Here is a 72,089-nt window from a genome sequence, read left to right as displayed (position 1 = left end):
AAAAAACAAACTTTGAACTAAAAGTTCAAATATGGAGACTGCAAAATTATTATAGGACCAATACATCAAGAAGATTTAATACTCATATATATGTAACAAATGAAGGTACATTAAATACACAAAACAAGCATTAATTGGACTAAAGAATGTTACTAAGAGTTACACAATAATAGCATATGTTTTTTTTTTTTCAGCTCTTATTGCTTTTTCGCCATGCCCTAGGTGCTCAGGGCTTGCTCTTGGCTCTGAGCTCAGTTACCACTTGTAGAGATGCTGGGAGACCATATGACATGCCTGGGATAGAATCCAAGGTTGGACCCCTGCAAGGCAAGCGCCCTGCCCACTGTACTCTCTCTTGGGCCCCAGCAGCAGTTGTTTATAACACATCTCGCTTACTATTATATAGATCAACTATACAAATAAATCAATGAAAAAAAAAAGCTTTCAGGAATAAAAGGAACAACTAGACTTAATAGATATGCACAAGACTCCCTACCCCTCAGAAACTAAGCATGTTCTTCTCCAGAGCAAGTGAGAAATTCTCCAGGATAAACCACATTCCAGGAAACAAAGTAAGTGTCCATAATATGATGAAGATATGTATCATGTCAAATTTCTTTTTTTAAGAAAAGACAAGGATGTCTACTCTTACCACTATTTTCCAATATGGTGCTAGAAAGCATTAGAAGTTTTACCACAGGAATTAGGAAAGCAAAAAATAACTATAGGAATTTGAACTGAGAAAGTATCAGTCAGATGATTTGTAAGCAGCAGGATAGAATACATAGGGAAAAATACACCAAAAATCAAAAATATATTTTACTTTCACATGCAATGAGATACAAGAAAACTAATTTTTAAAAATTCCATACATAATTGTAACTCCCCTGCCAAATCAACTACTAAAGGAGATAAGACTTATTTACTGAAATCTATAAATCAATATTAAAATAAATAGAAGTCACAAGAAAATAGAAAAATAATATATGGCAAATATGTGTGGCTTGTAAGAACTAATATTGTCAACCATCCTGCTTATGTTATACAGATTCAACATAATTTTTATGACTATTTTCATGGCATTTTCAAGGACATGGAGCTAAAAAATACTAAAATTTGTAGAAAATCACAAACTTTCTTGAATAGCTAAAGCACTTTCGAAAAAAAAAAAGATGTGGGCATAATTGCATTTCTTGACTTTACCTATATTATAAAGCTATGTTTGTCAAGATACTGTAATACTAGAAGATACATGGAATAGAATTGAGAGTCCAGAAATAAATCCTCAGCTATATGGACAGTCAATTTACAAATAGAGTTGCTGAGATAATAAAGTGAGTAAAGAAATGCCTCAACAAGTGATGATGAGAAAACTAGATATCCATAATGCAGAGAATGGAACTGAACCAATACCTTACACCATACACAAACGTTTATTCAAAATGAATTCAAGTTCTCAATGTTAGAGCTGAGTCCATAGCGTATCAAAAAGCACAGCCAGAATTCTCCATAATAATGGCTTCAGAGGTATTGTCAATAATTCACTTCCATGGGCAAAAGTGGTCAAACAAACAAACAAACAATCCAAATGTGACTTCATCAATTAAAAAAGTTTCTCACTGTGAAAGAAAATATGACTAAATAGAAAGATGTCCTTCTTAATATGAGAAAATATTTTTCTACTGTGAATCTGCTAAAGGGCTAGTATCCAAGATATGTAAAATGCCCAGAAAACTGCAAAAGAAAAACAAATAGCCCCATAAAAATAATGAGAAGAATGGGGCTGGTGAGACAGTATAGGGTTTGAGGCACATGATTTGCATGGGTTGATTCTGGTGGGATCCTTGACACTACGTCGTCCCCTGAGAATCCCAGTCTGGAGACTCCCCAAGCAGCGGTGGCCAGGGTAAGCCCGGCACTGCAGAACCTGTGGAGTAGCCCCTTCTCAGGTCTGAGCTTTGAATGTTCCGCCTATTTGGCTGAGAATCCCAGGAAGACTCCCGGTGTGTAAACACACAAAAAGGGGCACAGTGGCAGCGATGTTCTATCTCTCCCCCGCCGCCCGCATTCGGTAGTCTCCAGCCGCTTCCCCCACCCCAGGAAGGTTGATGGCGATGAGGAGGAGAAGGAAGGAACGAGGGCCAGGCTGGTTGGTCTCACTTGCAGTTTATTCCATTCCCATCTCCATTCTCCTCTGATTCTCCTCCTGCTTCTTCCTCCCCCATGCTACTTCATTCTCCTTCTTGCTCTGGATCTGGATCTTGATCTGGCTTCTCCAGATCTGGCCCTGGAACCCCCAGCCCACTCTTACAGCCTAGTTAAATCCCCGAGCATGAGGGATTGGGACTTACATGTAGGTGTGGTCACAATTCTTTCCCTCAGGGGATGCTGCTTCTAGGACAGATTCTCATACAGCAAGATGACCCGCCTAAGGGCGAAATACCATCGAGGGGTGCCTTTCTCCTTTTTTTAGTCCAACAAGCATACATTCATAATATTAGTCATTTTGTATGGACACAGTAAGAGATACATTAAGCTTATAGAATTGCTCTCCTGGAACCATCTCGATCTCAGATTACAGTGCTCAGGCAAGGTTAGTCTTTCCTTTCCCTAGCAGAGTCCTAGTCTCGTCGTTGCTTTCAGATCATGACAGCATCTGTGCATGACCAAGCTCTTAACTTATAGTTAAGAATCGTGGCGCTTTGGCCTGGCCCATATCGGTGCCAGGGTAGCTCACAGCTTGCCCTGGGTCCTTTCAGTCCCTTGTTGGGACCCTGCTTTTGGTGTGCTAGGAACTAAGGACAACTGAGGCTTAAGTCGAAAAACCAGATGCCTGGGAATGAATAATATTCCAAGTCAATAAAATCTCAAGTTACAAAAGCATAATTGAACTGTCTTCCTTTGTCCATACAAAAAGGACATTGTTTTAAACCAAACTATTTAGAAGACATAAGGAGAGGAGAAAGGCAGTATTTCACTCATACATATAAAATCATAGATTTCTAAGGAACCTGACCTTACAAGTTAACAAAATCTGACTAGGGGGAGAAGGTGATAGCCCGGTTGGGGAAGAAAGCATGGAGAGGAGTTTACAGATAAAGGCAGTGGAATGGAAGTGCCTCGGGAGCACTTCCATTCCTAAGCTTCCTGTGGCAAGGGGAACAGGACATACCAATGTTGTCTTAAAATGTTTAGGGATTATTACCAGACAAACCTAAACTCTTTGTGGCAAGGGAGAAGGGACAACCCAATGATATCCTACACGCAGGTCTCCTGAGCACTGCTTGGGAAACTCCAACCTCAAAATAATGGGAAGGGGAACTGAACAAACACTCCTCTAAAAAGGATGTACAGATGGTTCACAAGCCTTTGAAAATTGTTCATCATCACTGATTATTTGGAAAATGCACATGAAAATGACAATGAGATGTCACCCCCCACAAGGGAGAATGGCCTCTATAAAAGTACCTGGAAACAGCTAGTGCAGGAGGGGATGCAGTGGAAAAAAAAAGGACCCTTATTCATTATTGTAAGACTATTGTCTATAAAAAGGAATATGCAGAGTTCTCAAAAATAAATTGAAAAGAGAATCATCACATATTCCAGTAATTCCACTCCTTGGAAAATACCCACTAAGAGAAAAACATTAATTTTTTTTTAATCATAACTTCTTTTATTGATTTTTTTTAAATTTAAATTTTATTGAATCACCATGTGGAGGGTTACATAGTTCTCAGGATTATGTCAGTTATACAATACTCAAACACCCTTCCCTTCACCCGTGCCCATATTCCATCACCAACCACCCCATTAAACCTCCCGCCCCCTCCTGCCCCCCCAGTCCCCGCCCTTGTAAATGATAAGTTTCACTTCGTTTACGCTTTATCTTGGTTACAGTCCATGTTTCAACACATAACTCACTATTGTTGCTAGGGTTTCCCCCAAAAAAGAAAAGTCAGTCCCACTGTCAAGGAAGCATTTGATGGCTCTCCATTGCTGAGAATGTAGAGATATTAAGTCCCGCTGTTTGTTACATAACTTTTCTATTTTTTTCCCCCCTCGTCCCGCGCCACCGAGATCACGCCTGTTTAGTAATCACCACGCTGCCTGACAAAGGGAAAACAAACCAAAAAAGATGGTTATTTCCCGTCATCAGCCGGCATGGGGCTCTGGCTTAGTTGATAGCCTGGTAGAATGTCTGCAAGCAGTTTCTGGAATCAAAGGTAATATGCTGGTATGGGCCCCGGCTCGAGATTCCACCAGCGTCCCGCTGTTCCAAGTACATAATAATTAATTCCCTTGTATCCCATTCCCACGCCACCAGGTCCATGTCAGCTTAATGGACATCATACTATGGTTAACGCCACGCCGCGTTTCTTCCCGAGAAAGAAGGATATTTCTTCTCAGCCGGCGTGGGGATATGGCTTAGTTCAGTCTAGAGAGATGGCTACCACTTTGGTAGCCTTCAATATTTCAGCAACAGACTTACTATTCTTGTTAGGATTTCCCACCAAAGTCCGACCCGCTAAGAAGGAACCATTTCATATTGGTGATGATTAAATCACAATAGGTTGCGTGGCCATGGCAGCGGTCTCGCGGCTTTGAGTTTCTGTATAAAGTCCAGGGAAAGTACAGCCAGAAATTACACGTCGCTACAAACTTTAACCCTATTATGGTCCCCCCAAATTCCAACCCATTACAAAGGAACCATTTCATATTGCTGATGATTAGATGACATTAGGCTGCCGAGGCCGCGCGGTTTTGGGTTTCTATATAAAGTCTAGGGAAAATTCTGCCTAAAATTCTATCGTTACAATTTTTTACCCTTCAACAAAAAACTCAGTACTATTGCTTGGAGTTTCCCCCCACGGTAAGCCCTGCCAAAAAGGAACATTTACATATTGCTGACAATCAAAAGATATTAGGTCTGTTATACTACTCAGTTACACAAGAACAAAGCCGATGGGGCGGGACTTCCGGCTATAGCAGCCGCGCGGTTTTGGATTTCTATATGAAGTCCAGGGAAAATTCTTTTGTAATTGCATCACTCGCTGGCAGCGCCTGGGCCAGAAGCTCCGGGCACACAGTTGGAGGCATTTTGGGGGCGCTGCTCATGTCCAAAGTGGTTCAGTTGCCTCCGGGGTCGATCTCGCGCAGGGCCGGAAAGGAGCGTCCCCACATGGCTCTGTGCTTAAATGTCAGCCGGCACAGGGCGGATCCGGAAGTCCCGCCCCATCGGCTTTGTTCTTGTGTAACTGAGTAGTATTTCATTCTATAAATATATCGCAATTTTTTAGCCACTTTTCTGTTGCTGAGCACGTGAGTTGTTAGATCTTGGCTATTATAAGGAGCACTGCAACAAGCAAAGGTATGTATGTAAAACATTGAAAATTAATGTTTTTTGGAAATACTACTCAGTTACACAAGAACAAAATTAAATCTTGCATTTTCTCATAGCTTGGATGGCACTAGACAGCAAAATAAACCAGCAGGAAGAAAGACAAATACCTAGTGACCGATCTCATCTATGGAATATAAAGAAACAGAGGCCAATGTAAACAAACCCCAAGATTTTTGTCAGCACAATAAATGTACTTATCCATGAAGATTTGTGGTCGAAAAAAGGAGGAAGTACACAAGAAGGGAGTTGAGAACAATGGTGGAGTAACATTGTCACTTTAGTGGTGGCTGGTGGTACAATAGCAAATATGACTAAGATATAATCAATACCATCTTAAACGTGGTTACCCAATAAAAAAAAGTTTACTTTGGTATTCCAGGCTAATTTTGAATTATTTAATTTCCAAAATTAAAATTATAGTCAGAGATTTCAGGTGAAATTCATTAAGGAAATTGATATTATATCCCAGTAAATATTGAATTGCTTTTCCATATTATTATAACTCAAGGGAATAATGAGGTTAAACAAAACTAATAATATTATAAAGTCTTATCTAGCATAAAATACTTTTTTACAACGACAAGGTAGTTTTTACTTAGGGATAAGATTAATAAGGTTGACAAAACTAAAAATTTGAAGTGTATAAAATTGTCAAAATAGATTAATTTTTTAAATGACACAAATATGATAAAATAGGTCTTTGTGTTATTACACTATTTCAAAGATTCCTATTAGTTTTGTTGATTGAAATTTGAGAAGAAGTAGGTCTAATGACATCAAAGGTTTATAAAAATTCAATTATTATAAATTTTCTTTTGTTGCCATAAGAAATTTGATGACAAGTAACATTATTTTTGTTTTCAGGGATCAAATTCTACACTTTACACTGGCAAAACTTGCATTTACCACCAAACTACAGCCACAATTTCTGTCTCCTTGTGTTTTTAATTATTTGCAATATGTTGATTTTAAATTTACTAGCTTTCTTCTTTGAAAACAGCCTTTACAGTTCAAACAATGACACTTCAAATTTACTCCTGGCTTTTGAGTATTTCTTCCAATGCATTTGTAATGTGTGGATAGTGATAAATGTTCACATACTTGCACATGCGTTACCTTGGTTTGTGCTAATAACCTCATGAAGCCTCCAGGACAGTTAATAGGATGTGGAGAAATGACCTCACCAGCCTCAGCCAGCAATATTTTAGAGGATCAGCCAGAACTGCAACGGAGATTTTCCCTAGCTCCTATGGACCTAAGGTTAGCACTTGATTTTTCCCAAGGAAGCAAAAATATTCTAGAGAATGCTGAAAATTGCACTCTTACTCTCCTCCCTTGCGCAACTATGAAAATAAAAGAAGCCAATATAACCAGAATGGTGTATTGGCCTTAAAATAATACGGCAGTTGGGAGAAAAGAATACAGGGTTTATCCAAAGAGATAATACAGTGGGTAAGGCGCTTGCTTTGCATGCTGTCAACACAGATTTGATTCTGGGTATCAGATCTGGTCTTCTCAACAAAGCCAGGGGCGATCCCTGAGCATGAGCATAGCTGAGAAGGAAGGAAGGAAGGAAGGAAGGAAGGAAGGAAGGAAGGAAGGAAGGAAGGAAGGAAAGAAAGAAAGAAAGAAAGAAAGAAAGAAAGAAAGAAAGAAAGAAAGAAAGAAAGAAAGAAAGAAAGAAAGAAAGAAAGAAAGAAAGAAAGAAAGAGAAAGGGAGGTGGAAAGAGAGAGAGAAAGATAAAAGAGAGTATGAGCAAGAAAGCAAGCAAGAAAGAAAGAGGTAGGGAGGGAGGAGAATAAGGAAGGGAGGGGAATGAAGGGGGAAGGTAGGGAGGAAAGAGAAAAAAGAGAAAGTAAAAAGGGGTTTCAGTGTAAAATCTTATATAAACACACTATGCAATGTACACAACTATTGATGTAGAGTGTACCTTTACTCAGTCCTGAAGATGAGAAGATGAGAAGAACAATGAATGGAACTAAAAAGAACAGTATGTGGCAGTCACAGAAATGGGAAAGGCTAAACGGTGCAGTGGGAAGCAGAAAAGACACTTTTTTTTTCTTTTTGGTTTTATTAGATTTTGCTTTGGGGGGCCACACCCAGTGATGCTCAAGGCTTTCTTTTGCCTGGTTCTGAGCCGTGGGGTCACTCCTGGTGGACTCAGGGGATCATATGGAGTTCTGGGTATCAAACCCTGGTCTGCTTCATGCAAGGCAAGGGCAGTACCCACAGTACTATGTCTTCAGCCTGTAAGGACACTCTTTACTGTAGTAGCTGAAGCAGAAAGAGGCAAATTTGAAAGGAAAGAGTGATAAGGCAGAAGGTGGTTAAGGCCGACTTCAGAAGACCACAGAGAGCCATTTAGGAGCGCTACAGGAATCCTTTAAGTTTTAGTTTGAATAACAGTGCTTATAGTGTCAGTTCATTTTGTCTTATGAAAGTAATACATTTTCGATTTAATTGGTTAAAGGGATTAACTTTAAGTCACACAGCAGGAAGAAATAATTGGCCACTAAATGGAGCGTTTCAAAACAATTCTAGGAAAAGATGAATGCTGAAGGTATCCATTCTACCTTCTAGAGGAAACGTGTCCTTCACATAAGTTGCATTTGTTGGTTGGCACAAATGTTTTGAGACATACACAACAGCTACTGTGTACGACCAACAAGGAATGAATTATTCTTTTTAAATTTTTATTTTATAAATTAGTTCACAATATTTGATTACATTTAATATTCAAACACCAATCCCACTATCATTACACCTTCGCACCTCCATATAAGAATGACAATTATTGGGGCTAGGTAATGTCCCACAGAGAAGCTAGAGCAGAAAATTGTGCGAACTTTGTCGGGTGACAATATTCCTGCCACATTTCATGATAGTGCTTTACAGTATTAGCTCTTGTAAGCTTCATGAAAGCCCTCTAAGACAGGCAGCATTCTTCGCATTTCATAGATGAGATATCTAAGACCCAAAAAAAGGTTCGGCACTATGGAAATGCCAAAACAAAACAAAATGCAACTTGTTAATTTTATTAGAAAATATTATCATTACTGAAGAAAGCTAGATGTGCCAAACTAAATTTGATCCTAATCAAAGTATGAGAAATTTCATTGTGTTTCCTTTCATTTAAGACACTATTACTTGTTGTTTAAAAGGCAATTCAAAAGAACGTATTTTAAATTTATGAAGCCTAGTGAGCACATCTTGCTGCAAAGATTTAGAGAGTCCTTACCTGGATCCACGTCCTCCACTCTCAAAGTGACAGTCTCAGATAAACGCGTTATGATGAGGAAAGGCAGCAGGGCAAAGGCCTCAGTCTGTTCCCCTCCAAATTTGCCATGAACAGGAACCAAAATTAACAGTTCCTTCCAAATGGCTCGGTAGACACTGGTGACAGGCTCAGGAATTGGGCCTATCATGTTCTCATATAAGAACGATGAGTCAAAGCTCCTTGTTAACATTTTGTTGGAAAAAAAAATGTTCGGGAGAAAGGCAAAACATATGTTATATATAGCAGTTAAACTTTATGTCCTTAGATATTTCAAGTTTACCATCTTAACACACGGCATATTTGATACTGCAAAATTCAGATATTTCCTTCTCTTCCCTAAGTAAAAAGTTGTTTTCCTCCTTGGTTTCTTTGTTTTCTCTCTCTCTCTCTCTCTCTCTCTCTCTCTCTCTCTCTCTCTCTCTCTCTCTCTCTTTCCCCCTCCCCTTTCTCTACACTAATTTCTGCAGAAAAATCCTACAAATTGCTCAATGCATCAAATTTCCAATAATAGTGCTGAGAGAAACTTTGTCAATATTCCAGCAAAGTTTTTTAGTTAATCATTCTTAGTTCTTTTTTCGAGCATATTTATCTCCATATGTACCTAATGATTTTCTCTTTTAAGTCGAAGTGTGGAAGGCTAAAAAAATCCTGAGCACAATCTAGAATTATATTTTGCTCTATTGCCAGGGAATTTCAAAATTCATTAATAAATATGCTGGATTAAATCAATTAAGATGCAGTTTGTGGTTACTGAGAAATATATTATGATCTAAAATAATAAATTGTCTTTAAATTCTCATTTTTATTAACTGCCACACAACTAATTAAAAATGAAGGCACACCAATAATAAGTTTTCAAGACCACATACCTCATACTATCAAATGTTTCACTTTGCAAATATTTCACTTTACCTGACCTTTATTGTACACAGCTTTCTATTTGTTTTAATAAAATAAGAATGGTTCATCTTTAAAACTTCTGAAACTAAAGAGAAACTCTATGTTGTATGTTCTGTCCATTGTCCTCACCTAATAGAAAGACTGATTAAAGACTTCTACAGTTATCAAGTACTTCTACAGTTATCAAGTAAAAATTTAATTTAGCTACTACTCTAAATTTAATTTAGCTACTACTCTTTTTTTCTTTTTCTTTTTGGTTTTTGTTCCGGGGGTCACTCCCAGCAGTGACAGGGCTTACTTCTGCCTCTGTACTCAGGAATGATTCCTGGCAGGCTCAGAGTACCATGCAGAATGCCAGAGATGGAACCTGGGATAGATTCATGCAAGACAAACGCCCTAGCGACTGTACCAGTCACTAGTCTTTGAGCTACAAAAACGAGAGAGAAAGAAAGTTTTAGAACATAAGGAATTGAAAAGGAATAATTATTGATTAATAAAAACAAGTTCACACTCAAGAAAAAAGATAGTACACCCCCACTAAACATAAAGAGTAAAAGTACAGATGCCAGAGGGCAGACAGCTAGTTTCAGCCGCCAACCCGGTAGCATTCTAATCCAGGAGCCACGTATTGGAGCGGAGAGTCCAAGGGCGTTTGCTTTGTGGCCTACTCAGATTTTCCCAACCATCTCGGTTCTTGATTCCACACTGCTACTGTGTGGATCAAATAAACCCTGTCACGAAAATACTCCAGGGAATGAATGACTCCTGGCACCCAGGTTGGGACCGGAGCTAGTGTTTCCACATGCCTTGGGGATGAGCTAAGTTTATCAGGATGAGAGATTTCCTTTTCAAGTTTTGTATTCCTCCAGTACAAAATACCAGCATCTTTTTTTAAAAGTAATTAAGAAATGCATATTCCAACCAGGAGAACTATATGTATTTTACATTGCCTTAAAAATATATACTACTCACTTAGAATAAAGAAAATTTGCAGTATTTATTTAGAATTATGGAAATTAAGTTGAATTTTTTTCAACATGAACCATAATCAGACATTTAAAGACCCATCTTTGATTTGCACATACTTGCGGGGGGGGGGGGGGGGGGTCCTATTCTGGGTTGACAGGGAGAGAAATCTACAAAACAGTTTCGAAAATCTTTTCTTTGCTATCTACCATCTTCCATTATGAACTTTCTTTTTCTTTTTGGGTCACACCCGGCGATGCACAGGGGTTACTCCTGGCTCATGCACTCAGAAATTACTCCTGGCGGTGCTAGCGAGGGACAGACTATACGGGATGCTGGGAATCGAACCCAGGTCGCCCCCGCCCCCCCCCCCCGTGCAAGGCAAACGCCCTACCCGCTGTGCTATTGCTGCAGCCCCTGTTCCATTATGTCTAGGAGAGTGAAATTACGCCTTGAATTTTATTTCGGGTGGAGACACGCCCCTTGAAATAAAGGGGGTGCTCAGACTTACTCCTGTCTCTGCGCTGAAGGATCAGGGGACCTTTTGGGGGGGTCCAGGAGAGCGTCTGTGTGTGTGTGTGTGAGAGTGTGTGTGTGTGTGTGTGTGTGTGTGTGTGTGTGTGTGTGTGTGTTACCCACTGTTCTATCACTCCGACCCCGAAATTACCCGTTGCAATAAGACTCACTTTCCGCTCCGGGAGCGGAGGTCCAGAGCTCGGAGCAGAGATGCCTTGAACCGTGCTGGGGCCCTTGTGGCCCCCTCAGATGCACCCTAAACCCGGGGGCTCCCCCAGACGCCGCCAGGGGCTCCTGCAGCTCGGGCGAGTGCGGGAACCCGGCCAGGCTGCGTCTCCTGGAGGATCTGCGAGTCCGAGAAGGTCCCCGCCCGGCTGCCCGCCGCCGTCCCGCTGTCTGCGGGGAAGTCGCGCGGGGCTCGGTGAGCCCAGCCTGCTCTTCGCTGCCACCCGCGTCCCAGCGCGGGAGCCGAGGCCACTGCAGAGCGCCGGGCGCCGCCGTCAGACGTCTAAAAGGAAGGCTGCGAGCACCGCCGCGGGGCAGGTCCTCGGGGATGGCAAAGCGCAGCCACGCGTCCGAGCATCTTCAAAGACCAAGACGGCAGCGCGGAGCGGGGCAGGGAAGAAGCCCAAGTCACGCGCCTTCCTGCCCCTCGGCGCCAGGGCTCGAAAAGTCCTGTAGTTTTTGGAGAAGGTGGGGAGAGGGGTGGGTGGAACCTTTCCCCAGATTCCTGGGAGAGGACAGGAAGGGGTGGGGGTGCGCGCCCTTCTGCTCATCCCCTCCCCCCCACACCCCTTTCCGCGACCGCTGCCCAGCTCTGGGAATTCATTGGCTGCCCCCCGCCCCCCACGCAGCCTTCCAAATACCATCCCAATCCCGTTTAGACCCTCCGCCCCTCCCTCGCTGACCTAATAAGGCCATGCAGCGTGTGGGGGACAATTATAAAAGGCGTGAGCTCTGAAGGATTCTGCAGCACGCTGGGGAGAGGAGTCAGAAGCTGTCCAGTGCCCAGTGTACCACCGACCATGGCCAAGGAGTGGGGCTACGCCAGCCACAATGGTGAGTATGGGCGGGCGGGGGTCCCCCATTCCCCAACAGATCAGAGGAGCCCCGGGCAATCATCAGGGCATCAGGGCTGCGTGTGAAAATGTGGGCAGAGGAGTTTGATGGAGACTGGAGTTTACAGAGCTCTTCCAAGAGCCCATAGCTGCTCGCCCTTTTACCTTCATCAACTTCAGCTCTCCCTGCACTGAGCTGCTGTTGCTTCCACGGGAGAAAACAGAAGCCCAGAGAGCTTCCCTAGCTTTACCCAAGGCCACATTGCATCAGCAGAGGGTCAGTTCTAATTGTCCTTCATGCGGTGATACTGGGCAAAATCTGACTTCTCCGAGCCAAGCGTACCGGTAAATCCTGGCTCTGCCTTCTTCTGATTCCTATTCTGGAGAAAAGGAAGATGGGTGTGTCAGAAAATCAAATGTGGTCTGTTATTCTTTGCTAGCTGTATGATAGATTTAGCATTGCTGAAACAAAGATCCCTTCAAAAATTAGTCCTTGAGGTTATCTTCTTGAGCAAGCAGAGGTCAAGTACAGCTACCATCCCCAGGGATACTCTTAACAGGATGAACAGGTCTCAAACACTAAAAGCACTGTGTCACCCAACCAGAAATCGAAGCCCTTTCCATAATCACAAAATACACAGCCTCTGTGCACCGTGCTGCTTTCACCCATCAGAAAGAGGATTTGGATGACTTCCCCAAGTAACTCAGTCCCCGCTCCTTGATTCTGTAGGTCCTGATCATTGGCATGAACTTTACCCCATTGCCAAGGGAGACAACCAGTCCCCCATCGAGCTGCATACGAAGGACATCAAGTATGACCCCACTCTGCAGCCGTGGTCCACGGCTTACGACCCTGGCTCTGCCAAGACCATCCTGAACAATGGGAAGACCTGCAGAGTGGTGTTTGATGACACCTATGATAGGTCAAGTGAGTATGACCTACCCTCACATTTTCAACATTGAGGACTCAATAACAGAATTAGTTAGTGGGGACAGGGGGTGTTTTATCTCTGAAAACAGAGTTGATGTTTGGCTTGGCTAGAGCAGCTAACTGTATCCACATATCCAAGAGGTGTGTCTCACCTTCTGGCCTTAGGTGGCCCCAGGCTCAAGTTAAAAGCTTGCAGTGCTTTTTAAAATGGAGCTTGAGGGTCCTGGAGGGAGAGGAGAGCTGGTTTCCTATATGCAGCCCATGCAGGTTTAAATCCCGGCATCCCAGACAGTCTCCTGAGTACCCCGAGGAATCATTCCTGAGAATGAGGCAGGAGTAACCCCTGAGCATCCCTTGGTGTGGCCCCCAAACCCAAACAAAACAAAACAAAGCAAAATGGAGCTTGATATTGAAGATGGTAATTCTGAATCCAAATGAATACTCTTCTCTGAACAGAATAGTTCTTGTGAATCCTGACCAAAGTCTGAAGAGTCAGGCTCTCCTGTGTTTGGCCATGATTCCGTTCTAGAAAGCAGGACACAGCAGAGAAACAAAGTAGGCACTTTCTTCCCCTTGTCTGGGGTAGGGGCTACTGCAGGGGAGAGAATAGGGCCATTATGTGAGTGAAGAAGAATTGCCCTCAGTGCTTCAATGGAGTGTTTATCCGATTAATCCTATTGGAGAGTGTTTTGGAAGTATCTGACCATTTGCTCCAACGTAACATATGTGAAATGAAAATCACATGTTAAAAGTGTCAGGGCTGAAGAGATAGTACACTGGAGAAGCTGCTGGCTTTGCATTTGGCCAACCCAGCTTGGAGACCTGGCACTGCATTTGGTCTCTGAGCACCTCCCAGAGTGATTCCTGAGCACAAAGAAAGGGGCAATCCCTGAGCCTCCAGATGTAGCCCAAAGCAAACAAAAAATAATTTTATTCATCTACACAATTTAGCAAATCAGTGAAATAGAAGACTGAATAAAAATGTCTTATTTCACTGTAAATTAAGCAAAAGAGAATTTTCCTTTCATATTTTAATGCTCAGTACATAATATGATTCTTATAATCATGCTTGTAAAAGTAGTTAAAATTGTCCTATTGATGTATGCAAACCAATATTTCCAGTGATGTTGTAGTAAAGAGCAATAAAATCCTAATTTTAACCTACTTGAAGGTTCTAAGAAATAGGATAAAGAATTTATATTTTTAAATAATAACTTCTGACTGGCAATAGCACAGTGGGTAGGGAGTTTGTCTTGCACATGGCCAACCCGGGTTCAATTCTTCCGAACCTCTTGGAGAGCAGCCGGCAAGCTATTGAGAGTATCTAGTCCGCACGGCAGAGCCTGGCAAGCTACCCATGGCATACTCGATATGCCAAAAACAGTAACAAGTCTCACAATGGAGACGTTACTGGTGCCCGTTCGAGCAAATCGATGAGCAACAGGATGACAGTGATACAGTGATAAATAATAACTTCATGTTGGTATCTACAATGGTTTACTCTTTTCCCCCATTTAAATCTAGTTCCAATTTGAAGGAAAAGCAATTAAACAGTGTCCAAAAGGTTGTTCCATGTGAGTATTTAAAGTTTTACATAGATCGTCCTAATAAGTTGGATGCATATATCTGGAAAATGTCTGACTTCATGGTTGCACAGGAACTTTTCATTGGATCGTGACTCCATGTTTGTCTACATCCTTATGCCTCTCTGTAGTTTTCATCTCCTTTCTAGAAATGTAAAATTGTCATTTAGAAACAGTGAAACAAAGCAAGGCAGAGAAGAGACACTTTTATGTAGCTCAGTCCTTTATATTGTGAGGAGGTTGGGGAAACCAATTGGTCAGCAGACTGACCACCTTGGACTTATCAATCCTGGGCTCTTAGAGCATGTGCTAAAAGGCACGGCTCTGTATTAATAAAAGTGAGAGTTCACTGTTTCCTTGCTCCTTTGAATCACAGTGCTGAGAGGTGGTCCTCTGACTGGACCATACCGACTTCGCCAGTTTCACCTTCACTGGGGATCTTCGGATGATCATGGCTCAGAGCACACCGTGGATGGAGTCAAGTATGCAGCGGAGGTAGGAGGAATGTCATAATCCACTCCCGGTTTCACACCTTGAAAACCAAAAGCTGAAAAGTAATACCCCAGTGTCTACTTCTACTGCCTCAAGACTGTAGTTGGAAAAGAACTGTAGTAGTTTTAGTATAAGTGCAAGCTGATAAACTAGACACTTAAAAGAGAGTATACAATAGATATGTTAGTATCAAGTATAAAGACTTCCGAGGCTGTTTTAGGAGACGGATAGCAGCTGAATAGAAAAAGATCAGTGTCTTGCATGGAACAGAAAAGATAAAGAATGCTAACACTTATCAAGTACTTACAAGTGTTAACTCATTTGAACTTCTCCCTCAGTAACTCTACAATTTATACATGAGAAAAATGGTGGGATAGAGTGTTTGCCTTGCACATGTCCAACCCAGGTTTGATTTCTAGCACCTCACATTGTCAACTGAGCACCACCAGGAGTGATCACTGATTGCAGAGCCAGGAGTAAACCCTGGGTATCACCAGATGTGGAGCAAAAAAGACAGAGAGAAAGAAAGACAGAGAGAAAGAAAGAAAGACAGAGAGAAAGAAAGATAGGGAGAAAGAAAGAGAGAAAGAAAGAAAGAGAGAGAGAGAAAGAAAGAAAGAAAGAAAGAAAGAAAGAAAGAAAGAAAGAAAGAAAGAAAGAAAGAAAGAAAGAAAGAAAGAAAGAAAGAAAGAAAGGAAAGAAGGAAGGAAGGAAGGAAGGAAGGAAGGAAGGAAGGAAGGAAGGAAGGAAGGAAGGAAGGAAGGAAGGAAGGAAGGAAGGAAGGAAGGAAGATGAATGCTAGATCTGGTGTTCTACCTTATGAGATTAAAAAATTGCCTGCTTTACCTAAACTTCAAATCTTATTGGTTGTTCATTTAAAGTCTAAATTATTTAACCTACATTTATTTTATTTGAACCATTATAATTTTACAAAATTATTACATGGTCATACTTAGAATTTTGTTAGCCTTTATTAGACTGTCGGATTTCATACTTGCTTACTCATTCTAGGTAAATACTTTTCAACCTTATATTTTTCCTTTTTACCTTATGTTCACCCTTAAACCTGTGTTCTATAATTTCAGCTCCATTTGGTTCACTGGAATCCGAAGTATAATACTTTTGGAGAAGCTCTGAAGCAACCCGATGGAATAGCTGTGGTTGGTGTTTTCCTGAAGGTAAATATTAACCATATATTTTCGTCCAATAGGAAAAAAAGGGGTTCTTTACCTTTGCAAAGGAGAGTGAGTTTTACTTCCTCAGTTTGTTTGATGGGGAGAGAGAAATTCCAGTATACATGCAAATCATTGAGATATTTTTACGAAGATCACTTAAAAATGTTTTGCTTTGGCTTAAAAGTGCACCTTTGGCCATATTCTGTCACTAGCATGTCTACATTTTTGTCAAGATCTGGAATGCATTTTTGAATGTGTGTGTCGGGGGAGGGTTTAGAGAGGAGACCAGAGTCTTGGTGGCACCAAAGGCAAGAGCAGTGTTTTAGAACCCTTCCCTTCTACTTCATTTCAATTCCAGTGGAAACCAGAAAAGCCAAAGCTGGGAGCCCTGGGATGCCAAGTCCTTGGCTGGACATCTCCTCAGCTTAGGGTGGCCACCACTCATATGATCCCGGGCTGTGAGAGACATGGAATGTGTGTGATGTTGAGCCAACCTTGGTTTAAAGAGGACTTAGTGTGATTACACATGAATTTAGTGGTAACATAATCTAGATGTAAACCAGGGGTGAAAATCTAGCATCTTTTGTTTTGAATGACCTAATTTGTTTTATATTTTGAATTCACTGTGTCATTTTCAGTGTTTAAACACAACATAACAAGAAGTGGGAGAGGATTTACATAGAAAGACAATTAGTTCAGGTTTAGATGCGTTGAGATCATCCAATCCGAATTCTATTAAAACAGTAGAATGACTTTACAGAGAAGACTGAAGATGTAGAAGTAGACTATCATATATAATTTTGTGGTTTTTACATCAAAGGCCTGTAGTCTAAATTTAGCTTAGAAAATACATACTCTGAAATCTTGGGAGAAGGGGGATAAACTGATATTTTTGCTGAAGCTTGCTTAAGTACAAGATATTCTGGCAGATTTATACATACTAGTTGTAGATGAATGGATCAAAATCAGTTTTTAAGACATCCTAAATTATGAAGTAGGGAGAGATATAATGAAGAGTTTTCTGTTTTCTATTTTTTTTCACAGATAGGACGTGAGAAAGGCGAGTTCCAGCTGGTCCTTGATGCATTGGACAAAATTAAGACAAAGGTAAAAAAAAAAAAAAAACAACAAAAACCTCACTTTCCCTGCTAGGGAAAAATCAGTATATGCCATTTAAAAACCATATATTTGAGGTTTATTTCAGTAAAATCTATTAAGTTTAAGATTTAAAATCTACATCTACAAAGTTTCATGGATATGTTAAGTATACATCCAAATTATGTTTGTATGTGTAGCGTTTATGGTTTTAGAGTAATCTCACATACATATATTTATTTAAGCCTCACTTTCTCAATGCAGTGAATGAGAGTAATTGAGTGTTTAGTGTCACTCTCCTTTCTCTATCACAGAAACACAACACACATGCACACTAGCAGAGGAAACAAATGTTTGGGTTCCTATGTTTCCCTTTCCCTCCTGGGAAGAACTTATGTATTTAAGATCTTTTGAGTAGACCTGCCTGGGGCCAGAGATAGCACAGCTCGTAGGGCACTTGCCTTGCATGAGGCCTATTTGGATGCAAACCCCAGCACCCAGTATAGTCCCTTAAGTCTGCCAGGAGGAGTGAACCCTGAGTTTAGGGCCAGGAGTACCCCCTGAGTATTACTGAGTGTGGTCCCCAAACAAAACAAAACAAAACAAAACAAAACAGCAACAAAAAACAGTAGACCTTTCTAGCTAGCACACCAATTTTAATGACCTTTGAATAATTCTAAACAAACGCCAATATGTTTTAAGCACCGAAGCAAATATTCAAATACTCAGGAAAGATGAAGCCTTTAAAAAATCATTGAGAACCAAAGCATTCAGTTCCAAAAAGATATTCCTGTTACCGTTGACTATGGGTTTCTGCTTTTCCTTGAGAAGTCATAGATTTAAAGCTCTATTGAGAACCAGTGAGGAATAAAATATTGCAAGGACTGTGCAAAGTAAGAGTCATGACATACAACCAACCTGGCCCTTGGCTTCCTAAAACCATGTGCTTTGCTGGAAAGTTCTTTTTCCTATTGCATTTGAAACCCATGGTCACAGAATGGAAGCTCTATTCTGGCTGAAGTAGGTGCCAAGGGCTTCTGTGGTTCTGCTCTCTGCCAGGGCAAGGAGGCGCCGTTCATCAACTTTGACCCGTCCTGCTTGTTCCCGGCTTGCCGTGACTACTGGTCCTACCACGGCTCCTTCACCACACCCCCCTGTGAGGAGTGCATCGTGTGGATCCTGCTCAAGGAGCCCATGACTGTGAGCTCTGACCAGGTAGGAGGCTGCAGCTGGGAACACGCGGCGAATAGAGCAGTTCAGTAGCTACATTTCAACTTAGATGCCATATTGAAATAGATATCATACATCTATATCTATATCAATATCTCTATGTTTTCATATATACTGCTGCTAAATGGATGCATAACTGAACAGCTCTCTACCTAGAAATCTCATTTCATTCTTCTTCCTAACAGCCAGCCTGTTGGATTTCTAAAATGTTCCTATCAAAGATGATAGCACAAATGCTTTTTACAAAGTGTTACTTTCAACAACAACAGAGTCTGTGCTCTAGAAACATCCGGGTGTAACATGAGTGAGTTTTTGTCCATTTAGAGGACCTTCACATGGTTTAGGTAGATAGAGGGTTGGGAGATGCTAGTGAAAGCTGTTGTGAATAGAAGCTATTTAGCATCCTTGTGATGTTGTATGCATCTGTTCAGCTTTCCAGGTAAGAACATCAGGGTTCGGAAAGATTAAGTTGTTCCCCCATGAGCACAAGCTAGGTGCGTGATCTAAGATTCCAACCTTCATCTGTCTCCGGACTCCCCTGTATAAATTTTCCTTTATTCTGTTCACATAAAAAAGACTCTCCTTGCAGCTTTTATAAAAGAGAAAATTCAAGAAAAGGCTGTTGGATAGAAACTTAATGGGCAGGAACAGGGAGAAGAAGAGATTAAAGCAAGTGGACAACGCAGGGAATCCCAACCTAGTTCATGAAATTTAATGGCAAAATCAGTTTACCTCCCCTACCTAATTGTTAATATGCCTTCTATAACTAATAGGACAATTTTCCTATTTCTGGCAGTTGGGACCTCAATTTTACATGAGCATTTTTAATCAAATGGTCAGATTTAATGGTTGATTCTGGGAATAAATATTAATTTTAACTATTTTTAGAATAAATATTTTGAAGGGTGGATGAATTTTTTAAGGAGTAACACATTTTATTAAACATTTTTTTTTTCGTCTTTGGATAACACTCAGCTGTGTTCATGGCTTATCCCAGGGATAATCTCAGGGATGTCTCCTGGCAGCGCTTGGAACCATGTGTGATACCAGCGACCTACGCCAGGTCAGCTGTGTGCCAGCAGGCGTCTTACCTGCTGTACAGAGTAAAATTCTGGCAGAGGACTAAAACTTTTCAAAAAGGAGCCTAAATATTTTGAAAAGGGAATGCAATTTCTAAAGGTGTGAAACTAAAAGCAGCTTGCTATAAAAATACAGGGTTTTGAAGAGAATTCAAAAATTCTTCTGAGGGAAAATATTAGTTCTTAGAATTTGAAATGTAGTGTGACTCTAATCTCTTATTCCGAAAAATAAAGAAATAGAGGCTGATGCGACTTTGCGTATCCCTGGTTCCCTAAACATTGTCGGTCCCCCGCACACTTGGTCCCTCCTGGAAGCTGGCCGGAGGACACGGTGATCCGGTATAGAATTATGAAGAAGGGACTTCAACAAATAATAGATTCCTCTTCTGCAGGAGCGGGTAGCTAAACTCAGACTGGCAATTGGAAGCAGATGTTGCGGTCGGCCTCGGATTTCTAGGTCGGGGTGGAGCGTGCCCGCGGGTGCTAACGTGTCCACCTTGCTGCCCGCGTGTGCTAACGTGTCCCCTTTGCTGCCCGCCCGCAGATGGCCAAGCTGCGGAGCCTTTTCTCCAGCGCCGAGAACGAGCCCCCGGTGCCGCTGGTGGGAAACTGGCGCCCCCCTCAGCCCATCAAAGGCAGGGTGGTGAGAGCGTCCTTCAAGTGAGACCCCTGGCTGGCCGCTGACCCTCTTCAGGACAAGAAATTCGTGCCCGGAGAGTTGGCTTCCTTCCTTCCTTCCTTCCTCCTCTTGGTGCTCCTTACTCTAGCAAATCTCAGCTTTCCACTCTGAGCAGATCATGGGAGAGAGGCAATCAGCAAGAAACCAAAGTTCCTTAGAGCAAGGGCTGGTAGGAAAGCCTTGGGCTTTTGTAAGCTCAGCTTTCCCCCCAAAGTAGGATTTTCTGGTTAAGGACACAAATAAATGAGCAGAAAAGTCAAGATACGGGAGGGAAAATGGCAATTGGGTGTCATTTATTCTGTCATTTAAAATGTCACAGAACTTCCATCTTACTGTTTTCATATACATGTCCTCCGTGGCAAAGAAATATTAAATGTAGGAGATCAAAATATTAAAATATGAAGATCCAACTGCAATTAAACATAAGTCACACACTAAAATGCCCACACACATTAAGAATTGAAATGACAATGCTTTTTCGTTTTAACTCTTAAAACTAGTAAGACAATCATGTTTAATTGTAATTTATTACAATTAAAGTCACTAGAAAAATCATCTTTTAATGTGCAACACGAGGAAACAGAGAGAGATCCAGAATATTTTTTTAAAAATGACCCAATATTTGAACTTCTTTGCCAAATGGTTAACTTTTTCCTAATATTTTCTTCACCTGAAGGAGGGCCATTTATTTTACATTTTTACTACTTTTTATCTTTGCATGCTTATTAAAAAAAACCTGCTTCTTATATCATTAGAATTTGAAAGCAAAATTAATGATCTCAGAACACGCAGAAATAAGTGCACTTAAAGTAAAAGCTGATCATTAAAACTTATAAAGATATGAATGCAAAAAAGTTGACTGTTGTGGATTTTTTTAATGGAAAAAAAGGGTATGTGAGTGAAAAAATGGTGTCAAACTGATTGTTTTTGAAACTGCAGAGTACTAATGGACTGAAGTTCAAGGTTGTTGGACACCGTATTCCTCGTGGAGCAACTAGTGAGTTTATCCTGTGGAATTTTCAACAGAGAAACGTGTGTGGACACGTATTTGAATGTAGGTTTCTAGAAACCTCAAAGTTGGTTTAGGAGTCTGAGGTTAAAAGTTCTAGGAGAGTTCCATGGGGATATGAAATCAAGTCAATCTAATACTTCCTTATTTCCTTTCAGACTGTGTCGTGTGTGTGTGTGTGTGTGTGTGTGTGTGTGTGTGTGTGTGTGTGTTTTCTGGGCAACATTTGACAGTGCGCAGGACTTATTCCTGGCTCTATGCTAAGGGATCTCCTAGCAATGCTTCTAAAAGTGCTATGGAGTGCTAGGGATTAAACCAGGGTGGCCACACGCATGGCAAGCTCCTTACCTCCTGTACTATCTCACTGGCCCCATATGTCTGAATTTTTTACCATACATAGTGAGATGGCCCGTCTCACGTTCATTACACCAAGACCTTTCTTAGATGTAGTACCTACGAGTCTTGCAGTTTGTGGTGTTGATATGTCTTCCACCACACCAATGGCAAGTATGTTGACTTAGTTTTACCGGAGAGCAGCACCATAGTCATTACCCTAAGGAATGAAAATGGTATTGGGTCAGGAGAGTCCTGTGGTACCGGAAGTCGAGTCATGTGAGGGAGTCCTGAGAGGCTCAAGTTATTTAATAGATCACCACTTGGGTGAGGTATAACCAGGTTGGTCAGTGCAAACTGGATGTGTTAATTAAATCCCTTGAAATTAGAAAGTGTGGAGCTTTCATCATTAGTGGCAATACACAAGCTGATTCTCTCAGGGTACTTAGTATGCTTAGAGCATTAAATATGTATCCGATATACATTCCAAGTGGGGGAGGAATATGTAACTTAGACAGCTACAGTCAAATGATGAACAAGACAAGAAGTGCTCTGAGGGAATGTTCCATGAGAAGAGGCACCCCTGTAAATCATGAGCTCCATGAGGCCACGGATATGAGTCTTATTTCTTGACACTTCCCTTATCACTGAGAATGTCTGACACTTAATAAGCACTCAACAAAAAACGTTTATCAGATAACTAATGCCATGAACATAGAGGACTCTGTATTCAAGTCCCAATGCGCAATTGTTTGAAGAATGCTTTAAATGATTAGGAATAAGATTAAATTTTGCTTATCTTATTTAATTCTGATCTCCTTGGAAAATTATTTTATTCACTTCAATTGGTAGCTTTCTAATAGAACGCATGTTTCCAATATGGATCACTACCAATATTCACAATTATAATACATTCATACTTTGTTATAAACATGTACACATACATTATTATATACATATATAATAATATGTCATATCCTTCATAGTAATATGTCAGATATCTCAGCTTCTCCTTGGGACCTAAGTGCCTAGTTACTGTAATTGTCTGTTTTGAGTTCCTATAATTGTCCATTAGATTATTGAAACAAAACTTGTCCATATTAGTAGGAGGATCATTTCTCTATGTGCAAATATCTAAATTACTACATTTCGGAAAAGCAAAGCCTACGGATCAGTATTACTAAAAGTCAATCTGGTAAAAAAAGTTTCAGCATCCAGCAATTTCTGTTCTTCAGGATATGATCATTGCAGATATTTTAAAATGTTGACCAAAGATAAAAACTAATTTGAATGAAGTGTCATAATATTCAGATAACCATATGTTTAAAAATCTATGGCTAGGACATCAGCAAAAGATAATTTAATGAATATAGGTCACAGTTAGGTTTTGACAGTACAAATGTTTTAATTCCTGCTACTCTTACAAGGACATAGAATGTACAAATGAAGAACAAATAATTATTCTGGATCAATAATCTAAAGTTCTTTATGAGCAATCACTAAATATTTCTGTAGTTGAAGGGTGCGCATGCTCTATACAACATGTAAAATTTTAGGTTACTGTATCTAACTGTAATCACTATATAATGAAATATGATTGAAATAGGTCAACCACAAATAAGCTTGGATACAAGTGAAAAATTAGTATGTTGGTTATCTTGAAAAATATTGGCACATATTCGGGTCAGAGAAATAATATATCAGGTAAGGTCCTTGATTTTTATCCATCCAGAAGTCCAACCATCTTTATGTATCAGCCAACCCTGGTTTGATTGCTAGCACCTCACCTGAGCACTGTCAGGAGTTATTTCTGCGTGCAGAGCCAGGAGTAAGCCCTGAGCACTCATGTAGCGGGAACTGCCTCACAGCCACCAAGGATTGTCAGAAAAACGATTAACCTTAATGATATACATATGTTTCAAAACATTTTTGGAGAAAATAATAAATATATTGAATGACAGGTTTTTAAAACATCATATTTAATTAATGCAAATTTTAGTATATTTTAATCAAGTGTCCCTAAGGCAAAATTTAGACTTAGGGTGCAAATAAGTATGTTTGCAAACAAGGATGTTTGCATGTTATTTCCATTTGGGTCACTAGATGGCAGCAAAATAATTGTGAAAACATTTTACTCTTGTTGGTTGTAGTGCAGTTATTTTATCTATTCATTTGTATCACTTGTCATCCATTACTCATCGATTTGCTCGAACGGGCACCAGTAACGTCCCCATTCGTCCCTGTCACCATGCTAGTGTAACCCAATGGCGTCTGCTCGCTCCAGGAACACCAAGAACCTCAAACCGTTCGTTCAGGGTCTTGATGAAGAAGTCCAACCATCTGGTAGGTGGGTGGCCAGGCGGTCTTTTGATGTCCCGTAGAATCCAGTAACAAAAATGGGCCTCTTTCACATTGATCTCTTCCTTTACTTATATTTATTTATTTTTTTCAGTGTCTGGACTCAATCTAAGTAGGTGCTCAGTTGAAATGCATCCCTGGTACAAGTTCTCATTTTACAACCCTAGACATATTTTTTTTTCAAATTTAATATTAAGCATTAACATCTATCTTCAAAATAAAAGATGCTGAATCTTAACATTGTTTGTTGTTGTTGTACTTTGAGCCACGTGAGGTGAGATTAGGGGCTGCTCCCATCTCTGTGCGTGGTGCTTAGCAGACTCTCCATTACTGGGTGCTGGGTACAAGCCCAGACCTCCTGCATGTAAAGCATGCAGTTATCCTGTTGTGCTATCTTCCCAGCCCTATTACATATGTTTGGAGAATTTTAATAGTTAAAAAAGAGGCCTATGTGATGAAATGAAGATAGCTGACTCAAAAATTAAATGAGATGCAAGCATTTTACAGTTATGTTCTGCATTCAGGAGCCCTGGGTTCAAGTCAGACGATAATTATTGGTAGGTAACCTCTGGCTCGAGCAAATCAATGAACAACAGGATGACAGTGCTACAGTGCTATAACCTCTGGCAGGTTAAATTGTGCCTCTGTGTCTTCACCTATGAACTGGAATAATAGTGCCTGTCTAAAGGCTGAATGTTCATAATACTAACTTCTTACAATCATTATTCTAGTATGATACGTAGCCTTTGAAAGGGAATGGCTATTATCTTCTGCAGAATTCAGTTTACTTTGACCAAGAAAAATTTCAATGGCTTATTCAATCAAGCTAAAATCGGGTTTTCTGATGTATTAGTAATATCATTAATTCATGTCTAATCAATTCACATAATATTAAAAGAGATACTTTCTGGAAGGGCTCCTGTCTATTGGTTTTCTCATGGAATGAAATGGTGTTTTAAATTGAGCATGACTCTTGTCCATACTCAGGAGCAAGATAAACTAGACATGGCCCTTTTGAAACTAACACCAAGTTAGGACAGGTGAACTGAGAAAGACCAGAGAACGTTTCCAGAAAGAGCTCTGTTCCAGGACTCTGCACCTAACCTGAGGAAATATACAATTAGCAAAAAAAAAAAAAATGTCTAATAAAGCAGACATGTTGGGAGAGTCACAGATTTCGTTCTGTCATTGACTTTCAAATGTCAGTAGGATAAAGTCATTGGGGTGTTGCGTGAAGTGGAGCTGTAGCCTCACCAGAAGTGCTCAAAGTCTCTCCTGCCATGAAATTAATTTAAAGCTTGTCTGGGCATGTCATAAAATCAGAATACTGAATGAGATGCCCCAGTACCCCTGCATAGAGAGCTCATCCGTTTGGAGGTGATTCAACTCTGATTGTACAAATAGGCATCAAACGGTCCAGGTGTAAAATCCGGGTGTGAGAGAGCTAATGAACGACTTCAGCTTTGGAGGTTTTTAACAAGGCAGTCACCTAACGACTTGACTGGGTTGATAATCACAGGTAATCAGCCGGAGCAAGAGCATGTGGAATGATGCAGTCACAGGAGACTGGTGCACGGCAGCGGGAGAAAACCCAGTGATTTAAAAGCTAATTTTAGCCAGGTGAGAATAGATGCCGCAGTAAACAGGGAACAATCAGCTTCTCCTTTGTATTTAATGCATTCCCAGGTTGAATGAGTATGGATCAGGGAAAATTAGTTTGGTCATTAAATATGCATATTCTCTGTTCCAATATGCTCATAAATTTCGACCATACTCACTCAACGCATCAGCAATTAGAATGGTTCCAACCACAGTCGTTCAAGGGAAGTCATTTCCCCAAGGGCACCACACTCCCAAGAAAGCACTTTACAGTGGAAGTGTTTGAAAATACAGTGCAGCCAACTATGCTTAGAGAATTCACACTATGGGTGCCGGAAGAGTCCACACAGTCGTTATGACTCACGGATAGGCCAGGGACCCAAAAAGGGGATCTGAGGAGCTGCCAAGGGTAGAAAGTTTAGGATACCAAGTAAAACAGGTGTAGGGCAGGGCCCAGTTCTGGGGAGAACTGAGAATTACGTAGGAAAAGGAGCAATTAGAAAATTAGGAATGAGAAGGTTGTTGTCCAGTGAAGGTGGAGAAATTGGGTTGTACTGGGAACCAGTTTTAGGAACAACCATCCTACTGTTATATTTATATGTGTGTGTGTATGTTACAGTGTGTGTCTGTGTGTGTGTGAGAGAGAGAGAAATAGAGAGGGAGAAAGAGATCTGAGTATTGGGGAGAAGGCAAATTTTAGGAGGATAAGTACTTTATCTCTGTCTTATACTACCAAGACCCCCAAATACAAGGTGCTATCCTGAACAAATTTAGTGCAAATTTTTTTCTTTCCTTTAATATCATTAATTTTTATGCAATGGTGCCAGGGGATTAAACTTGGGTCCTTATCTATGCGAAACATGCGCTCTAGCACTGAGCTATATCCCTAGTCCCCAGAAAGTATTTTTCTGAGTGGCGGGAAAGAGGGATGGATAGAAAAACACAATAACGAGTGGATGGGTGTACGAATGGGACAATAACATCCTACAATACTAAATTCTAGTCTGAGCCCCGAGCTCCTGAGTATTCCGTCTCATCCTCAGAGGGCAGAGACAGGGTCTGAGCTCTTGGAGGAGTGAGGGCTGTCTAGGGCTGCGATCCCAGTTTCTCTGCAAAGAGGGGATAGGAGAAAACAAAGAGTTTGCATGTAACTGAACCTTGTAACTAAGCCTTATCCTTTTCAAGTTGAAATTGTCACAATACTTGAGCTTAGTGTAGAGAGCCGTGTTCTAAGTGATTCAAAGGAGATCCTTTGCCCCAGCATTATCTCTTCACCACCACGCTGTGATGTGCAGACAGGACACGCTGCTTGGCCAGGAGCCCGTGATACTGCATGGTGGGACCCATGCCAGTGCCTGAGCGTTTGGAAGTTGACCTTCATTTCCTGATCGGTGCCTTTAGTCATCCATTTCGTTCAGCTCCTGTGGAGATGCTCACAGCAACGTTTCATGTGTCAGAAAAGATGAATTCTTCCTAACCCAAATGTTTGTGTCATGGCCCCAAATGAGCAAAGGATAATACCTTTGAAAATTGAATATCCATTTTCAGCTGACATTTCTATTCTACCTTCCCAGTAAATAATCATTTCAAGTAAATTTCCTGCCCTCCACAAACAGCCCAGAGATACGTGTAGTCAAGCACTTACAGTTACTACCTAGAGTAACTGTGTAATACAGTTGAGATGCATTTTTTGGAAAAGGCTTTTCCTCTGAAAGTTAATTGACCAGTAATCAAAATCAGGCCCTATAATTGTGATTATGGTGGACGGAACTGTACCTTGTAATGCTGATAATCTAGTAGGCAAATTTATACCTTTATATGAGAAGGTTTTTTTTATAAATTTAAAAACATTTTAAATATATTGCATGAGAAAAGGTCTAATACCTTCCTTTTAATTTGTTTTCTCTAGCAGAGAACCTGTTGTCAAGATTGTGAGGTAGACTAAGCCTCTTGTCCTTAGCAGTTAATTGATATGAAACATTGCATATGCCCTAAGGGAGCGAAGAGTTTCAGAGGAATTATGAAATAATCACCAGGCATGAAAAAGAAAGTTTGCAACTTGCTATGAGGACAGTGATGTCATTTGGGCAAAATATTTTATTTTATATATAATAAAATAAACATTTTCTATATATTTAAACAATTAAACATCTGATATACAATTAAGTATTGTCAGGCACATAATCAAATGTGTTCTATGAGTGATAAAAACATTTTTTAAAAAGGAGTCTTTTTTTATGTTTTTGTGTCAAGGAATAAAGAAATAGGTCAAGAAATTGCTTAGAAGCATGAAGAAAGAAAACGCCGAAGTAAAAGGGTGACCTCTCATCCGACTGCAGAGAAACTGCTTTAGAAATGACTATACCTTGTGGAGGGAAGGGCTTATCAGGCATGACTCTGGTGCCTAACACACTGAGCATGAAAAATATGTTAAATAGTGATATCAGCACCATTTGGAAGCAGGAACAGATAGCAGAACCAAGGGAACAGGCACCCTGCAAAACACGGTTCTCGGTTCCATTGGCCTAGAAGCTAGCAATGAACTCCAGACTCATTTTGCACAATGCAGTTACGAAGGCACAATTTGAGAGAAGAAACAGGTTTTCTAAGAAAGAACTACATATGTGCAGTGTCATGCTATTGTATTTTCCAAAATATAAGGAAAGCAAGCATTTTCAGAGGATGGGTGGTTGGCTGAGGGTCCCTTGGCCAATGGTGAAGGAGCATGGGCCGAGGGTGGCACTGCAACAGCCCAGGTCTGGAGTCCTAGGGATGACCATTTGGAACCAAACACATTGCTCAGGGTGGGGAAAAAATTAAAGAAAATTAACTGCAAATAGAGATCACATATTTTCTTCCTGCCATGGAATAACCCATTCTGCATACCTGTAAGGTATGTACAGGGTAACGGGGAAGTAGCTGGTTAGTAGAACTAAGGTCTAAGTTTAGGTTTTCAGGATCTGTTTGTGTGTGTGTGTGTGTGTGTGTGTGTATGTTGTTCATATGTTTTTGAGCCACACTTGGCTTTGCTCAGGGATTACTTCTGCCTCTGTGCTCAGGGATCATTCCTGGTGTTGCTTGGAGGAGCATATGTAGTGCTCAGGATCAAACCATAGGTCTTTCTCATGGAAAGGCAAGCCCCGACCCACTGCACATTTTCTCCTTCTAAACCCCACTTTGTTCTGTACTCTGGCTCCTTACTCACCCACTGAGAAATAGCTGATACTGCAAGCACAAGAGAATAATTTTATTACAAATATTAGACAAAACAGAGCAAAAAACCCTGAGATGAATCAGGAGATGCATCACACACAATTTGACCAGTTTTGACTGTGCTGCAGCACTGTAGCACTGTCGTCCCCTTGTTCATCAATTTGCTCGAGCGGGCACCAATAAGGTCTCCATTGTGAGACTTGTTGTTACTGTTTTTGGCATATTGAATATGCCACGGGTAGCTTGCCAGGCTCTGCCTTGAGGGTGGGATACTCTTCGGTAGCTTGCCAGGTTCTCCGAGAGGGACAGAGGAATCGAACCAAGGTTGGCTGCGTGCATGGCAGATGTCCTACCCTCTGTGCTATTGCTTAGCCTTTGACTGTGCTGTAATTTTTTATTGATAATAAACTTTTAGCTCAAAGATAGAAAAAGAAAGAAGGAAAGGAAGAAGGAAAGAAAGAAAGAAAGAAAGAAAGAAAGAAAGAAAGAAAGAAAGAAAGAAAGAAAGAAAGGAAGGAAGGAAGGAAGGAAGGAAGGAAGGAAGGAAGGAAGGAAGGAAGGAAGGAAGGAAGGAAGGAAGGAAGGAAGGGAGAAAGAAAGAGAATGGAGGGAAGGAAGGAAGGGAGGGAGGAAGGAAGGAAGGAAGGAAGGAAGGAAGGAAGGAAGGAAGGAAGGAAGGAAGGAAGGAAGGAAGGAAGGAAGGGAGGGAGGGAGGAGGGAGGGAGGGAGGAAGGAAGGGAGGCAGGCAAAATTCATTCCATCATATATTAGAATCCCTTTACTGTTGACACAGTTTCTTAAAATATTAAAATATAGAAATTTACATGACATTTATTAATTTAAGTGTGCATTGTGTACAGGCCTTATAGCATACAGGAGAGCTAGAGAGAGAAAGAGTGAGAGATACAGAGATGGTGTAAAGGGAAGAGGGTAAGAGGGAAAAAAAGAGATACAGAAAGACAAAGAAAGAAATACTTGGAGATATATAGACAAAATTTAAATTAAAACCATTTTGAGAATTTTGTGCTTATTGGTAAAACAAATACACATAAATAATATGAAACAAAGTAGTGTAAAGAAAAGGTTATCAAATCAACTTCTCAGATTATGCACTTTTTCTATTTCCCTAATGCTAGTTTTGAACAAAACTCTCAAGACGTCTTTTATTTTATAAAATAAAATTATTTTTTTCTTTCAAATCAGTCTGCATAAATACAAAATGGGCAAACTATAGAATTAGAAAAATCAATCATTTATCTTTCCTGTAGTCATTATTAAATGTATACTTATGAAAAGACTGGCTTCTCATTTGTAGACTATTAAGATAGTATCCAGGAATCGACATTTACTTGTATATCTAATCTTAAGCATAACATAATTTACTTTGCTGTAGTTCTTAAAAGGTGGAGTTCTCACTGCAGTAAATACCTTTGCTACATGCTACCTCAAATAAGCACCTAATCAATAAATAAAATTAAACAGAAAGGACAACAGCAATAATAATAATTGCATATTCGTATTTAAAATTGAGGGAGGAAAAATGTATCATCTCTAGTTTATGATCCTGGTGAATCCTTACTTACCCTTCATCAATAAGAAACATTTACATGGAATTCTTATAATTCCCCATTTCGTGGAAAATGTTCATCTTTATTTTTTCTGTTTCTCAGAGGAAGTGAAAATTTCCCATACAAAATGGTGGTTTGTAAATAAAAGAGAACTTTAACCATGTGACAAAGTTTCTCTTGTCATGAATTGTGGAGAGAGCCGTTATTGGATATACACTGAAGCAAAAGGAATCAACAATGACCATAAAGCACAGAGAGACGATTCTAGTTTTTTCTTACCCAATCCAGCCAGCCAATGTTGAGTGAAGGTAAAGCCGTTTTTAGGGTCTCGTGTAGGCCCAAACACATGTAATCATCTTCAGATATCTCACATATCTGGAGGCAACATTCTCTGATAGTTTTATGAACATTTTAGATGCCTTTGTTACAGGGCCTTTTTGGGGTAGTTTTTGGAATATTTGATAGCATCCTGGTAGGCATGCCAGCGCACACAGACAAATTGTGACAACCACCAAAATATCCCTAGACATTACAAAAATCCTCTGTAAGTCAAATTGTGTCCCCCATTCAGAGACAATAAGAAAAGATGGGCTTTTATTCATATTGTCTTGAGTATTTTGTAATTTATAATGCGTAAGTTACATTTTAATGTAGTTTTCCCACCTAATATTTAATCACAGTTCTGGTTGAAATTGACACGGGGCTTGAATTCCCCAATTGTTCTTAAAAGGGAAGAGATTTAATTACTCACAGGAAAGTTTAAGTGTTAGAAGTTATCATGAAAACTAAGGAAATTAAGGAATCTTTTTAAAAAATATTGCAAAAAGCAGTGTACCAAGGAAATTGAACTCAGCTGTAAATCAGGTATGGCATTAAGTACTCTTTGTTATTTATTTAAATAGTTAAGAGACAATTATCAGGACATCCTACAAATGACCAGTACAGTGAAATGAGTAGTGTACTACAGACATAATCCTAACGCACTGGTACCATAACACCCTGAGGAAGAAATCTTTATCAGCTTCTTGAAGGAGTAGTGTGAGAGACTTCGGCACAATCTGACAGCTCAAACTCGATTCGGAGTGACTGACTGAAGAAAGGGGACCAACTGACACAGCTATGCCTCAGTGGAAGCCTTCTGAAGCACAATTTCCAAAAAGTATTGTTTGCATGGGTGTGAATGCCAGTGGTGTTCATTAAATAAACAGGGACTTTAAAATTCAAGTTAGAGAAACAGAAAAGCCACTTAGCTATTCTATAATGTTATTATGATTATCATGTACTGATTCAATAATGAAAACGTACCTGAGTCATACCTGGTATCCAACATAGTGTTCCAGATCTAGTATATCCTTTTCCACCAACTCACAAATAAAGCAAGAGGAGGCTTGTTCCCTTTGCTGAGGGTGTCACAGCAAATGTTGGAAATCACATTTAAACTCAGCACTACCTTTTGTATCCTTGTTTCTGGGTCCCATTCGGGGTTTACTCCAGGCTCTGCACTCAGAGATCATTCCTCATTGGCTCAGGAGACCATCTGGGTGCTTGAACCTAGCTCAGCTGCATGCTAGACAAACCCCTTTCCTGCTGGACTGTCGCTTCATCCCTCAGCACTTGTTTCTTTCCAAGCTGATCCCATAGCACAATTCTATGCCTCGCACCTGCAGGAACAGAGCATCTTAAAATGTGGAGCATGGTAGCAGGCACCAGAGCAGAAAAGATCTGTCCCTGCATGGCGACCCAGTAATATTTGGGCGCATTTGACAAGCACCAGGTATCCAGCCTTGAGTCTTACCCAACCCCCAAGAATTGTCACCTACTCTTAGCGAGTCATTCCTAACTGCAGCATCTAGCCCTAATTGGGATTGGACCAGGACAGAGCAGAGTTGGAAAGGTCATAGGTCGGTAATGCTAAACTTTATGTGATTGGACCATCCTCTTAAGTCGAGACCCTCTATAAGATATGTGTACATTTGGTAATAAAGTGAATGGTCATCAGCTGTCTCCCATCCATGTACCCATCATTCTTTGCCCCATGTCTACCCGTACCCGGTACACAACGTGTCTGGGCACGTTGGGGAAAAAATGTTCCCCAGCATCAAAACATGCCAGACATGGCACTAAATCACAAGAGTAAGTTGCACAAACTGGTGCACTTAATATTTTGGGTCTCTCAACTATCCCAAGTGTTTCTAATGTATTTTGAATGAGAAAATTGAGACTTGGGCAGGGGTGAGTGAAATCAATCATCAAAGGTTGTGTGAATGCTAGAAAATGAACCCAAGAAAACCCGGCTCCAGCCCACTGTTACTGTGTGACTGCATCCGACCCAGCCCGTGGTAGAAGAGTGTTAAGAACCTCAGAGGTCAAGAGGAAAACCAGAGCCAGAGTGAGACGGCGATCCCGCCACCATCACTTTATTTAAACACAGTAGTTTACAAAGTTGTCCATGGTGATTTGCTACAGGGTTTCAGGATTCCAACACCAATCCCACCACCACTGTCACCTTCCTGTACTGTTGGCAAGATGGCACACCGAGGCAGGAGAGGGGGAGGGGAGCAGGGGAGGGAACCTGGGAACACTGGCAGCAGGAAGTTGACACTGGTCGCAGGGCTGGTGATGGAATAATGTGTGTCAACAACCCAGCTATGAATAACTTTGCAATTCATGGTGCTTTATCAAAATAAAATTTTGGAAAGGAAAAAAAGAATACTTTGAAATCAGAGTAAGAGATGGCATTTTTCCACCGGGGAAAAGCAACTTTGGTGTTTGGGAGTAAGAGATCAGTGTCAGAAAGCCAAAGGCAGGAAGTGGTGAAATAGAAAGACATGATTTTCATTCCTGGGAACTTTGAAACCAATTTTATTCCTGGGCACTTTGACCACTTTAATTTCTTCATCTGTAGAATAGGGGATCGGGTCAGATAGTTTATGAAGTCCTTCTCCTGAAGTGCTATGGTTTGTAGCATTCCCTTCCATACAGCCTTCTGTGGCTTTCCTGTGCTCTTGCCCTGCTCACAGGTTCTGCATGATGCACCCCTGCAAGCCTCTGCCTTCAATCAATTGACATCTCTTTGTCAATCCTGGTGCTCCAATTAGGAAATTTCTGTTCTAGAAACGTCCTTCATGAGAGTCTTTGCATCCACTGCTGTCTCTGCTTGAACTGCCGACCCCAGCTGGTGTTTTGGTGATTCCTCAAATGCTAATTCCTTCAATAGCTCAGACATAACCACTGCGTCCAAGAAATATTTCTCTCCCTCAGTTTTCTCTGATCGTTCCACTGAATTTTTTTCATAGCAATAATAGCCATCATTGGACATCCACATAGCCTGTTACTTACCCTCTCATCGGTCCCTCTCAGCTCCATGGGGGCAGGGCCCTGTGGATTCTTGGCTATGACTTCTGAGCTGTTGCTGGGTGCTCTCTGGCACAGAATAGTACTTGATAGATTTGCAGAAAGAGAGAACAGACAGTGATTTTAGAGTCAGTGTTTCCAAAAGTGAGTCCTGGAGTGATGGAATGATGCAGGGAGGGGCCATGGGGGGCACAAATATAGTTTCAGTGCTATTGGGACATGGCATTGGAAAGAGAATTCCTGGGTGTTTATGAAAAGAAGGTACACTTTCAGAGGAAAAATGAGATATTTCTTTTTTCTTGTTTTTTATTTTTTCTAAAAAAAAGAGGTGGTAGTAGAAATATGGTTGGGATTCCCTAGCCTGCAGAAAATGTTAATGAGAGCTGAAAAAACATACATTAGTAATAATAACAACTAACCTTGTCGAGCTTTACTTACTGGCACTGAGTGAGATCCTTTATAGCAGTGTTTCTCAACTGGGGGCCAACTGGGCTCTTGTATGCCCCTAGAATACTCCACGTGGGACACAGGTGAAATATCATGTAAGTGGGGAATTACAGCATGAAAACAAAGGCCAGTAAGATAGGGGGCCAGAACAAGAACAAGCTTGAAAGGGGTCCACATATGGGGAAAGGTTGATGCAAGTTTCTGTACAACTGAGAAAAGACTGGATACAAATAACATCTTTTAATCTTTACCAAAACTGTGACAGGTATAATAATAATATACTTTTTATTTTATTATAACATAATAAAATAATTTTTAGGCCATATCTGGCTGTGTTCAGGGTTGCTCTTGATTCTTTGCTCAGGAGTCTGGTTGGCTAGGAGGTCATATGTAGCAGCAAGTATTGAACCTGGTTTGGCCACGGGCAAGGCCCTACCTGCTGTACGTTGGCCCTGACAGGTATTACTTTCATCTTAACTTTGTAGATGAGGAAACAGAAACTTTGGAAGGCCAAACAGTCTGCCCAAGGTCAGAGAGCTAGAAAACTTGCTTGCATTCAAAAGCTAGTCTCATTTCAGCATAATATCATTTGTTTATTGACTGCTTTCTGTAAAGGGAAACTGCAACTGCCTCCACTTATGTGGACGCGTGATTTCACGATCGCCAACGCAGAACTTCATTAATGTTCATGTCACAGAGCTTGATTTAGACAATGACAGTGAGTACCTAAGACACAGAGGTGAGTGCTGTGCACAGTTCCCACTGGTTGAGGCCTCAGTTGAATAAGAAAATGAATATGCAAGTGTGACAGCCTGGATGTCTCCAAACCCCCACCCCGCTCCCCCTGCTTTTCCCAAGGAACTCAGATTGCTGGTGGTTCATTCTTCCTGGCTTCTTCCCCAAACTCTGCCCAAGTGTTCAGTTTTGTATTCATTACCATATATTCTAACTGCTTGGCTCTAAGAGGAGTCAAATTGCTCTTATTCACATAGTGACTTTGTGTGGTAGGTGATTGAATACACGGTCGCTAATTGAATTCTGAGGTGGGAGCTGTTATTTCTGTTTCACAAATGAGCAGTCACCAGTTTATTGGCTGAGCGGATTACAGCCTGATGGCTTGTAGGATTGGGTTGGAATGAAGGATCACAGACACTGGCTTGAAGCATGTGGGGCTGAACTGATGGGAACTCCTAAAAGGAAGTGGCACTTAGCCTGCCTAGATATTAAGCACCGCAGCTGCAAATAATTGTGAGCTCTCTCGCTGTTCATTATCTTATTTAAGTTTAAGTTAAATGTTTAATAATCTGCACGTATTTTGTAAAAAAGTATATCCATAATTTCTTTACATTTTGGGGGAGGAAACTCAAATACTTCAAATATTTCATTTTACCTTTCTTACCAAGATAAATTCATAATGCTTTTCATTATAATAATTAGAACATAGCCCTCAGACTTTTTGATTTTTAGTCTTCTGACTGAATGAATTTGCAATTTTCTTCCCAAGGTTGGAAAAGTATGTTTCTTTAGCTATTGTAAGGTTTTGTGGAGTTTTTTTTTTTTTTTGCTGGTTTTTGTTTTGTTTTGTTTGGGGGCCACGGGGGTGCTCAGGGTTTACTTTGGGCTCTGAGCTCAGGGATCACTCCTGGCGGTCTCAGGATCGAGTCCCGTGCTGGCCGGATGCAAGGCAAGCGCCCAACTCACTGTATTTGTGCTCCAGTCTCGGTCCTGTAGTTGCCTTATTTAGAATTATTTTGATACAAAGCAGTCCTGACATCTAGTAAAAATTTAAACGAGCGTATGATAATCACTGTTTTATTTTTTTAAAACCCTATACTGGAGGACTCTCCTGCCCCCTGACTCACACCGCCTACCAAGAAGGCACTCAGGGAAATAGAGTGCGTTTCTGAGTGTTCTGCAGAAGGGCATGCAGCCATTTCCATTACTAAAGTGAATCAAAACAGCAAGAGCAACATCTGGCTCTCTGTGGAATGTCCAAAGGTGAGCCCCTGTCTGCCCTGCAGCTCCCACGTGACCCGCCCTGGCTGCTGTGCCGAGAGCCTGCTCTGCCGAGATCAGTCACGTTTTCTAGAACCAAGTCAGGGCAAACTTTGCAGAACAAGTAATTATTTGGCGCAACAGTTTGGTGGTGTTTGAAGTTGGAGATATAAATACCGAAACATGCTTTTATTTCATGCAAGTTATTAAAACCCGGGTCCAACTTGACAGAAATGTGAGTCAAAGATTCCGGCGGACCCAGTAACTGCTACTTTTCCAAGACTGTGGAGAGCCACTTTACATTCATGTGCTTTGTACTCAACTGCAAGCATTTATCAACTTTTTATCCCCTGGGCCCAGAGAAGGATCTCATAGCAACAGCAAGGCCCTCTCCTGAGTTAAGTAAATATTTGAAAATTATGCAAAGAATCAGAATTATTTCATAGGCTCCCTGAGTCTGTGCAGCCACGGAAGCACAAATAAAAGATTCTTAACGCTGAACCCTGCTTGATGAAGGGTCAAGGACCAGAAAGTTGTTCAGTGTTCTTTTCTTTCAGAATATATCGTGACAGCAGTCAGAGACTCACCCACCGGTGTGCACAGTTTTCTAGATTCTTAGAACCAGGGAAAGCAAACTGTATCTGTTCATGAGGGATTAGCAGGAAATAGCAAATAATGATTTTGAGATCAAATATTTAGACCAATGCCATTTAAAAATTTATGTATATAAGAAATATAATGTCAAGGCTGATCAAGTTGTGTAACATTCTATTGTGCTTTTGCAGTTTTAATTCCAGTGCTATGCCCCCAAAGATCACAGAAGCCCAAGGAGAAAAAAACCTTCTTTCCCTTTTTTTGGCAAAGTCCCTGGAAGGAAAGGAATTCTCTCCTCACCTCAAAACAACCCCTCAACTACTTGCTTCTAAGGTTCAGTAAGCACAGGGTCACTGACCCATCTCTCTCTCTCTCTCTCTCTCTCTCTCTCTCTCTCTCTCTCTCTCTCTCTCTCTCTCTCTCTCTCTCAACTTTGTTGCAATGATCAGGGGTTGCACACCCTTGTTTGGAGAGCATGTATGCTTTTGGGCGTGGTGCTCTCTGCCCAGTGCACGCATCTGTTGTGGCAGCAGGGATCAGAACAGTGTTACAGAGACGGCAGCTAGCCTGCGGGCCAGTGCTAGGAGCTGACCTCACACACCAACGCTACAAAACCCAGAGTTGTGGAGCTCCCCCCGCCACCCCTGTCTTAAATGTCATCAAAAGGAGAAAAAACGAATGTTTTCCAAAAAAAAGTTTAAATACCTATATTATCAAGCTATGAATAATCAGGTCAAATGCAGCATACATTTATGTTTAGTAAGCGCACATATATTTATTAAACACGTGTGTTTATTAAACACACATAGAGAAAAAGAAGTCCTTTAAGGCAAAACACTTGGGGCCGACGAAAGTCAACGCTAACTGCCAGTGTCTCAGTACTGTCCTCTGGAATGTTTCTAAATTATTTCTCAGGCACACCGAATGCCAAGTTTCCTCCGTCAGCCGGGCAAAGCACAAGCCAGCTTGCAAGGAATGGTCCTGCCCGATGGCTGTCGGATGTTTGCAATCGAAACGCGCTCGGGAAGTGACTTCCTCGGTGATCTCCTCTTTTTTTTTTTTTTTTAAGCCGCGGGAGCCGGCAGGAGATGCGCGTCTCACATGACCCCGGCAGCCCGCCGCGCGATGCCACCTCCCGGGCACGGCCGGGCGCGCTCCGGCGGGAGGCGCTCCGGGTGGCGGCTGCGCTCGCGCCGTGCCGCCGACGACCGGCAGGGGGCGCGCGGCCCCGGCACCCCCGCCGCAGCGCCCCGGCTCCCGAGGACCGTATCCCTACTTGCCCCAAGGTCACAGCGCGGGTACCCCGGGAGCAGCCTTCGGGGGCGCACGGCCCGACGCCGGCGGAGCGGATGCGGTGGCACGCCACGGCCCCGGGGCCCGGGATGCGAGCTGCCGGGGGCCCGCGCGGGAGAGGCACCGGGGGCCCGGGGGCCCAGCCGCGCGCGCCGCGGCCCGACTCGGCGCCCCGGAGGGGGATGGGGTGCGCCTAGACGCCCCGCGGCCCCGCACCCATCCCGCGCCCCGCTCGCTGCCCGCCCGGAGTGGGGGTGTGGGAGGGGGGGCCCGGGCCGAGGGAACGCGCGCCGCCGGGGCGTTCTCCCCGCCCCCGGGGCCCTGCCCGCCGGCCCGCCCCGAGAGCCCGTCACCTCCTCCCGCCGGCCGCCGGGTCCACCCCGGGCCCCCCTCCTCCCCCCCCCCACGCCGCCCCCGAGCACCAAGTTGGCGGGAGCCTATAAAAGCCGGGGACGGCGCGACCCGCGGACACAGCGTGCCAGCTCCCAGCCCCGCCGCGCCGCCAGCCGCCAGCCCCGCCGCGCGACCATGTCCCATCACTGGGGATACGGCAAGGACAACGGTGAGTGCGCGCCGCCCCCGCGCCCCGACGCCCCGCCGCGCCCCTGGCGCCCGCCCCGCCGCCACTGTCGAGGAATCCGGGCGGGGGGCGCGCGGCTGCGGGGACCCCGCACCGTCCCGGCCCGGCCCGCACCCCGCCAAGCTGGGGCAGGCGCTGGGGAATATTTTTTTCCCCCTGCGGGGCATCACGAAGAAATGAGGAGCACCTTCTCTTTCCCTCCCACCCACCGCCCCAAATGTCTGGTCCGCGGGGACCACCTGTGGCTAAAGGCCGGCAGCTTGCGCCGTCCCGGGGCGTTTTCCAGGACTGGGTTCTGGGAGCCGAGGGATGTGATCTGGGAGTTTTCCCTCCCGCTCCCCGCTTCTGAGGTTTAGGGGGTCCCCAGGGAATGCGCTTTAACATAGTCACAGACCGGGTTGGTGCCGGGAGGCGCGAGGAAGCGGATGCCAGCAGGATTTGGCGTTTCATCCTTTGGGGTGGGGGTCCACGGTTGCTTGGGGGTGGCCAGTCCCGGGGATTCTAACTGTCCGGGAAGCGCTGTCCCGGGTCCGAGCCCGCCCGGGTGGTCCCCGCCCTGCCCGATCGTTTGAATGGGCGCGCACAGCCCCGGTCCTAAGCCAGCCCCAGGTGAGTGCTGCCTCGTCCAGTTTCCATCGCGGGATGTCGGGAAAACTAGTGTGGAAAATAGCTACAATTTACATGACGGCCGGCTGCTTGCGCTGTCTTAACAGATGTTCATTTAAAATTTTCATAACCATCCTAATAGCCCCAACCCCGGAACACGAGGAAACGGGGGCACCAGCGAGGAAATGTTTCCGCAAAGTCATTTGGCGCTTGAAGGGGTGCCGCCAAAATTGGAGGCGAGCGGATGGGTTCTAAGATCGCCGCCTTTATCTAGGGGTGCGGGGTGGCCGCTTCCCTCTTACTAGGTGACTGACGATCTCTTCTATACCCTAGGACCCGACCACTGGCATAAGGACTTCCCCATTGCCAAAGGGGAGCGCCAGTCCCCCGTGGACATCAACACCAAGACAGCCGTTCATGACCCTTCCCTGAAACCCCTGAGCGTGAGCTACGAGCAAGCCGTGTCCCGGAGAATCGTGAACAATGGTCACTCGTTCAACGTGGAGTTCGATGACTCCCAGGACAAAGCAGGTCAGTGTTGAGAAACTTCCTTGTGTTTGTTTTCCCGAACTTGATGGGAGCCTGTAGGAAACTGGCAGAACTCCCTCGTAGCGCCTAGAGCGCGCGCACTCTAGGATGTCACGCTGGTGATCTTCATTAAATTCCAGAAGTAGGCTAATTGCTTTGAATGGCCCTAGGCTCTTTGGAGGACAGACAGTTTGCTGGTTTCTATATAAGGCGTCTACGCCTGTGTATGTCAGAGAAGGTAAGGGCTCCCCACGACCCCGTCAACACCAGACACGCAGGGTGTGCAAAACTTGAACATTCGCTCTAAAATATTTGTTTTCCAGAATGCGTGCCTACATCAGTGCAAAGCGCTTCCAAGTTGAGCATAAAGATAGCAGTCACAGGATGATGAGAACCGGACGCTTTAAAATCATGAAATTCAGGGGCTTGCTCGAGAGTCCGGGGGGCAGGGTTTTTGCCATGACAAGGACCATCCAGGTCTCCATCCCTGGTACCCAATATCGTCCCTCGAGCCTGCTAGGGGTGATCTCTGAGCACAGATGCAGGATGAAGCCCTGAGCACCACAGGCCCCAAAGCACCCCTGGCCCAAATTGTAAAATCCTTGGGAACAATTGCATTTAGGAATGTTTTCTTATCATTAGCGTGATAAAGAGGGAGTCTAACCTGCTTTCTATCCAGAAATCCACTCACAAATGAAGACATAGTTGAACTGTCATAGATAAAACCAATTATCCTAATTTATTTTTAATAGACCCATCTACCAAATGCCCATTGAATGTTTTTCCCCCCTATTTAGAAATAGAAACACAACCTCATTTAGACAGTGGCAACCTTCTTTGTCCACTGGTTGATTTAATTGCCAGTGTCCTATTTTCCCCAAACATTTCCTCTGAAGGTCGTTGGAGGAAGGGTGCTACAAACAAATCACATGTTGTGGGAGAGGGGCAAAGTAAGGGACATTCTGGCATGCTGTCAAAAATGTACCATAGTTACTCTAGTTGAATGGATTATTCTTTTTCATTAGCTATCCATTGTATTCAGTGCAGTTTTGAAAAAATTCTTCCTCCTCACCCTTGCCTGCTCATAAATTTTTGTTTGTCAGACCCTTCCTTTTCTGAAATAGTGACTCAGGAAGATTGCTCTTTGGAAGTTTAACACAGAGATCACCTGAAAAATCTTTTCTGTCTACTTGTGAGCTGTGTAAAACTTAGTTTAGGACGCACACACACATACACACACGCACACACACACACACACACACACACATTCTTTGGCATAACATCTGATGGGGGTACTATATGTTGCCAGGGAGCGAACCAGGAGCTCCTGCATGTAAGGATGTTTTCCGGTTCTTTAAGCTATCTCCCCGTTAGCATAAGTTATTAGATTTTGATTTAGCAGAGAATGACCGTTGAAGAAACTCCATCAATAAATAATTCTATTCCATTGTCTCCCCAAGCATGCTTCCCACAGTAAGAAAAAATTAATTCACAGAGGATTAAATAGGATGTATATATTGTGTACATATATATGTGTGTATATATATGTATATATATATCACTGTATCACTGTCATCCTGTTGTTCATCAGTTTGTTTGAGCAGGGCCAGTAACGTCTCCATTCATTCCTGTTGCATGCTAGTATAGCCCGATGGCATATTGGGGGCTCTTTCAAGATCAGAGGAATGAGGACCATTGTTATTACTATTTTTGGCATATTGAGGACGCCATAGGTAGCTTGCCAGGCTCTGTCGTGCAGATATATATATATATATATATATATATACATACATACGTATACATATACACACACATATATATATATCATAAACACTGAATATTTATCAAGTGACAAGGCTAATGGTATTGGCAGTATTGTACAGATAACAGGAAACCAAATATCCCTAAGTTACTTTAGTCTAAGGCTTCAGTGTTTTTCATAAAAGAGATGGAATCAATGTATGTTTCAGTGCTGCAAATGAAATAATTGTTTTCAGTGGAGAAAATGTTCACCAACCTTATATGCTACAGGGAAATTGGATACTCAAAGTGTTTTTTAAACAATGAATAAATGCATGTCTAATAAATGGAAACAAAAGATGTATGACCTTTACTCTTTACTGATTTGATTGTAAAATAAGTTGTTCCAGTATGCATTATTGGAAAGTGGATATCAGTAATGTAGTATGATGACTACGAGCATGATAAGCCCGAGTTTAATTTCCACATCTGCCACGAGCTAGCTCAGTAGCCCGGAGAGGAGAGTAACTTAACCTTTCCGAGTTTTACTTTTCTCTGCTGTAAAATTAGAGTGGCAGTGTTATCTACTGTAGAGGAAGGATTAATTGAGATAGCGAATAGACAATACCCAACTCAGTGGCTAGCGTATAATAATTCCTCAGTTTCCATTGTGGTTACTGGATCTGCATCTGCCTTTATTAGGCAATTGCTGGATGTGTTGAAACCCAGACCTTTAAAGGTTGAAACCCAGACCTTTAAAGGTTGGAACCTTTAAAGAAAAGGCCTTAATTAGCTCGAACATTACTTCCCATCACTTGCTAGTATTTTGAAATTTTATTTCTGCATGTTACTGTGTTTCATTATTTTATTAAAGTCTAACTGATTTCATAGATGACTATGACATAGTTATATATTTTATCCTGAGTAGATCAGGTTCTGATGGATTTCTGTCTGAGTAGTAGCTGATTAGGACCACGTGCACCTTCTCTGTCTGCTTCTGGAGAATAACACGGACCTCATTCACACAACTACCCATCTATTCTTACACTGTGAAGCAGCTGAAAACCCATTTAGGCACCCAAATCTATGTCCTCAGACATAGGTATTGTTCATCTGGTTCTTCACTGTATCACTGTCATCCCTTTGCTCATCAATTTGCTCTAGGGGGCGCCAGTAACGTCTCCGTTGTGAGACTTGTTACTGTTTTTGGCATATCGAATATGCCATGGGGAGGTTGCCAGGCTCTGCTGTGGGGGCAAGATACTCTCAGTAGCTTGCTGGGCTCTCCGAGAGGGACAGAGGAATGGGACCCAGGTCGGCCTCGTGGGTAAACACCCTACCTGCTGGGCTATCACTCCAGCCATCTGGTTCTTAGACAAAGATAAAATACTTTCCTCCACTGACTTAGGGCAAGAGAAGCCGAGTGTTGTGAGGGCAGGAGGGATTTTTGTATTCCCAGAATCCTGTATTCCCGGAGTCTCTGCTGGAGATGCCCAAAGCAGGAAGACAGGAGTCAGAGACACGGGCAGTCTTTTGACGGGAACACAAGCGAGTCTCAAAGAATGAAGGGATCACTGTGGAGGCTGGGGAGTTGGCCTGAGCCTGTTAGGAGGGACTCTCCCGGGGAAATAAGGCTTAGACTAAGGCTTGCCCGGTTCCGGAGGCTTGGAGGAAGTATCCTGGACCCAGGGCACAGCGTGTGCTCAGACAGGCCAGAGGTGCTGTAAAAACAAGGGCAGAAGGGACTGTTAGAAAACTTGTTGTCTTTGCATATCAAAGACTCCTTTGTAATTTTACCCATACCTCTTTAAACATCTTCAGTTGTTTTGATTAAACAGGGAAGCCTTTTTTTTCCCCTAGGATGCAGATTATGTTAAATGTTGATATCCAGGGAAACCATATCTCAGCATTTCCGAAACCAGCAAAACTAAACTAAAAGAACCCTATTCTACAGCATGCTAAAAAGTATCATTTACACTTAAAAATTGTAATTTTGTAGTGGTGGTGGGGGGGAGGGATGACACACATCCAGCAGTGCTCAGGATTTACCCCTGGTTCTGTGCTCAAGACATCACTTCTAGTAAGTGCTGAGGATTGAATCGTGGTTGGCAGGGTGCAAACTCAAATAGGACCTTGCACTATTTGGTCCCTACATTTCAAACACAGATATAGATCCTCAAGTCTTCAGTTAGAACAAATGGTAAAGATACTGCAGGTCTGCGATAATAAACATGGAAAAATAACAATATATATGAGTTCAAGTAATTTGTTTTCATCTCTTTCCTAGTCTGTTAGAGTGAGACTAAATGAAAGTCATTTAGGAATAGAAGTCGAGGGGCCTGAGAGATGGTACAGCATGTAGAGTAGGGTGTTTGCTTTGCATGCAACCCACCCAGTTTTGATGCAGGCACCACATAGTGTTCCCCAAGCCTCACGTGGAGTGGTGCCTGAGTCACAGAGCATGAATGTGGCCCAAAACCAATGCCCAAAGCAGCACCCCCAACGTATTTGAATGAGAATCTTTGAATGAGAGCCATAGTTAACGGTGTGTGGGCTCGTACCATGTTCAGAAAAACTGTTAACGTTTTCTCTGTATGTGAGTCTAAAAATAAAGGTTGCTTAAATTTTAAAAATAGTTTATCATCTTTTTGTTTGGAGTTCATTTTATGATGTTAATATTTAACTATCTTTTATCGCTTACTTTCTACAATTAAATGTCTCATCTTATTTACATTTTACCTTCAGTGAGATTATATTCTTCTAGAATTTTTTTTATAGAAGCAGACTTTCAAATAGATCCTAAATGTTATCTTCTATGCAAACTTAAATACTTGGGTATCAGAAACTCAGTTGGTTGAGTTAATTGCTGTGTTGAAGCTTGAGAGATTCTTTTTATACGCGGAGTTAATAGGCTTTAACTGGAAGCTGGTTTAAAGCACTCATCGATCTTCTAAATTCCTTTAAAAATAACCCCCTAAAAATTAATGAAAATTTGATAATCCTGTTAATTTTTTTTAGTGATTAAAAAATAACTCTAGCTGCTTGAAACCTTTTATTACTAGCTTTATCTGGGAGAAAAGAATAACTGCCAAATGATTAACTCCTGCTAACTTATTAACTTTTACTAATGGGCTTAGTGTTTTCCTTCTTTATTGCAAAGTTGGAATAAATATTCAAATGATTGGGTCAACCAATATGCTAGCATTTCTTTTAGAAATTGGAGATTTTTCCCTATCATTTCAAGAAATAAAGAATAAAAGCCAAGCTTACCTGATCTCACCCAAAGCAGAGCATTTTTTCTCAAGTAGAACATAGACCTTTATTCATTTTTCAGGGACTTGCTTTTTTAGTTTTAAAATTTTCCTTCCAATGTGATAAGGTAAAAAGGAAACAGAATACCAAGAAATGAAAGGCCTTGCCATACATGTTTATGGTATGAGTCTTCACTATCTAGAAGACTGACCCCAACGCTCAGAACAATACTGTATTTGAGTATGTTCATGTAAAAATATATTAAAGATGTCCTTTTTTGACTTTCAGATAATTCCCATATATCCGAAAATTTTTAAAACATATCTGTTCTCTTAAATTTTGCTTAGTGGAAGTGATTGCTATGCTCTCACTAAAATATCTTAATGGGAAACAGTATGGCAATCTTTTTCTTAGATTTATCTACTTTATTGTGTATTTTCTTAACTTTTAGCATGTAGGTAGCCCTCGGATTACTGGTCATTGCCCCAAATAGCAAAACAGTAAAGCATGATTTAATAAGCTTTTAGATTGTTCACAGGGGAGGTTGTTAAGCTGCTGGAAATATGGTGTTTTCTAGCAGATTTATTTACTTCATTTCCAAGACATTCCTTAAATTTTAGATGCAAGCTAAGGATCATTGAGAACAGTTTATTTATATTTTGTATTATGACAAGACTATTTACATTCATTAAGGTCTTTAGTTTGTTACTTGGAAGTATGTTACATTAAGTAGTAAAAAAATAGAAGGAACAACACTAATTTTATTGTTAAAGTTTTAGTTTCTAATTTACATAGTTGTTGTGATTCATTTTTAAATTGACAGGAGTGACTCTCTTGACTTCTGCAAGCAACATAATTGATATAAATTCCTCAACTATCTTTACATAGTCAATATGCATTGCTGATAGTAGATCATAAAAGTTACAATCAACTGGTGTTTCTTGAAAATTGGATTGTTGAGTTCTGTGAATTGAAAAAAAAAGCCATTTGAGTAGAAAACCCATTGATGTGTTTTGTGGAATTCATTTCTACGGTTTAATAAATCACTGACTCCTGAGAGTCTCCCAGACATAGCTGGATTTGACAGAGAAAAAGCATATACAGTCAGCAGTTTATACTGTCTTTAAAAATTATTTTTTGGGGCTGGAGAGATAGCACAGCGGGTAGGGCGTTTGCCTTGCACGCGGCCGACCTGGGTTCGAATCCCAGCATCCCATATGGTCGCCTGAGCACAGCCAGGGGTAATTCCTGAGTGCAGAGCCAGGAGTAACCCCTGTGCATCGCCAGGTGTGACCCAAAAAGCAAAAAAAAAAAAATTATTTTTGGGCTAAAAGTACATGTTTTTTGTTTTTGTTTGTTTTAAGCTAAATTAGTATAGAAAATGCTATGTAGAACTTAAATGAAAGAAGTTGAGTTGGACTATAGCAAAAGCTCTACTCAATGAAAGCTCATCTTTTTTCCTATTTCTCAGATAAGAAGATGCATGCTATATATACTTCTTAATTTATAAAGTAGCTCACAATAGTTGATTACGTTTAATGTGCAAACACTAATCCCACCACCATTACACCTTCCCACCACTGTATTTCGGATGTTTCCATCCCGAACCCCAACCCCCCTGCCCCAAATCAAGAGCTGAAATAATCTATTTTGTATTGATGCATGCTATATTTATTAGAATCATGACTACTCTTTTTTTAAACTGAGGGGGGGTCTCACAAGCAGTGCTCAGGGGGGCTAGAGGACAACTATCAGAAGTACTCAGCCAATGGGGCAGGATGGTTCAATGCTCTGGCCCCCCAGTTTGTACCAGGTGTGCTTGGGAACTATGAGAAGTCAGGGATCAAACTCAAGGCCTTATGAATACATGGCACACATCCCTGATCCCTGAACTATCTTCTTGCCACCCCCCGAAAAAATATTTTTTAAGGCCTTTATTGACTAAATTCCAAGCTAAGAATTTGCTGAGAGCTTTCCGACTAGTTGCACAAGACCAGAAGCACTGTTTTTAATAGCAAAATGAGCTTTAAGGACTTTTCTACATAGCCACATATTTTTATTTTAACAACAACTGAAACAGGTATATGGGGGTAATAGATTAGCACTGCATGTGTTTAATTATTAAACTCAGAAAGTAATTTTAATTTTTTTTAGTATTAGCGAGTCTTATTTATTAAAAACTCACTGGGTCAGTTGGGGGGGGAGGGGTGCTATGGGTGCTCAGTGGCAAATCTGTACACTTCAATGATATTAATAACCATGTTACCCACACTATCATTAAAGGGTTTTTTAATTAAAAATGAAAATGCATGTATACTTTTGCCTAATTCTTGACATTCTCTGGAAGCATTAAATTGTTATAGAATTCTTAAGAACTCCAGGGATCAGCAAAACAAAAAGAAAGAACAATAAGCCTTATTATATTTTAAATATTAGATCCTAATACGTCCCTTTTCTAGGGGAAAGGAGATACATATAGAAAGGTCAGTTGCTTCATTGTATTTTACCACTTGGTAGAATGAATGTTGCTTTTTAAGTTCTATTAGCTCTAAAGTCATCGTCAAGAAATTATTTCAGATTAAATTCATTTCAGAAGCATCTCAGCTTTTGGAGAGGGGTGTTTGAGCCACATCTGGTGGTGCTCAGAGCTTGCTCCTGGCTCTGCACCAGGGATCACTCCTGGTGGTACTCGGGGCCAGTGTGGGGCCATGGCCACGTGCAAGACAGAGCTACTCACTGTACTATCTCTCTACCTTAGACAACTCCTTTCATTACAGAAGAGGGGGGAGGATGTGCTCTTTTTTTAAATTTTTATTTTTAATGAATCACAATGAGGTACAGTTACAGATTTACAAACTTTCCTAATTATGTACCATGCTCATTTTTCTTTTGGAAAATAAAAAAAAAACTAAACAAAACTGTATTTGAAGATGAAGACATAGTCTCTTTTCTTATTTTTTTTTTCCTTTTTTGGGTCATACCCAGTGATGCACAGGGGTTACTCCTGGCTCTGCACTCAGGAATTACTCTTGGTGGTGCTCAGGGGAACCATATGGGATGCTGGGAATCAAACCCAGGTTGGCCGTGTACAAGGCAAACATCCTAGCCGCTGTGCTATCACTCCTGTCCCTGAAGACTTATTCTCTCCTTAACAGAATGATAAAATTAAAGAAAGGCTTTCAATAAGCTGTTTTAGAAGAGATTTTACCAGGATATATTCAAACTCTTATTTTTAAATAGGTATAACATTTAAAACCCATTTATAATTAAAACACCATTTATAATTTCCTCTTTATTCTTCTTTTCCATGCCCTGATCTACTAGAAAGCAGAGCTGGCAGCGGGGTCAGACTAGGAACAATGGAACCACCCTCGCGCCCAGTTCTCCTCTAGCCAGTTTTATTTTATTGAGCATATACGGGGGTGTTGGTGCCACCTTAGCCCGCTTAGGGGGAGCAAAATGAGCAAACTTTGTGGAACAGACTCGCTCCTTGTTTTGCACCTACAGAGTAAGTTTGAGCTCTCCATTATGTAGAACTATAAACTGAAGTTAATAACATACCCCTAATAAAATAAAGTATAGCAACAGACTATAAAATGGAGGTGGTAAAATGATTCTTAACAGCTTTAAAATATATTGGTCAAACAACAGATATCATAAACATTTTTATATATTATGTATATTTGCATGCTTTAAACATAAAATGTTTGCTACGTTATGGTGTAGGAATGGGGAAAGAATGATTTTTATATTATAGCGCTCTTCTAAGATACAGCTTGGTGGGCCAGAGCAGTCGTCCCATGGGTAAAGCATTTTCCTTGCAGAGAGCTGACCCAGGTTCGATTCCTGGCATCCCTTATGGTCCTCTGAGCATGGCCAGGAATAATGCCTGAGAGCAGAGCCAGGAGTAACCCCTGAGCATCACCAGTTGTGGCCACAAAACAAACAAACAAAGACACAAAGAAACTTGCTGATTATCCACAGAGAGAACATAATCTAAGAATATTATTTATATTATTGATTTTACATATAATGAAGCTACATAATGCCAGATAGGAGAATCATGGGATGCTATTTATTTATTTATTTATTTTTGTTTATTTATTTATTTATTTATTTATTTATTTATTTATTTATTTCGGGGTGGCATCTGCTTACACATCTTTAGTTCCCAAAATTAATTTGTTAAGCAATTTGTGCTCAACACAAGGAAGTGCTTCCTCTGCCCACCTCTTCCAGGCTCTGGTCTGTCAGAGGGAGCAAAGCCAAGGTCGGAGGCAGTCAGCGAACCAGGGTTGAAAAGGTTCCCAAGTTTGCAAGTGTGTAACCGTGGTCAGGACAAGCAGCTTCCCAGGAAATTCCTACATAATTCACAGAGGAATTAATAGTTTGCCATAGTTTCTTCTCTTGGAACCTAAAGTCACTAGGCCAACACAAATCCAGAAGAGTGTTGTTCAGAAAGCAGAGGGGACAGAGTCTACCCTTCAGCCAAACCAAGTGAGGACAGGAACCAGGTGAAATGATTTGTTCAGCACAGTGGAATAAACCTGGGTCTGGACTTACTTTTCAAAGTGAAAATATTGCTAGATATAAAGATAGGATTGATGGTTGCACTATGTCATAGCATGGGGGTGTGCTATGCACGTATATGAGAATGCATGTTTTGTATGTGTGTATTTACATATATGTATATTTAAATTTTTAGTGCTGAAAGGAGGACCCCTCACTGAAAATTACAGGTTGATCCAATTTCATTTTCACTGGGGCTCTGCTGATGGGCATGGCTCTGAGCATACTACAGATAAAAAGAAATATGCTGCAGAGGTAAGCAGAGCTTTTTCTTCTTTCTGGGTAAAGATAAAAATTGGTATTTTTGCATGAATTTTGAATTTTGAAACAATTTTTAAAATCTGACTCAAACCAAGTCAACCGCTTTTACAAAGAACTGTCATGTTTTCTTCTTATAACTTTTATGTGTGCTACTTCAAGTAATGCTGAAAAAATAATCTGTTATAGCCAAGGATACCTACTTCTTGCAACAATATAAAAGAATTTAAAGGGCCTCTTTTTAATATAAAACCAAAGGAAATGATGTCCCTAAAACCTAGTTAATGCTTGGTCTTACACTTCTTGGTGCAATGATTTGTCCTTATGTTGGATAGTAGGTAATTGCCCACATTTTCACTTTCTTTAGTAACCTCTAGCAATGAAGAAAAAAATCAACAGAAAATATCTCTAGGCATTTATTAAGTGAGTCATTCATTGTATGTATTTTGTCTCCTGCTGCTTTAGCTTCACCTGGTTCACTGGAACACCAAATATGGGGAATTTGGAAAAGCTGTGCAACAGCCTGATGGATTGTCTGTTTTGGGTGTTTTTCTGAAGGTTAGTTGACAAGGCCCTTCCCTCCTATATCTGTTTTTACGAAAGATTGACCAGACAGAACATTCATAACATAAGGGACCTTCTATGAAAGAGGCCAGAAAATGCCTTTGACTCCAAAATATTTTCAGACTTATTTTCTCCTCCATCTCTGCTAGTGGTGGTGGAGATGGAAGACAAAAGGGCCACATGAAGGGGTGCTTACTGGTACCATTTAGACATTTAGATGGGAATCGGAAGGCTCTTACATTTTAAATGAGAAAAGCCTCTATAACAGATGCAGTTAAGAAAAAAAGAATTCAACCTTTAAAGAAAGGAATTCAACCAGTAAGCTAACTTCGAAATAAATGATGTTAAATTAGGTCAGTTTGGAGAGGATTGAAGGACAGTTGCTTGATATTGGAATATTTTAGGCAAGAATGAAGCTTGGAGATTGAGCTGCCAGGTAGATGGTTGTAAAGGGAAAGTGGAAAGGTCTGGGTGAGAGAGTCACAGACCCAGGTATTATATATCTGTCAGCATATAGAACTATCCATGGGATGAGATGAAGAAGAGATGAAGGCTTCTAAGAAAGCATCCCCCAAATATACAGAAGGCAAGGCCCTTAAGGTGGAGGAGAAGATGCTAAGTATATAACTAAAGAGAAATATAAGAAGAATCATGGCAACTTTGGTTGACAAAAGGTGACAGGAAAGTCAAAGTGGGGAGAGAATTTTAAGAAAAAGGGAAAGCAGCAGTATAAAACCCTGTAAGAAAATTAAGGTAAACCCTTGAACAGTAGCCCAACTGTTTTAGAAGTTGGGGGTCACTGAGCCCATCGGAGAGAACTGTTGCAGAGGAATGATAGTAAATGCAGAGGAAGTTGTCAGCAAAATTTGGGGAGACTATGCTGCCTGTTTAATCAAAGATCGATGGGTGACACATAGCAAGTCCTCAAGTTTGATTTTACAATAAGGAAATATTTTCTGAGCCAGCCCAAATTGGTATAGCAACAACTGGGCTAGAGAGTCCTATGTCTTGTCTTTTCCTATAGATTGGCAGTGCTAATCCAGGCCTTCAGAAAGTGCTCGATGCCCTGGATTCCATTAAAACCAAGGTAAAGACTCTTCTGCTTCTCCACTAAAGTCTCTGTTACCCCATCCCACCGTGCTCGGGAAATTCTTCTGATCAAATCGAATGATCTCCCATTTGGTGTGTGGTATTTGAATGAGTAGTTATGAAGATACATTGTAGTTTATGTTTTTAACTTTTCTTTATCCCAAAGTTGATCCTAATCCTGATATGATTTTATGATTTGGGTTTCGTTTTTTTTGGGGGGTCACACCCGATGATGCATATGGGTCGCTCCTGGCTCATGCACTCAGGAATTACTCCTGGCGGTGCTTGGGGGACCATATGGGATGCTGGGAATCGAACCTGGGTCGATCACGTGCAAGGCAAATGCCCTACCCACTGTACTATCACGCTAGCTCCTGATTTGGGTTTCTTTAGTCTTCCTTCCAGCCATGTGGACATGCAAAAACAGTGGCCCAACAGTCCCATGGTTCAGGAGGAGCTGGAAAACCATCTGCAAAATGAGTCATTCGTCTAGCAGATATTTGTTGAATATTTGTTGCTAACTAACCACTTTGTTAACCCCGAAGATACAATGAGGAACAGAAGGCCCTGCTTCATAGACATTCATGTCACCTTGTTGGGCTTATTACTCTTCTTTCCATTTGTATTCTTTATTGAGATAACTTTAGATGACAAGACTGTGTGCAATTCTTCCATCCTGTGCTTCAGTGCTCTCTCAGCAGAGCTGTGTGGAGGTTGTTGAGAGTCTCCTGAAGTACCACATTTCCCAGAGCCGGCCCTGGCTTTGCAGAGCTCCTTGGGAGCAGAAGCAGGATCCGGCTTTGTCAGATGCTCACCGACACGTCTAGCTCAGCCCCTTGAATCATATTGAACCATGATCCCTCTTCCACCTGATCCAGCTATTTTTCAAAATGACTTTTTCTAAAAATTTCCTCAAGTTCTCTCTAACTGTTCTCACATGATATTTTCTCTCTTTGCTACAATCCTGTCATTCTTCTAGTGAATCAGTCTTATTTGTATCCATTGCTTTAAAACTATAGTGTCCAGAAATGAATGCAGCAAATTAGCTAGTAAGCCAATTAGCTCCTCCTTTGCACTACTGTTGTTGTTAACTGCGGCCTAAAATTCCAGTACTGCAGAGACATTATTTCACTTTGAATATTGCATAAGATTCGTTAATGATTTTATGAAAAATCTAAGGGATTATTTTCGAGGAAGAGAAGAAGAGAAATGGGTATTTTTTTTTAAATTGAATCACCATGTGATACAGTTCCAAAGCTTTCATGTTTGAGTTTCAGTCATACAATGATCGAACACCCATCCCTCCACCAGTGCACATTTTCTACCACCAATGACCCCCGTGTCCCCCCCACCTACCCCAGACTTCCCCCTGCCTCTATGGCAGACTCGAGAGAAATGAGTATTTGAAAGTGAGAGTCAAATCTTCTTTCTACTGTTTTCTGTTTTATATTTCCAATTCAAAGGTCTTGCTTGTTTCTTTCATTTTTGTTTCAGGGGGTGAGGGTAGGGGGCCGCACACTGGCAATGCTCAGGGTTTACTCCTGGCTCTATGCTCCTGGTTCCTTCCTGCTAGTGCTCAGGGAAGCATACACTGTGCTGAAGATGGAACCCTGTGAGGTTGTGTGCAGGGCAAGAGCCTCAACCCTTGAACCATCTCTCTGGCCCCTTCCAAAGTCAGAGCTTTATGTTAATTTTTTTTTTATTTGGGTCACACCTGGCATTGCACAGGGGTGACTCCTGGCTCATGCACTCAGGAATTACTCCTGGCAGTGCTCTGGGGACCATATGGGATGCTGGGAATCGAACCCGGGTTGGCCGCGTGCAAGGCAAACGTCCTACCTGCTGTGTTATCGCTCCTGCCCCTAATTTTTATTTTGTTTTCTGGTGAAGATGAACTTATTTTACAGTATTTTTTCCTCGCTATTCGAAAGAAATACCTGTCTTTATGCTTCCTCCCTCTCTGCTTCGTCCTCCTCAGCCCATGTGACAGTTTAATTCCTGCCTGTGCCTTGTTCCAGGGGAAGAGCGCTGACTTCTCTAACTTTGACCCCCGTGGCCTCCTTCCGGCGAGCATGGACTACTGGACCTACCCAGGCTCCCTGACCACACCTCCCCTCCTGGAATGTGTGACCTGGATCGTGCTGAAGGAGCCCATCACTGTGAGCAGCGAACAGGTCAGTTTTCTAGCAAGTGGTTTGGGTGGGGGAGATGGGACAGCTGGTCCAGGCAGAAGAGCATGGCCTGGGGAGTCACAGCTCTCTGGGATTGAGTTGTTTTTGTTGTTGTTGCTGTTTATGGCTGGTGGAACTCCTGCATGCAACAGTACCTAGCAAACACGCATCATTCAATAGATATTTGTCATGAATAGATATTTGTCATCTTAGGCAGCTTGTTTACCCTGTAAAATGAAATAATCATAAGGATGAAATGAGAAAGGTATTGGTGCCTTTTTTTTTTTGAAAGCTGTGAGGAAGCTGAGGCTTAGAACAGTGAGATTTCAGATTTGAGGTCATGGAGGTTTCAGAGATAATTCCCAGATTAGTACTCACTCACATCCAAGCTGACTGCAGCTTTATTTGTATCAGAATTTATTTCTTAACTCCAAAAATATCCAAAAGAAATCACTTTGGGGAGGAATATTATGTATCAATTCGTCCCATGTTGCTTTAGCAGTTTAGTCCAGAGAATTCTTATATTTCACGTACATAGTTCAAATAATAAATGCAATTTAGGATCCACAGAGGCAAATAGGGAAATCATTTTCTAGCTATCTCTGTTTGTGTTGTTGAAATGTGTAAAATGAGCGTTCCTCAATAGAACCTACAAGGATATGAGTCCTGAATAAATGGGAGAAGAAAGTCGATAGCCAGTGTCCTGAACATTTCCACTGAGTATTTATAGTGTAATTTAAACCTATAAAAACTCCTAAAGTATTTTAATATTGAAGTTGAAATCATTAGAATTATAAAGATGCCACCTAATGTCATATATAGAAATGTTAATTTTGAATGATGTGCATATGACATATTGCAATATGACTTTAGTTATCAAAAATTAAATTTAAAAAGCTGGAATGTGCAGTAGGTATTGAACAAGTATGTTGTGCAGTAAAATAGCAGTTCTTTGTACCAGAATCAGGTTTGGGTGCAAACATCATTCTTTTTGTTTTCCTTCAGAATGTTAACTTATGTGGACTACGGTACTTCATATCTTTCTAAAGGGAATATGTATCTAACACTGGAAATCACCTTCCATATAGCCAAGTAGATAAAAAAAAATAGTTGGTAGATGCATTGTTGGGCTGGAGTGATAGCACAGCGGTTGGGCTTTTGCCTTTCATGCAGCCAACCTGTGTTCAATTCCTCTGCCCCTCTTGGAGAGCCTGGCAAGCTACCAAGAGTATTGAACCCGCTCGGCAGAGCCTGGCAAGCTACCGGTGCGTATTGGATATGCCAAAAACAGCAACAATAAGTCTCTCAATGAGACACGTTACTGGTGCCCGCTCGAACAAATCGATGAGCAACAGGATGACAGATGCATTGTTGGTTGATGACTTAAAAACAGATCTTACAGTCATGCTCATTTGAGCATCATTCTTGAAATGTAAGAAAACATCACAGTATTTCTACCTACTTGTAAATGCAGTTATGTGAGTTACAATTTTAACTCTGCACATTCTTATTCTTAAACTGGAAACAATCTCATTTGAATTTTGTAGCCTGACATTGAGAATTGTTATAAATGTATTTATTTTGTACCCATACCCATACACACAAATACCCATTTAAGTCAGGGCAATTGAACCTATCCTTTTAGTCCCTTTGTGGAGAATTTAACCTTTATGATAGAAAGTAGTACTGAAATATAAATATAACTGCATATATGGTAAAATATCACTAACCATATTTTTTATGTACTGTTACATGAAATCTGAGCTAGGCCTCTGATTCATAAGTCCATACTCGGGCTCCTTCTTTTGTAGAAATCCCTAGTTCTGATTTGCCCATTGACAGCAATGGGCAACATGACTTTAGGAGAAGCTTGAGTAGCACGTGCAGACATAACTACATCACAAGTGGGAGAGAAATAGTTGATTCTTCCATTAGTTCCCTAGGAGCACACAAGTATTTTTCTTGAAGTTCACTTGAAAGCTTTTAACATGTCACTGGCTAGAATGTCCTTCATGCTCATGTTTAACACAATGATGAAAAGGAGAGTCATTGACATGGTCAGTTCAGTAAAACCGACAGACTTCCCACTTGAAGGAGGTGAGCAGATGACTGTTCCCGAGAAGGTGTGGGGTGGGACAGGCATAGGACAGATGTCATGTTAGTAATATAAATGGTTTGGCTTTATCATTACCTCTAATTTTCTGAACTTAGGCCTTGTGTCTGTGATGCTAGAATAAAGTCAAGTAGACCAATGTGTGAATGCTACTGTTGGCGTATGCAGGAAATGGGTTGCATCGGTTTGGCCCAAAACTTGTTTGTACTCTATCAACAGATTCTTACTCATTGAGTAGGAATGCGATTCTGTGAAAATGAACACATTTCGAGATACTGTTAATGATTTCCTTTGCGTTACAGTAACAATGGTTGTGGATATTATAATAGTTGATTTACATCAAGATTAGCTTCTTTGGCATGTGCATTTGTGTGTGGGTCTACGGGGTGGGGAGGGAGATGATGGATGATTACAATACTATTATACTGTGTATGCATAGGGTCAAAAGCAGTTGATTCATGGACTACTGTATACTCAAACAACCCTTTCTCATTTACTTCCCTGCATTAGGGAAAAAGTAAACTAACATTAGCCAAAATAATCTAAAAACACTAGGAGATTAGTTGAGGGCTGCCTGCATCACATCACTGGGACAGGGAACTAAACAATTTTTAAGGTTATAAAAGTCAAAAAATGACTGAAAGTTGAAATTATGGCTTGAAATTAATTTCTGTTTTCACATATTTAAGGAGATACACAGCAGACCCTTTAACTTCCAGACTTGTAGACCCTATTTACTTTCAATACAGCTGTTGTAATAAAACTTCTCTGGGGCAGAAAAGAAGATTTTCATTTTAATCTAGAGTTATTCTTTAATATTTCAGCTATATTTTATATACGTTTGATGCCTGATTATACAATGAGGGAAAAAAAAGCAAGCTCATTGAAAATTTCCATTTCCTTCCAAGTAGCACCAATGATTTTTGTATTTTATATAATAATACTATTTGCTATGCAAAAGTATGCACATACAAAGTTTTACATAATTAGGTAGGTATTGGGAATCAAATTGCATTTAGAACCTTAAGATAGATCAGACTGTAGCACTGAGAATATATTTTGATATATTGCATAGGTATATAAGTGAGCACTCTTATGAAACTTTTAACTTTTTAATCTCTGAATCCCAATTTTCAGATGTCGAAATTCCGTAAGCTTAATTTCAACAAAGAGGGCGAACCCGAGGAACTCATGGTGGACAACTGGCGCCCAGTTCAGCCTCTGAAAAACAGACAAATCAAAGCTTCCTTCAAATAAGAGGGTCCTAGAGCCAGCACTTAATAATTTTTTGGTTTCCCTTTAGCTAAGCACAAATCTGCCTTGGAAATTTTGGACCTTGGCTGCTTTGCATCTGGTTTTCTACACCTTCATCTCTCACCTGCCGTACTTACTAATATAATGTGAACAGCTAGACCAATTGTCTTGCTTGAGAAAATTGCTGTGACTGGTGCTTTGTTTAATGGTATAGACAAATTTCTGTAACAGGGAATGGAATACAATGACTAGGCAAAAGTATCTCGACTTTGCTGTAGTGATGAGCATTACAACTGGTCACTAAAATGCTTCTTTAAAACATAGGGAAGTAGAATGATGGAGTGCAGTTATGCATCACAAGATAAGTCAAGCCGCATAACGTAAATCAGGTAAAATAGACATGAAGCAATGTAATGTTAATCTGATCAAAGAAATATTATGAGCCTAAGATGTTATATTAAAGAATAAAATTATAAATTCTTATATATTTGTAGCAATGTTATCTTAAATATGAATTATGCTGTATTTTAGTGATTTTTGAATTACAGAGATGTAAATTAAGTGTTATCTGTAAAAATTGTTTTAATTATAGTTGTGATACAGAGTATATTTCCATTCAAATAATATATCATAACTTAATAAATATTGTATTTTAGATATGTTCTCTAATAAAATTCAGAGTTATACTTTGTATTATTTTTAAGGGTGGGGAAGATGGGGTGGGAGCCAAACCTTGTGGTGCTCACATTTTACTTCTGGCTCTGTGTTCAAGAATCACTCCTGGCAGTGCTCAAAGGACCACATGCAGTGGCAGGAATAGAACCAGCATCAGCTGTGCACAAGATGACTGCCTTAACTGTTGCACTCTCTCTCTGGCCCTTGTTATTTTTGTGGACTGTGGGTAATAATAGAGAAACTAATGTCCACCTTTCTAATTTGTACTATGTTGTAATAAATAGTAAATGGCCACAATTGACTTATTCATATTTGAAGGAGTCTTCATAAAGAAAAAACCCCTTGGCCAATTGCTAGATTCTAAGTACTCTATAGAGTACTTTCTGAGCACACATTCATGTGTCATGTGATGGCCAGGAGAACCCTACGAGGGTTAATCCTGCAGTGAAGGAAAACAACTGAGTATACTAAAAGCAGCAACCTCGGGAAGGAAACATACTGACTCAATATATGCTCTTTGGAAATAAAATTAAAATTCGTTTCATTGAAAAGGAATTTTAAGTTATACCCAGGAGTAAGAGAATTATTTGACTCAGGTAAATTGTGCTTATTACTAATAGGAAGAAGAGAAGATAAACTAAACAAAAATCTCCCATTACTATGGTGGTTTTGGATTTAGCTCTGCATCTAGACCACGGAACATTTAGCTTATGAATTATTCTGGCAAGTTAAGTTAGACATATCACTACGATCCTGGCTTTGTGCTAGGTGGGAAGTAAGTGAGAGACTGGAGGGTCAGTTCTTGCCTTTTGCTTCTTCCAGGCACTCTATATCCTCTGAGTACAGAAAATGTAGCTTTTTACTTACTATCACTTACCTCATGCTTCATAGCCCCCACCCACCCTTCTCTCCCATCTTCCCAGAGTGGTTGAAAACGTAGGTCTCTATCAGCACCTCAATTTGTTATGGTTTAAGAAGCTTTTAGATTTTGTTTTTATTTTTTTATTTATTTTATTTTATTTTTTTTTGCTTTTTGGGTCACACCCGGCAATGCACAGGGGTTACTCCTGGCTCTGCACTCAGGGATCACCCCTGGCAGTGCTCAGGGGACCATATGGGATGCTGGGACTTGAACCCGGGTCGGCTGCGTGCAAGGCAAACGCCCTACCCACTGTGCTATCACTCCAGCCCTTAGATTTTGTTTTTAGATTTCTCTCTTCCCTGACAAGTTCACACTGATGGCAATTGGATTTTCAAGGACTTTCCTAGGCCTTGAACCCTCTGACTCCGGCCTCAATCCTGGCCCAGTGACAACTGTTTGTCTGGGAAAACTGGTCTATCACAGTCAAAAAGTGAACTCAGATCCCTTTCTTAAACCACGCACAAAGAAGAGATGAAAATGAATTAATAACATGGATATCAGACCTGAGTCCAAAAAATTCATTGAGGAAAACATGCATGGAAGACTTCATGGCTCTGAAGCTAGAGATATCAATGATTCAAAACTGTTGGCCAAGGAAACAAATAAACAAATGTGACTCTATCAGATAAGAAGTTTTTGCATTACAAAGGTAACAATGGCCAGAATAAGAATACACCCCATGGCCTGGGAGAGAATATTTTGCCTACCACTCATGGGACAAAAGGTCAATCTATATCTGAGATACATAAAACACTAGGAGAACTCTACAAGAAAGAAAAAGTTACCAACATCCAAAAATGGGGAGAAGAGATGAATAGGAATTTTCTCAAAGAAAACGTACAGATGCCCAAAGGGTATATGAAAAAATGTTCTGGAAGTTTTGACCTTGAAAGTTTCCACAAATAGATCTCACAGCTTCCTTTATATATGCAGCTCTGAATGGTCTTCCTCTGGGGGTTGAAGGGAGTCACGCAAACTCATTAGAGACTGCAGGTTGCACATGTGACTGGACTAAATGCTGAAGAGCACTGTGGTGCCTCCACAGTGAGGAGCCGCTTTACAAGTAGAGGCTCCTCCTGGTGAAGGCTGAGGAGTAAACCCTGCAGACCGCAGCCTATGCAGCTGCAGTTCTGAGTGGATCCAGAAAAGTCTCAACTCTGCTCATGCACTTCCGGCCAGGCTGGACCTTTGCACTCTGGGATATAAACTAATTTCTCCATATGTCTTTGCAGTTTTTATTTTTATAACCAATTATATACTTTGCTTATTTCATTTGATTACTTTTGTTCTTACAGCCATATCAAATGATGCTCAGGGTTTCCTCCTGGCTCTGTAACCCAGGAATGTCTCCTGGTATTGCTCAGGGGACCATACACAGTGTTGACTAAGGAAAGAGCCTCAACCCTGTAATACTTCTCTAGCCCATCTTTGGCATTTTGTTAGTTTTGTTTTTGTTTTTTGGGTCACAGTCAGTGATGCTCAGGGGTTACTCCTGGCTCTGCACTCAGGAATTACTCCTGGAGGTGCTTGGGGGACCATATGGGATGCCAGGGAGTGAACCCGGGTTGGCCATGTGCAAGGCAAATGCCCTACCCGCTATCCTCTGGCTCCCATCTTTGTTATTTTTGAAGGAGGGATGTACCTGATTTTTAAAAATTGTTTTATTATTTTACTACCTGATTTTTTTTAAAAAAAGGAAATATTATTTCTGTTTTAACAGCAACAATTTACCTGGCAGAGGGAAGTATCACTTGAGAACCAGTTGCTGCCGGGCTCAGTCATGGGTCTCACTGTTCTCTGCCTCCTCCTCCGCTTCACTCCACCTGAGCCCCTACTCCCCCAAAAGGGTTCAAGTTTGTGTGTTTTGCTGCCTGAGTCTGTTCTCAGAGAGCCTGGCAGAGGAAGAATGCATTTGGGCCTGAGAACTGTGAAGGGGACCCGTGCGTCTGGAATTGCAAAATAATTTTTTATGCACAAGCACACACAGGCTGGACATGGTGTGTTCACTCTTTATATGCTCTGATTCTTAGGGCTTTCTTGGTCACTGGGTTCATTCAGGTGCCAACAATAAACTAAGATTTTAGCGTTAATATTTCTTCCCATGCAAATCCCCACAAATATATCTCCAACAAGTAGAGAGAAAGGACCGTGGTTGCTGACCACCCAGGCTGCAGTGAGAGGCCCAGGTTTGACATCACACAGCACAAAGGATTTCATGACCCAAATCCCCATTCTCCGACTCTATCTTCTTTCCTCTCAACGATTCTGCTGCTCCCTGGGTTCCAGTCCCTTGGCCCCGAAGTCTCTCCTGGGCCTTATTTTCTCCACTAATTTTAACACAGAGCAATTTAGTTTCCCTTCCCCCAACTTCTTCCTCCTAACTTTCAGATGCCCACACCGGCATGTGTTTGCACATACAAAGCACACGTGAATATGCATGTACGTGTATAGACACATAACTTATTCAACTTCTGATCTTAAACTCTACTTAAGCATGCTAATAGCCAGCAGGATTTTGCCTTCTATTTTGAGATCTGTAGTCTCCATAGAGATGGCATGCAGGGATGGAGTGATAGCATAGCGGGTAGGGCATTTGCCTTGCACGCAGCTGACCCGGGTTCAATTCCCAGCATTCCATATGGTCCCCTGAGCACCGCCAGGAATAATTTCTGAGTGCAAAGCCAGGAGTAGCCCCTCTGCATCGCCAGGTGTGACCCAAAAAGAAAATAAAAGTGGCATGCAAATACATTTTTTAAATCCCTGTTCTTTGTGGGTTTTTTTTGTTTGTTTTTTGGGTCATATCGGGCAATGCATGAGGGTTACCCCTGGCTCATGCACTCAGGAATTACTCACGCCCTATTTGCTGTTGTATCGCTCCAGCCACAAATCCCTATTCATTTTTAATTCTACCACACATGTGTTATCTTTCATGTGTTCACTAATGTAGGAAACATGTGGACCAGTTTTGTCCAGCATCAGGCCTGGCTCAGAGCGGAGGCACGGCTAGATTTTCAATGGGTATTTTTGGATAAATAAATAATGTATTTCAAAATCAAGTGCAATGAAAAAAGAAAAAAGTATCACACATGAATGTTGGCAGTGATCATACAATATGAATTAAATAAAAATATACAAATGATTGGAAGGGTAAATTGATCACAATTTTTTAAAAATGTCAAAGGCAAATTATGCTTGTATTACCTGTGTTTTAGCATTCTTTTTTTCCCTTTCAGTTAGAAGAGATACACTTTGCAGTAAAACAAACCCGGATACTTACGAATCTTACTTAAAAGACTGATAAAGCCTTAAATAAGATAGTGATGCCATTATAGGTTGATTTAAACATGGCAAACTTGACTTTAATTATAATGGGTTCTGAATTCAATGAGTGTATAGATTCAATGCCTTGCCTTTTGTCTCTAAGATGCATGAACTCGGGCAAGTTAATTAATTTCTTTAAATCTACCCTCCCTCATCATCCTTAAAGTTATTAAAACATAGCCATTCTAGAAGATTGCTCTAAGACAACCCATAAAAACATACACTATTATGCTTCCAAAACACCCCAAAATACCCATGACCTCACACCACATTTTTGCTGTCAAAAACCACTAATTGCTTCATACAACAGTTTTTTTTCTCTTTTTCCTAGACATAAAAATATTACCTATGCTCTATTCCTGAATAATGACTCCAGAATATTTTTATATTCTAATCATTCTGTAAAGTACTTTTAAGTATCAGAGTCAATAAATACTAGATGGATGAAGTGGCAGATTTGTTATTTGCTTCAAAGTCTAGTGAACCCCTTGTCACTTTAAAATAAAGTCCAATTGCTTCCTTATTGAAATACCTTCTCCAAAATCCTTTGAAGGTTATGTTGAAAACACATTATTAGTTAAATGAACCATACTCTAGTTCCTCCTGCTAGAACCAATAAAACTACTCTAATTCCTCCTCAAATAGTGCTGGAGCTGAATTCAAATTGCCAGGATTTCTCTCCTGCACAACCTCCGCCCCAACCTTGAAAAGTTAAACAGTACTTTTTATTGGGAATTTCCAATCATTTTTATAATATTTTCCATGATTTAATGGCTCAAATTTAGCGTATTTGCTTCATTATAACTTTTCTATGAGTCAGATAAATTTAATAAGTAGCTGTGACTAGATGCTACAGTCATGCAGTTACACTATGTGGTTTTATAAATTGCCACTCTTCTTGAAATAAGTTTTGTATTTATATAAAAAACAACAAATGGGCTTTATAGACATACTAGCTATATAGTTATGTGTGAGTTTTCTGAAAAATTAGAAAGCATCTATCTCAATGCCAGGCCATTTTGGTGCTTTGGTCCTATTGGCAGACTTGTGGAAAATTTGGTATCCAGTAGATCTCTTTTTAAAATTTTTGGCTGCACCCAGCTGTGCTCAGGACTTACTCCAGGCTCTGTGCTCAGAAATCACTCCTGGCAGGGCCCAGGGATCATATGGAGCACCAGAGATCAAACCTTGTTGGCCCCATGCAAGGCAAGTACTCTATTCAGTACCTTAAGTAGATTCTTAAAGTTTTTTTTTTTTTTAGTTTTTCTTTCACATCCAGTGTTGTTTAGTGACTATTCTTGCATGATACATGGAAGTTGCTCCCAGTGGTACTCAGGGAAATTATGAGGTGCCAGGAATCGATTCCAGGGCTCTCACATAAAAAGTATGCTCTCCGGTTCTTTGAGCTAACTCCCACCCTCAAAGATTCTTTTATAGTGGATGGAGAGGGGGGACTCAGATAACTTTAGAGGTGATTGTGGCCCATGCCATGTCACAGATCCAGCGGGGCCCCACCATATGCAAATCATGTGCATTAACCCCTGTACAGACTATACAACCCTCAAATAAATTCTTTATCTCTTATTATTTTTTCATATATGTACAATTAAGCATTTATTCAAACACATTCCTTGGACATAATTTAGCATTACCATCTCAGCAGATGTTTCTTATGGGAGAATCCCATATGCAAAGGATCCCTGAAAGTCTGACTCTGAGTTTATCCATCGCTGCTGCTGCCAGTGACTGGGCAAACATCTGCTATTGCCATTGGAGTCAGAAATCAAGTCAAGCACTGACGGATCAGTCAGCCTTGCTGGTGCTCTCTGCTTAAGTCCTCACAACCCTATGTCCTTAATTGACACTTTGTTCAATTTACACAAACACTGATGTTCTGGACAGTGGGAAAGAGTGATCACTTCTTTCTATGCCTTATTTTACTTAGGGTGTCTCACCTACCACAGAACTGCTAAGATACATAGCTATTTCAGTGCATATGCCCTCCCTGCCCACACATACACACACACACACACACACACACACACACACACATACACACACACACACTTTCGTGTCTCTAGGATGCTTTCACAGCACTGGGCTGTTTCATCTTTAATTACTGGTGAGCTTAGGGTCAGTCTCAATCTCCCACTACAGTGCTTTCTTGTCCACGTCTCATCTGGTTTGTTACTTGCTATTCACTTTTGTGTTTTTATAGACATAAATCTTCCCCACTACCCCCAACCCCACAAAGTTCAAAGTTTGTCATGATTTGCCCGATCATACAATGTTCCAACACCCATCCCTCACCGTTGTAAATTTTCCATCACCAATGTTTCCCTCCTTCCAGTCCCCAAGCCCAGTCTGCCTTTATGGCAGGCACTTTTATACTCTGCCTCTCTCTTTCATTTTAGGCATTATGATTTGCAATATAGGAACTGGAAGGTGATCATGTATATCTTTTTACCTCCTTTGGCACTCAATTCATGCCCGGAGTGATCATTTCCAACTATCATTATCATAGTGTCCCTTCTCTATCCTAATTTCCCTCTCCTCCTTTTGTGGCAAGCTTCTAACTGTGGGCCAGTCCTCCTGACCCTTGTTTCTACTGATCTTGAGTATTAGTCCCATACTATGTTTTTTTTATATCCCGCAAATGAGTGCAATAATTCTATATCTGTCCCTCTCCTTCTGACTCATTTCTCTTAGCAGGGTACTTTCCATGTCCAACTATAGAGAGGAGTCTTAAGTCAATTTTCTCTATAGTTTTTAAAGGCACATTTCAACTCTTTCATACATATATAATTCACTTTAATGGACGTTCATGATAGTAGCCAACCTTGCTCCTCCACCACATGCAAACTCACTGTTCTTCTGGATTCTGTGAGGGCAGGTTCCTAAATCATTCACTGAGCAGCAGTGGACCATCTATCTTCATTTGCTAATTTGTTGTGCTTCTACCACCCTGCACAACAAACAGGGTGGTACCAACAACACTTTTTTTTAGTATGTAAAATTTATCTTTTATATTGGCATGCATTTTTATCACTGCATCACCGTCACTGTCATCCCGTTGATCATTGATTTGCTCGAGCGGGCATCAGTAACATCTCCATTTGTCCTAGCCTTGAGATTTTAACAGCCTCTCTTTACTCCTCCTTCCCAGTGGTGCCGCATTGGAGACTCTTTCAGGGTCAGGGGAATGAGACCCATCATTGTTACTGTATTTGGCATATGATTACGCCACAGGGAGCTTGCCAGGCTCTGCCGTGAAAACTTTATGTATAGATGAGGAAAATGATTTTTTATATTGAGTCAATGAGTATGATGAATATAAAATGATGACTAGGATAGATCCAGATAAGTCAAAATAAGAAAATGGCCCACTCTTAGAGAACTGGAAATTAAAACCGTCTAAAAAGAATTATAAAAGGTAATGTCTATATCATGATAGCAATCAACTGCATAAGAGGGCAAGTTAAACATATATTTGTACATATAAGTTACTAATACACATATATTTTTTTCTTAAAATAAATGGTTGGAACTGTCTCACTGCAAATGAGACAGTACGGGGTTAAAGCACTTGCCTTGCATGTAGCTGACTTGGTTTCTACATATGTCCTGCATTTTTATGTCATTTTTAATATTTAAGTGCCAAATTGGGAAACACAAGTTACATTCATGTCCTTAAAGTCTTAAAATGTATTTTTATTTTCTTTAGAGGGAATAAGTTTCTTGACCAGTTCTGTTAGTCCTTTACAGTGAGTGAAAAGCTTTTCTACATATATTAGTATAATCTACTGCTTCCAAGTACATGAAATTTCTAGTCATTAGATAAAGCAAAGTTCTAATAGCTTGGCACTCTGACAGAAGTTATTTTTGTCTAGAAACTATCATGCATAAAATTGGTTTTGTGTCAACTTTAAGAACTTATGATGACAAATAATTCATGTTCAGACTTCATTTTTGCTTCTAGTATTCTGATTTGTAGATTTGATATGTTTCTTTTAAAATTAGTTTAAAATAAATACTTCACATTAGCCCTCCTGACATCTTCCCCAGTGCTCATGGACAAGAAACAAAGGATTATACCTGTTTGAAATGCCCTGGATAGAGAGTGAGACACACTCCAAGCTGTTGATATAAATAAACCATATCATTAGGTAAAGATTATAGAAACTAAAGCATAAGCCTTGATCGCTCTGCTAAATCTTCTTCGCGTGGAGATTGTCTCTCCTCTGTTCTCCATTTAGGAAAGTGGCCCTTGGTGTTCTGGGAACAATGTTGACCACTAATTGGAAAAAAGCACTCAATTTAAATTTGGACCAAGAGAGGTATAGAATAAATATTTCTGCCCCAAACAGGTAATAGTGAGGAGACCATTCCTGGCCCTCTGAAAAATAGCAAGAAGGAAACAATGAATAGGTCATCCTTTCTGCTGACTTTCTTTATAAACTACATGCTACAGAGAAGGTTGGCTTATAGGGGTAAACAAAACTGCTCACAGACCCTCCTAGTTCTGGGTTTTGCTCAAGACCCCAAGGAGTGAAGAAACTGATTGCAGGAATTCTTTGGTCTCTGACAAATTTCTGTTTCTCTGTTTAGGTGAAAAATCTTTGCATTCTTATTTTCATGGCAGCCTGAGTTACTCTTTCCTTCTTATGAGTTAAAACACTTCACCCACCTCATCAGAGATTACTGTACTCCATGAAGAGCTATTCATTGCGTGCTCCCACATTAGTTTTTGGGATCAGAGCTTAGAACTTCTAGAATTCCAAGAGTTCATGGGATAAATCTTTTAAGAAATATTTTTTATTTTAAGTCTAGTTAAGAGACTACATAAATGCATTTTCTCCACTAAAATTATGGTGGAACTTTATTTTGTTTCACTGCTGTATTCCTGAAAGACTTTGGAAGTGGATTATAAATCTGTTTTTGAGCCAGAGGTACAGGGATTTCTTCCTACATGTCAAAATCACATAAATGATGTAGGACATGGATGGTAATTAGTATCATTTTAATAACCTATGCACAATGCTATTGTTTTTCTTCAAAATAAACGTAGGCAAGAAATAAATGTGGAGGTCGGAGTGATAGTACAGTAGGTAGGGCTTTTGTCTTGCACACGTGGAACCCAGGTTCAATCCCTAGCATCCCATATGGGCCCCTGAGCACTGCCAGGAGTAATTCCTGAGTGCAGAGCCAGAAGTAACCCCCAAGCATCACTGGGTGTGACCCAAAAAGGAAAAAACAAAAGAAATGTGTATGTCATAATTGTGTGACAAAGTTTCTAGTAGTACGAATAATGATTTAATTATTGGAGTTTAAATTTGTTAGATAATTCATTGACCTGCTAATATGCTGTATTATGGAATTAACTTCCCTGACCTTCAGTTTTGGTACATCTTGAATAATGTAGATAATAACCTTAAATGATCTTTTTTGAAAGCCAAAGAGAATAGTGCACTTAAAAGTACTTAGCATAAATTAGAGAGAGAGAACAGAAGGGAATGCCTTGCCACAGTGGCAGGGTGGGGTGGGGGGGAGATGGGATTGGGGAGGGTGGGAGGGACGCTGGGTTTACGGGTGGTGGAGAATGGGCACTGGTGAAGGGATGGGTTCCCGAACTTTGTATGAGGGAAGTATAAGCACAAAAGTGTATAAATCTGTAACTGTACCCTCACGGTGATTCTCTAATTAAAAATAAATAAAATTATAAAAAAAAAAAAGTACTTAGCATAGTATTTGGCACATGATTAATCAATAATTGCTAGTTTTCTCCATTTTCTCCTCTCCTTACCTTCTTCCTTTGGAATATTTGTCATGAATCAAATTACATCCATCTGAAAGAGTCTATTTTAAATTTTATCTCAAGAACCACAGTTCTTTCCCCCACTGATTTAATTGGTAATATATTTTATTATTCCTAGGCAAGTTTATTTCTTGTGATGGCCACTCCTTTTTTTTTTAATGTGCTCTGCCTGATCTTAAATGCAAACCAAAGAGAAGTCATTTTTCCAGTGTGTCAGTCTATAAGCTTGCAAATGAAGCATAAAGAAATGATTCTTAGCTCTTTCTTCAAGGCCTGTGTTTGGATAATTTAGTATTATAATTAATTATTCTTGTGACTAACATGGATCTTCTCAGCAATGAAACCATTTGTGCTACATTTTAGCATTATTTTGATCTCTCCCAGTGATTCCATATTCCTAGACCTCTTATCAAAAAATTGGCTCTGATGACTTCTTTAATATCAGATAATAGTCTAACTCTAATATCACTTAGCTAAAGGTGAAAATTAAAGAAGCAGTGTTAAACAATGCTCCTTCCAGATAAATTAAAGCAGTGTACTTGGTATAAAGCCTCATTCAAGGTCAGAACATCTGAAGTTCAAAGCAAAAACCTACTCTCTGAAGATCTTTGCACATTTGGGCAATGTCTACTAGCTCAGGTACAAACCACACCTTTCTTCATAGCATGTTTCCTCAAAGCCTTTTCTATGCTTGCATCTCCTTCCGCATTCCTTTCTCCTGGGTTCGCTCCAATGAACATTTGTGTCTACTGAACCTTGAAACAGCATTACTTAAGACTACAAAGACTTGATACAAATATAGCAAACTTTCCCTTTTCTGTCTGTACCTTACTGGTATCTGGAGGAAGGTGATATAGTTATGGCCCTCCTTAAAAAACAAAACAAAAAACTACTTGTCTGGCTTCAGTGTCAATCTCCCACCCAGTTCACCTGCCTGTTTCACTTGTTGACCTTATTTGCTATTTCCTCTTTTTCTACAAGATCCTCGGGGCTGGAGCCGTAGTACAATGGGTAGGGGATTTGCCTTGCACACAGCCGACCCAGGTTCAATTCCCAGCATCCCAGATGGCCCCCTGAGCATTACCAGGAGTAATTCCTGAGTACAAAGCCAGGAGTAACTTTTGTGCATTGCCAGGTGTGACCCAAAAAGAAAAAAAAATCCTTGAATGATAGAGTTTCTCATGAATTTATTTCTTTTTCGTATTTCTCTTTTACCTGTTCTGTCTACCCAAACAACCCCAACCAGGGTTTCAGCTTTTAAATGTTCTCTGGTGTTGAAGATTCCCAGAGGGTGTGTGTGTGTGTGTTTGTGTGTGTGTTTGTGTGTTGTGTATGTTGTGTCTGTGTGTGTATGTTGAACTAAAACAGTCTTTAATAGAATCACCACGAGATAGACGAGTTATAGAGTTGTTCATGATTGGATTCGGTCATACAATGTTCTAACGCCTGTTCTTCCACCAGTGTACATTTCCACCACCACTATCCTCAGTTTCCCTCCTGCTGCCCTGAGTCTATAGCAGATACTTCTCACTCTGTCTCTTTCCCCCTTTCTCCTTTGATTTCTTGACTTTTAACACCTCTCCTGACTTCTTCTCTAAGACACAGCTTTTCCTTTCCAACCACATCAAAAACACTTTAAACTTTACCATAATTGAAAAGAACAGGGCTTGTCTCTGCAATCTTCTCCAGCTTCAAAAACGGGTCAGCAAATGGCGTCGACTCCCACCTGATCCCTTGAGTCAGAAATGTAGAACTCTCTTCTGTTCCCTCTCTCTCTCTCTAACATGTTCTATCAAAGCTCTCCAAATCATCACTGTGTCTTTCCTGACCCACTACTGACATTTCTCCCTGCTTTGCTGTGGCTATTCTGTTGCTTATTGTCCGCACAGATACCGGTGTTATCAATCTAAAGCCTAAATTAGGTAATATTCTATCCCTCCTGGGAACCTGCCAGTGGCCTTCCATTGAAAAGACAAGGAACTGCAAATGCTTGACTCTGCCCTCAGGGTCATTCAACTCTGGCCTCTGCCTTCTTTCTTAGACTCATTGCCCTTGACTTCCCAGTTCTACCGCATTCCGGTAAATTTCCTGTTTTATACCTCAGGTCTTTCCACTTGAAATTCCTTAGCATTTTTCCTGAAACTTAAAAATGGACACTTGATCTCATCTTGAGGTCTCAGCTAAAATGATATAAATTTATTTAAAAAAACCCTTACAATTCCCATTAACATTGCTCCGCCCGTGCCCTTCATGAATCATTCTCTTTGTATCTGTCTGCTTTATTTTTTTGCAAAGTATTAAATATTTGTAACCATTTATTAATATGCCTTGACTTATGTTTTTATTTATGGTCTGACATCTGGAATGTTGTTCTCTTCTATATACCCAGGGCTTGGACACAAAGCAGAGACTTTTTTCTTTAATAGGTTTTGGTTGGCTGACTAGATGCTTCAATTTCTCTGTAAACTCAAGACCAAAAATAAGACATTCCGTAGGATTGCTTGCAAAGTGCTTACCTGAGTTTATAGAAGGCATGCTGTGAATAGTAGCCACTACTGCTATTAAAATATAAAATTTGGCCTAGAAAATTTTCTATTTGCTATTAGCAAGTGCTCTTGAAAGCTGCAAAGGGTGGTGAAATAGTCACTGCTGATGGAAATGCAGAATCTTGGAGAAATATTATGTTTTTTAGAATAAGACTTTTAATCTTTTATGAAGGACCTTTATAATTTTCATATTCTTTGAATCATAAATGTAAAAGACAATATATCTAAAATTTCACAAAATGCTTAATAAAGGGCTGGAGCCATAGCACAGTGGCCGACCCAGGTTCAGTTCCTCTGTCTCTCTTGGAGAGTCCTGCAAGCTACTGAGAGTATCCCCCCCCCCCGCCCCACTGCAGAGCCTGGCAAGCTCCCTGTGGCATATTCGATATGCCAAAAACAGCAACAAGTCTCACAATGGAGACATTACTGGTGCCCGCTCGAGCAAATCGATGAGCAATGAGATGACAATGCTACAGTGCTTAATAAAAAGACATTCAGGAATTGGGTGGGAGTTCAAAGGCTAAATCAAGGGCAGAGTAATAGTACAATGAGTAACGTATTTGCTTTACACACTGCAGACCCCGTTTCAACCCAGAGAACCTCATATGGTTCCTCAAGTCTACAGGAGGGATTCCTGAGTGCAGAGCCAGAAGTAAGCCCTGAGCTTGCATTTGAATACCAATAAATAAATTATAAAAAGACGTTTGACACAAGAGTTGAATTTTGGACTGGGTGTTAGGTAGTACAACGAATTATTATTTTGTTGGCTATATAGTGATGTTATATTTATAAAAGAAATGTGTGTACTTTCAGTGAAACATAGCAATAATTTGGAAATTAAATAACATGATGTCTATGATTTACTGTAAAGTAATGGGCTGGAGTGATGACACAGCAGGTAGGATGTTTGCCTTGCGCGTGGCCGACCCATGTTCAATTCCTCTGTCCCTCTCAGAGAGCCCAGCAAGCTATCGAGAGTTTCCCACCTGCACGGTAGAGCCTGGCAAGCTATCCGTGGCATATTCAATATGCCAAAAACAGTAACAAGTCTCACAATGGAGACATTAATGGTGCCCGTTCGAGCAAATTGTTGAACAATAGGATGACAGTGCTACGGTGCAATACTAATTTAGCAACAAAAACGGTAGCAACCCACATACAGTGGCAAGTTGAAACAAGTTGAAATGGCTAAGAATTGAGTTTACTGCAAAGGTGCTTCGATTTGGGAGCATGCTGTAGCAAGCTACAAATGAAGTGGTTGACATTTGGGGGTGAGTTGTGTTTATGGATAAGGAGTGCAGAGAGTGTAATGTCCAGCCAAAGTCAAAGGAGTACATTTATTAGCCTGAGGATGGGAGGGAATCTTGAAGATACTCTCAGGAAATGAGACAAGACTCTAGCTTGTATAGATCAGACAATTATGAATAAACAATCTCTAAGATTCTTTAATTCTTCTATAACTGTCAGCACATGCACGAAAGTCTTTATTTCACATTTTTTTTTTGTTTCTATCTTAGATTGAGATCCTTTCACAAAACTGAAAGAGAACAAATATAGCAAGTGACAATATAATTACTGGCTTTTGTTGACTTTATTAGCATGTGATCTTTTCAGTTTTCACATTGTTTAAAATATTTTCTTCAAAAATTTGTTTCAAAATGTCTGAATAATGTGTTTCCTTTAAATGTATTTCCTTTCTATTTCTTTCTCATCTTTCTTTCTTTCTCTTGACATTTTTCTAAACAGTGCTTTGGCTAACCACCTCCACTTTCTTCTGTACCTCTAGCAATCTGATTTCCTGAAACTGCTCAAGCAAAAGGAGTCTTATATCTCTGACATCTTTCCTCTACCTACTAGTCTGTTAGCAAGGCTGTCTCACCAGAGTGACAGGAGACAGGAAACACCCTCTATAAGTCACTTCTACTTAGAAAGTGTAGCAA

At 40.9% G+C, this 72,089-nt stretch overlaps 2 protein-coding genes across 2 annotated transcripts; both read left to right on the top strand.

Annotated features, from left to right (window-relative positions):
- The first annotated feature begins 11,951 nt into the window (after window positions 1-11,951).
- Window positions 11,952-21,230, top strand: CA3 (carbonic anhydrase 3). The gene is made up of 7 exons (XM_004602362.2): window positions 11,952-12,120; window positions 12,850-13,047; window positions 15,010-15,128; window positions 16,211-16,303; window positions 17,345-17,407; window positions 18,455-18,610; window positions 20,249-21,230. Exons 1-7 carry the CDS (start codon window positions 12,087-12,089, stop codon window positions 20,366-20,368), a joined length of 783 nt encoding a protein of 260 aa, XP_004602419.1. The 5' UTR covers window positions 11,952-12,086; the 3' UTR covers window positions 20,369-21,230.
- Window positions 21,231-38,097: 16,867 nt separating this feature from the next.
- CA2 (carbonic anhydrase 2) lies at window positions 38,098-57,556 on the top strand. Its single transcript, XM_055128341.1, has 7 exons — window positions 38,098-38,708; window positions 39,666-39,863; window positions 49,558-49,676; window positions 50,145-50,237; window positions 51,268-51,330; window positions 53,351-53,506; window positions 56,754-57,556. The coding sequence occupies exons 1-7, from the start codon at window positions 38,675-38,677 to the stop codon at window positions 56,871-56,873; spliced, it is 783 nt and encodes a 260-aa protein (XP_054984316.1). The 5' UTR covers window positions 38,098-38,674; the 3' UTR covers window positions 56,874-57,556.
- The last annotated feature ends 14,533 nt before the right edge of the window (window positions 57,557-72,089 follow it).

This window comes from Sorex araneus, chromosome 2, assembly GCF_027595985.1.
Source record: "Sorex araneus isolate mSorAra2 chromosome 2, mSorAra2.pri, whole genome shotgun sequence".
NCBI lineage: Eukaryota > Metazoa > Chordata > Mammalia > Eulipotyphla > Soricidae > Sorex > Sorex araneus.
This window is presented reverse-complemented; position numbering and strand designations above follow the sequence as displayed.

Coding starts and splice junctions, on each gene's coding strand:
- CA3 (XM_004602362.2), top strand. CDS start 12,087: ATGGCCAAGGAGTGGGGCTACGCCAGCCACAATG. Junction 15,129..16,210: donor GAGTCAAGTATGCAGCGGAG/GTAGGAGGAATG, acceptor CTATAATTTCAG/CTCCATTTGGTTCACTGGAA. Junction 18,611..20,248: donor TGACTGTGAGCTCTGACCAG/GTAGGAGGCTGC, acceptor GCCCGCCCGCAG/ATGGCCAAGCTGCGGAGCCT.
- CA2 (XM_055128341.1), top strand. CDS start 38,675: ATGTCCCATCACTGGGGATACGGCAAGGACAACG. Junction 49,677..50,144: donor AAAAGAAATATGCTGCAGAG/GTAAGCAGAGCT, acceptor CTGCTGCTTTAG/CTTCACCTGGTTCACTGGAA. Junction 50,238..51,267: donor TTTTGGGTGTTTTTCTGAAG/GTTAGTTGACAA, acceptor CTTTTCCTATAG/ATTGGCAGTGCTAATCCAGG.